The 61934-nt window shown below is 39.1% G+C and overlaps 1 protein-coding gene and 1 long non-coding RNA gene across 5 annotated transcripts; one reads left to right on the forward strand and one right to left on the reverse strand.

Moving 5' to 3' along the window:
- Window positions 1-22124: 22124 nt before the first annotated feature.
- On the reverse strand, window positions 22125-44032 carry LOC118012909. 4 transcript variants are annotated; one of them, XR_004679855.1, is made up of 5 exons: window positions 43814-44032; window positions 28557-28662; window positions 26544-26688; window positions 23491-23636; window positions 22125-23149 (listed from the first exon to the last, which is right to left on the reverse strand). It is a non-coding gene; the product is annotated as an uncharacterized LOC118012909 (long non-coding RNA). The 4 variants fall into 4 exon arrangements; XR_004679856.1 differs by having other exon boundaries at window positions 23547-23636; window positions 43814-44012; XR_004679858.1 differs by lacking the exon at window positions 23491-23636 and having other exon boundaries at window positions 43814-44011.
- Window positions 44033-44329: 297 nt separating this feature from the next.
- MAP10 (microtubule associated protein 10) lies at window positions 44330-49136 on the forward strand. Its single transcript, XM_035008468.1, has one exon. The coding sequence runs from the start codon at window positions 44601-44603 to the stop codon at window positions 47319-47321; it is 2721 nt and encodes a 906-aa protein (XP_034864359.1). The 5' UTR covers window positions 44330-44600; the 3' UTR covers window positions 47322-49136.
- The last annotated feature ends 12798 nt before the right edge of the window (window positions 49137-61934 follow it).

Genomic DNA, 61934 nt, shown 5'->3' on the forward strand with positions numbered 1-61934 from the left:
AGGATCTGCCCCCCCTCCAGCTGGTGGGGGCTGCAGGCATTCCCTGGCTTCCCGGGCTTCTGTCCTCATGTCCCCTCTCCTCTGTGTCTGTGTGTCATCTCCCTCTACCTCTCTATTATAGGGACACTTGTAAGGCCATGTAAACTCACTTAATAACACAGGGTAATCTCACTTAAAGATCCTCAACGTAATTACATCAGCAAAGACCCTTTGTCCTCATAAAGTCACACCTTCCAGGGATCAGATGTGATATCTTTAGAGGGCATTATTCTGCCTGCCACACAAATGAGGACAGACGGACATGGCTGTAATAGAAAGAGTTATGCACGAGGGACTTGGCAGGAGTGTTTTAGTGCAGGAGGGTGCTAGATGCGTTGGTGCCAAACTGAATAGTCCTTGAATATCAGGCCAAGAATTTTTTACCTGTTCTTTGGACAAAAGGTTACAGACTGCAGAGTGACCACAGTGAGTTTTATTCTCCTAAATTTATACATGAGAAAACAGGTGAAGAGAGGTTAAGTCACTTGCAAAGTTTATCAAATTTGCATATGGTGGTGTCAGAGTCCTAATCAAAGTTTGTTTGGTTCCAAGCAATGCTTCATTCATTTTACCTCCCTGCCTACTGCATGAGTTTGAAGGGGATGGACACTGCAAATACTACTTTATTAAACATGAATCTGGTTCTGGAAAACAAAAAGCTTTAGAAGAGAGAAATCGCAAGCAGGAGCATACTGAACTGGACGCTTGCTGGGCATCACCTCCACCAGCCAGGCTGCCCTTGTTAAGCAGCTCTGAATGCACGTGTAATCTGCTAGGGTCATTATAAATTACTCTTGCACAGATTCTGCTGAAGGTAGTTAATCTGCAGGAAGAAATAAAAGCACTATTAGGAGCCCCTTCAAAATTTTTATTAGCATTATGCTCTATGCTAGATGTTTAATGTTCCAGTCACTCATTCACATCTTATGAGTAAGTAGAGATTTAAGTAAAGATTTATACTAATACTTAGAAAATAATTTTTTTTCTCTGTAGGAGGTTGTTTCCGCAAGAACCAAGCTGTTTTTTGCTTGTGAAGTATGTTATCTTGTTTATATATTATATTTACATATTTAAATATATAAATATGCTTATTTATATATTTATCTATAAAATATATTTTATTTATACATTTATATATTTATGTATACATTTATCTATACCTTTGTCTATAAATATATAAATATATTTTATTTATATATTTATGTATAAAATATAGTTTATTTATTTAGATTTTCTTTATATATGTAAATGATTTATACTATATTTTATCTATTTGTAATAAAACACATTAATATGTAATAAAATAACATTTTATTTATTTATATATTTATAATACATAAATATGAAATATATAAGAATATATTACTTTATATGTTTATACAATATTTTATATATTAATATGATATATAATTTGTGTATGTGTATATACACATAATATAGTGATAAATTTTTTAAATTTAATCACAAGCCTATTAGCCCAGAAACATCCTTTTTTGTCGGAGTCAGACTTCCCATTAAAGGCTTACCTACTTGGAGAAAAGTCCTGGGCTAGAAGTAAGCAAAAAGTGCCTGCAGGCCTAAAACGGTTTACAAAAAGCCACTTCGCCAAGGCGCATTCTCTTTCCCTCAGGCTTCACGTCCATTATCTACAGCATGGCTGTGTGCTTCCCCGCTCCACAGAAAATTAGAAGTGGAAAGTCAAGAGAGAACAAAGGTTGGTGTCAGAAGTCATAAAACTAAGAGCAGAAAACCCCTTGATTTGGCCAAAGGAAAGGAGGAACCCAGAACTGTGGGCACTCTGTGCCCCCCCAGAAAATAGAGCACGTCATGACCACAGTCCTGCCTAAACACAGGGCTCACTACATTGAGTTGGGTGTTCTCCATTTAAGAAACCAGAGAAGGGAATCTATGTTTGAATGTTATTTACATCAACACAGTTAAATTTTCAAAGCTACTATTTTTGAGTAGACAAGGTTTAATTAGTTACAAAATTTGCTGGTGGAAATAACTTACTTCCTGAAAATATGGAATAAAAGAGATGACTACATAAGATAGTTGTTTATCTGTGGTGCTAAGGGAGAGGACAAAGGGCATTCACTGAGCACACATGTCTCCCACCCCACACCTCCCCACCTCCCCCCAAAATCCTTTTAAGTGACAGGAAAAGAGATCTCTTAAAGACTAAATTTGTGATAGCACTGAGGGAATGGGGGTGACACTGAGGGGTCCTGAAATTTTGAGGAATTTCTGGAAGATAGAAAGCAGCGGGAGCCAATTGACAAGACTTGACAAAACCACAGCCCAACATATGCACAGAAAAAACCTACTAGGAAGACACGAGCAGATGTAGAGAAGCCCCAGCTCAGTGTCAGCAGTTAGAGAGCAGAAGTGGCCTTAATTCCGCATGAGGGTAATTATAGACCTGAGTGCAGAACAGCCAGTTGGTCACCAGCCACTCCCTCTGGACAGAAGAGCAAATGCACAGCAGTCACCTGGAGGGTGCTGATTAATCTAGTTCCTCCTTAGATGGAAATGGAGAAGTCAGAACACCAGATGTTCAAACTAAAAAGGAGAGATGGGACATTAACCCCAGAAAAATTTCATGAAAGAGAAATGAATTTCCGAGCTGTTTAATCAATATCAGAGAGATTCGAGATGATGTTGTACCATAAAACAATACACTGCTATGAAAAAGAAGCAAAACCCCAGTAAGAGACCTTAGGATTCTTAGATTATGAAAACAGAACATTTAATGGGAGGAAAGAATTGAAGCATGGACACAGTGATGGATAAATTAGTGACCTAAAAACAGAGGGTGGCAAGCTTTTCCTCTGAAAGGTCAGACTGAGAAATGAGTTAAAAGACATGAACCGCATTCCAAGAGTTCCAGAAACAGAGAAAATCGAATGGAGGAACATATAAAGAAAAATAAATGAAAGCTTATCATGGCTGAAGAAAGACACCCATTTTTACAAAGAAAGGGCCTCTAGGACCAAGTGGGAGAAACGTCAGTTGACAAGATGTATCTTTATGAAGTCTCAGAGTTATAGAGGAACTAGAGGTTTCTAGAAGCTTTGAGAGAAAAAGTAGATTACCTCCACAGATTTAGGGTCTTGTTTTCATTGAAATTCTCATCAGCAAAACTGAATGTTAAAGGAAATCCTGAGATATTCTGAAGAGAAATTATTTCAAACCAAGAATTCTATACCCAGTGAGAGAGCATTCAAATGTGAGGATGATGGTATCAAAATGTTTGTGGACACACAAGGACTCAGAAACCAACCTTCTCTAGAATTAAGATTTGTTCAAAGATGATTTCTAAAAAAGTAGAAATTCAACCCAAGAATGAATTTGCATAAAATATACACTAAATAAGCAAAGAACACAGTAAAACTTACAGATGGGTTGAAATATATAGTAATGAATAAAGTTGAAAATCTAAAACTAAATTCTCAAATGAGTATAGCCTAGAAAGTAATGAGAGAGAAGAGGGGAGTGATGGTGGGCTAAGTAAGAGTCTACCCTTTGGGTAAGGAAGGATGTAGAAATTACTTTTAGAAATTTAGAGATGATTACATGTTTAAATGAACATGCTAACAATATAAGCATAACCACTTAAGCAATAGGAAATAGATCAAATAACTTTTAAACCCACTTGAGAAAATGAATGGGCAATAAAGAATCGATCCATCTAATAAAGGGAGGAAAAGGGAAATAAAATAAATAAGAAATCATGGTACATAGACTAATATAAAATAAGATGGTATATTAGCATATCAAAAACTGCAATAAATGTAAATGAGTTAAACGTCAAACATTTTCAAATTGAATATGTGTGTAAAAGCATTGAGAAGGTCTGAAAATAGACAGTGGGCTATTTTGTAGTAATTACCATAGGTCGGAGGGCAGAGGAATGAAAAGTCAAAGTTGATAGCGTTTTGTGTTGTTTAATTTTTAAACATGGAGAACATATTCATGTATTTTATGATTTTTCTCATTAGGTTAAAAGATTATATGCATATACCCCAAAGTTAAACACTGAGGAACTTTGGCATAGATACACTGTGAGAAGTTTATGAACAGCCGTCTCTCTGCCCTCCCCCACTCCACCCCTCCATGTTCTGCATGGGAAGGAGATTCCCACCATGTAGGCAAATAAAGAGTCCTTTCTGCTTCATCTCTAGTTAATTACCATTTTCACCCATAACTTGAAGTTAATATAGTAACTGGTTGAAGCGTGTTTTAAACATAATTTTACAAATTATTGATTTCTTATTATAAAACACCCACATTAACTACAAAAGTAATTAAATGAAAAGTATTTTTAAAAAGGGAAAAAATCCTCTATAATTTCTACATTAAGAAATAATCAAGGTGGGGTGCCTGGGTGTCTCAGTTGGTTAAGCATCTGCCTTCAGCTCAGGAGTTGATCCTCCCAGGATCGAGCCCCATGTCGGGCTCTATGCTCATCAGGGAGCCTGCTTCTCCCTCTCCCTCTGCCCCTCCCCACTCATGCTCTCTCTCTGTCTCTCATTCTCTCTCAAATAAATAAATAAAATCTTCGGGAAAAAAAAAGAGAGAACTAGGTCCCTATCTATAGGTAGAATCTGGGGGCTCCCTGACTATGTTAGCTCACGTCACAATCTACATGTCTATTTATGGGCATTCACCTGATTCCATTCATGACCCTGCCAGCTCCTGAAAGAATTTTGCAGAAATTCAAGAGCTCCTCTTTATATTTACCTCTATGATTTGAATTTAGATAATGGTCAAGGAGTGTCACTGTATATGTTGATTAGAAAGAAAGCCAGGGATTATCAAAAAGAATTAACTTTCTAATTTGTTGCATATGAAAACCATTCTCTTTCCATTAGTACTCTTATAACATTCACAAGTTTTGAGGTTTCTTAATGAAAAGAGAGAAAAGAGAAATACATGGCACTGATAATTAAAAATGGGACAAAGAGAAGTTTAAGAAGAAATAAGGCAATCTACCCCGATAAGGGTAAAAGGTGGAGATAATCACACATGATTTCCATGGCTACAGTTTCCGTCTTGCCCATCACCTCTTCTACCTACGCATCCCGTGGTATCCACTGATACAGGCAGAGGTGAATACAGCAGAGAGCGGAGAATTCATGTAAATATCTAAATGGACGCCATTCATAACAGCAGCCTATAGAACCCCTAAAACTAATCTTCAGAAATGGGCAGGATCTGCATGAAGAAAGCGACAGAACTTCACTAAGGTAGATGATGGAGAAACCAGTCAGGCTCGTGCCCTCCCAGAGTCTTCCATTTCAGAATCAAACAGCTCCCAGGTCTGGAACTAGATTCCGCAACTTGTTGGCAGAGAGGGGACTCAAAAGCTAACTCATTATCTCTCCGAATAACTCCAGGCCAGGAGTCTATTCTCACACATGCTTCTGAAACTCACACTCGAGCCAGGGGGCAGGCTCAAAACCAACCCTCAACCTGAAAACTAAGTTTCCTGATGCCTTTCTCCTTCCCTTCCTCTACAAACGTTAGTACCTCTTCTTGTTTTGCCAACAAACGGACAAGATATTTCTAGAGAAAAAAAATGATCTTTTTTCCTGCCACTTTTATTGAGATATAACTGACATACATCACTGTAGTGTAGTTTTAGTTTGCGTCCACCCTCTCATTTAGATACAATAAAAAGAGAAAGCAAAAAAAAGGAAAACAAATTTTTTCTTTATGCTGAGCTCCCTATCAGACATCAGGGTTAACTACACTTGCTGTGTTACACATTCCCTCCCGAGGACTTATGTATTTGTATCTTTTGAACATTTTCCTCCAACCTCCCCTTCCCCCACTTCTGCTAACCATAAATCTGATCTCTTGTTCTATGAGTTTGGGGCTTGGTATTTTGTTGTGGTTGTTGTTGAAAAATTTTTCTTAAAAAGGCATTTGCTAATGTCCACAATAGCAAAACTATGGAAAGAGCCAAGATGTCCATCAACTGATGAATGGATAAAGATGTGGTATATATATAATGGAATATTATGCAGCCATCAAAAAACACGAAATCTTGCCATTTGCAATGATGTGAATGGAACTAGAGGGTATTATGCTGAGTGAAATAAGTCAATCAGAGAAAGACATGTATCATATGATCTCACTGATATGAGGAATTCTTAATCTCAGGAAACAAACAGGTTGCTGGAGTGGTGGGGGGTGGGAGGGATGGGGGGCTGGGTGATAGACATTGGGGAGGGGATGTGCTATGGTGAGCGCTGTGAGTTGTGTAAGACTGTTGAATCACAGATCTGTACCTCTGAAACAAATAATACAATATATGTTAAAAAAAAAAAAGAAGAAGATAGTAGGAAGGGAAAAATGAAGGGGGGGAAATCAGAGGGGGAGATGAACCATGAGATACTATGGACTCTGAGAAACAAACTGAGGGTTCTAGAAGGGGGGGGGGATGGGTTAGCCTGGTGATGGGTATTAAAGAGGGCACGTTCTACATGGAGCACTGGGTGTTATATGCAAACAATGAATCATGGAACACTACATCAAAAACTAATGATATAATGTATGGTGATTAACATAACATAATAAAATAAAATTAAAAAAAAAAAAAAAAGAAAAGGGCGCCTGGGTGGCTCAGTCGTTAAGCGTCTGCCTTCGGCTCAGGTCATGATCCCAGGGTCCTGGGATCGAGCCCTGCATCGGGCTCCCTGCTCAGCGGGAAGCCTGCTTCTCCCTCTCCCACTCCCCCTGCTTGTGTTCCTGCTCTCGCTATCTCTGTCTCTGTCAAATAAATAAATAAAATCTTAAAAAAAAAAAAAAAAGAAAGAAAAGAAAAAAAAGGCATTTGCTAAACTGACCAAGCAAGGGATAGCTTCAACCACTCTCTCCTGAGATAAGGTGGTCCTCCTCAGTGCACATGGCCTCATGTACCTTTTTTTACCCCGCTTGCTCCTTCAGAAATCCTTAACTGATCCAGAAATCCCAAATTAGAACCTCTGCTCCTGATTCAAACATCAAAGCAGATGAGTAAGTTGCAATTTAAGAAAGGAGAATTTCGGGGGAGGAATTGTTTTCTGTCTCTGAGAATTCACCTGCTTGTTTCTACCTTGCTGGCTTTAAAGGGGGGAAATTTATAAATTAAGAACTAGAGAAATTTACAAGTTAAGAACTGGAAAGGATTTGGGGTTATTTCATCTAATCCCTTCAGGGTTTTGTAGATGGAAAAACTGAAGTTGAGACTGGCTACGTGCTCCTACATCTCTATTTTTCTGTTCTAAGAAATTGGAAAACAGGAAGTTCAAGAACAAGGAGAGAACCACTGACTCCAAAAGGCTTTCCATTTTTGCATAATTTAGGAGAAATATTCTTAAATTACATTGTCACTTAATCTGCCAACCTCTTCCCTTACTGTAAATGTCTTGTGACCTTCTCCACCCAGGTGAAGATTGAGTTCCAACCCCAGACTGTTCCCTCGCATTTTAGCCAATGAAGTATTTCACAGTTATCCACGCTGTTCCTTGGTAGGCTGATTCTTAAACATGTGTTGCCAATTTGTCAAATACCATCTTTGTATGTTTTTGCAACAGTGTCAACCAAAACCAGGTGAAAAGTGCCTTTGTGGAAAGCTTGGCTTCCAGTCCCCAAACTTCGTTAAAGTTTTGGAAAAAATTCTGGAGAGAATTGCCAATTTGGGGTTGGAACCAGTAAGACTAAGTGTGTTTAGGCTCCCATTTGGCAGTTTCATCTGTTTTCCTTTGAGGTTGATTTTTGCTTTTAAATTCTTTGAACAAAGGTAATTGCACTTTGACTTTGGGGCTTAGTCTGGCAAGATTTGGGCACATAGCTCTTCGTTCAACTTCTGTTTTATTAATTGTGGGTTTCACAGCCTTCTCTGCAATCTGCTTTACAGCACCTTGGGTAGTTGTAAGCACTGGTGCCCAGCTACAAGGATTGAAGCTGTAGGGAGGAAATCTTTCTCTTCTTCCCTTCTAGGTTCTTTGGCTGACATAATAATTCAGTTGACATAAGACAGATTAACAGGAGAAAAACAAATTGAATTTCATACATACAGGAGCTCCTAAGAGCTTTTTATAAAAAAAAATAAAATAAAAAGCAGGCAGCTTTTTATACCTTTTAGACAAAGAAACAATACATTTGTGAAGAATTGGTAAGACAATGAAGTTTGGGCTTCGGGTAGCAAATTAGTGAAGAAGTGATCAGGTCTGTTTATACAGACTTCTCAGTTCTATATTCCTTATCTCGGGCCATAAGGATGCCTTCTGCCCTCCTGGTTCAAGGAGGGTACTGTTCACATGAGAAATATATTTCCTGCTTTCAGAGGGACAAAGGAGGGTCAGAGTCTCCTTGTACTGTTTCTTAAGCAACTTTAATTCAAAATGATCAATAGGCCAAAATGGCATATTTTGGGGTGGCATATTCTGCTCCCCCCCCCCCAAGAACTTTTCTTAGAAACCTATAAGGCTGGGCGCCTGGGTGGCTCAGTTGGTTAAGTGACTGCCTTCGGCTCAGGTCATGATCCTGGAGTCCCGGGATCGAGTCCCACATCGGGCTCCCTGATCAGCAGGGAGTCTGCTTCTCTCTCTGACCCTCCCCCCTCTCATGCTCTCTATCTCATTCTCTCTCTCAAATAAATAAATAAAATCTTTAAAAAAAAATTAAAAAAAAAAAAAGAAACCTATAAGGCATGAACTGTGAGCATTTTTTTTCCTGTGATGGGTTGTTCTTTAATGCTACTAGCACAGTTATATAACTGGGAACATGTTGCTACAGTTAAGGTTAATGATCTAATAACAACAGAAGGCACTTTTACAGACAAATGGGTTATCATAATTGTTGCAGCAATAACATATTGTAAATTGGTGTGCATTCTGCCTTCGCGTCACCCGGCCTCAGCATCCTCCACTGTGCCTTTCTGGGAGAAGCAATGCTTTGCTCTCTACTAGCTCGAATAGCATCACAGTTAACCCCTGAGGGCCGGTAGCGACTGTCATAGGGACGTGAAGCCCACAGCATTTCCAATTTTTCCAAGATTGGGAGATCTGTTTGGCTCAGAGTTTGTCCAATGTGCAAATTACACCCTGGGGAAGAAGTTGACCTTTTTGGAAGAAGCACCTGCTCTTTCGGGTCCCTTCATGGGCATCAATTAACTAATGATTTTACTGTTGACCCCTAGCGAATTAACAAATGCAAATGTACATTTTGAGCTCAGCAATCGTGCATCATTTGCTATTAAAGTAACACATTAACTTAATGCCCCTTATAAATAACTACAGCAACCTTCAGCTGTCAGGGTAAGCACTCGGCCAATCTTATGCTGAAGTTGAACTTTCTAGAGGAATTTTTCTCCCAACAAAACTGAATGAGAAGGATTTTCTCCAGAGTGCATTTCCTATTTTGGCAAATGACCCGGTTGCCAGGATGCCATTAAGTACTCTTTTAAGTAATTCACTAGCAGGCACCCTGAGGCCTGAAAGAGTTCATGTCCCTTTCACACTGAGCTAGAAGCCAGTCTCTTACCTCTGTCGTTGGTAAATGGCAGATTTTACTATCCCACTTCCTAGATGGGGAAACTACCCTCCAAGGATAGGAAGTGGTCAAATCCATGCCGTGAATCACATAATAAACAGGAATCTTGTTCTGCAGAAACATCCAGAAGTTGGGGGTTGGGGCCAGAGCCGTGAGGCTCAGGGTGCAAGTGGGCATCTGGCTTTTTCTTTCTTTGTTTCTTACCTTTCTCCCTTTCCTTTTATAAAGACCTATTCTATGTTCTCGCCTGTGCCAAGTTCTTTTATATCTGGTGCGGGGTGACTTGAATGTAAAGGGCATGTTGGAGTACACAGGGAGAAGGACACTCAGTGTTCTGGGGGGTTAATTACTCACCAGTCGAGGTGCTGAGATCTTACAACACGGTGCCCCTCTGGTTAGTGTTTCCATTTTGGGTCCTGTAACATTATTTGAGCCACAGCAGCCCTCCCCGCCAGTCGCTTGACTGGGGATCACAGCCTTTGGGGGGGGCACATTGCCCCCACATCGGGCAGGTGGCAGGTGTCTTGTGCCCCGCTGTGTCCTTCCTCCCGGCTTGCCCTCCCTCTCCCATCCTCCTCACAGGCTCTCAGCAGTAAGCCAGCATCTATCTGAGCTGCTGCCATAGTAGCCTTGCAAGTGATTTGCCCAAGCAAGAAAACATACCCCTGCCCTTAGGCTGAGATCAATCTTTCTAAACAAAAGAAAACATCCTCTTGGCAAGTGGGAACCCTGTAAGTATGAGACGCTTTTTTTTTTTTTTTCATTTTGCTTTCCCCCGGTCATATTAAGTTTTGCAGCAAATACTTCACTGAGCACCTGGAAACTGAGAAGTTATAAAAGGAATCAAATGTAGTTCAGACCAGAGCCTCAAGGAGCAAATCATCTACAAGGGGAGTTACAGACAGTACTTCCAAAGGAAGACGGAAAGATCCAGAAAGAAAGCAATTGGAGCCCCGAAGAACAAGTCATGACTTGCTTGGGGAGAGGTGGAAAGAGGCAGCCACTCAGCAGGGTTTGTAAGGCCAGTCAGATCTGTGGGTGTCGAGGTGGATAAGACGTCAGAGGATCTAGACAGGGGAGCGAGAGGGGAACGGGAAAAAAGATCCAACTTCACATCGGTCCAGAGAGTTTTCATTTCCTCAATCAGTAACATGGGTATTAAAAGGCAAACAAAGTCACAGCTCATTGTCTGCAATATATGGGCATCATCTTTTCTTTTTTCCTGACACATTTAATAAAAGCTTCTGGGAAGTTCCCCTACCTGTGTCTGGGAAAAGTTTTCATGAAACTGAAGAATCCTTTTTTGGATCACTTGGCTTTTTTGCTCAATTTAGCATACTGTTGTAAAGTGCCAGCCTATAACCAGGCTGCAACAGCAATTTCCAGATCATTCTCTCAGCAGCTGTGGGCAGATGACACAGAGTCATTGGCTCAGCCGGAGGGCAAGAAGTACAAGGTCTCCAGGATCTGCTTCTTTGTAAGGGTACATCTGTGGGGAGCTCTTGCCACTAACAGGAAGGACTCTGCATCAGTACCTTAGGCACACCCCGAAGTCCTAAGTCTGAGAAGACTTAAGAAAATCCTAAGTCGTTAGAAGTATGCACCGGACTGTGGGACAGGTGAGAGGTTGGGTAGAGCTTTCCAAATCTGAAGTAAGAAAGCTGGTTTTGAGGGGAAAAATTAGTAATTGCAGTTAAGTCTTTAAATACTTGTTTTTTCAAGAAAATGTATACCCCACCTGAGAAGGTTAGCAACCTTGCCTAAAGCACCATTGACATTTCACTGAAGTGAGCTCCCACAAGCTTTGCTGGTGCCATGTTGTCAAGGTAGGTCCACAGCCATGATGAGACGCAGTCCACAGATAGGACTGGGTTCTTACGAACTTATGCTCTTCACATTCCTCTAGCCTAGGAGAGCCTATAACATGGTGTCCGTTATTCAGTCCCATCAGCACTTGGTCCAACACTTTCTCCCAGAATCCTTTCCTCTTGAGTTTAACTCTGGCTCCACTTTCTCCACAAAATCAGCTACAGATAAAGAGGAGCTCTATCAAGAACTGCTGTTTGTTAAGTGAACTTTGTCCCAGGGTCAATTTATTCTTCCAGAAAATATCACAGCAGTAGAAGGCTAGAAAGCCATCCTCAGAATCGTTTCTTCCGTACCCCTGTCAGATGGATAATTGCGTACTCCCTGAGAAATCCCACCATCTTATTTGGGGTCGCATTTTGTTACTGTGATAGCAAGAATTTCTTCCTAATGCTTGCACTAATATTTTCTGCTGGGGTGAATCCCATGATTCCTTTTCCTGTACTTAGGGAAATGGAGACCCACTCCCTGTATCATTAATATCCTACCTGGAAAGCTGGAGTCTAGCATCTGGAAGAGCCAGTACATCTATCCCTGTTTTGGAATCAGAGACCTTACCCATTGGCTACCTCCTGACAGTATACAGACGGCCCCAAAGGGCCCAGCTTGAGAGCATGTGGATGAATTTGTGCAAATCCATTACTGTGTGCAGTAAGCCAACTCTAATCAAACGCCAAGTTAATGGTCAAAATTGCAGATTTCGTTGTCAATAATATCATCTGTTTGTAGAAATCATTACATATATTTTAAATATTTTCTTCTCTAGATTTAATATCCCAAAGACTTTCAGTCTTTCTGCTCAGAATCAACTAATTTCTTTAGCCAGTTTTGCTTTTCATCTGATCTACCCTTAAGTTTTTACTAAGACCCTAAGGTTCAATTCCTCTGACTTTTAGAGGACTCTCCAATGCTGAGTATGATACTTTCTTGGTCTCCCATTATGGTGACCATATTTGTTTGAATCTCACTTCAGGGAAAAAAGTTGAACAAGGATTTTGTGTGTCATATTTGTATGTAACAAGCAGCTTGAAGTATGCAATGTAGACACTGTTATATTAGAATTTCTTGGACATTATAGGAGTTTCTGAGGCCACAATATCCAATATTATAGTTAGAAATAGGACTGGCCTGGAAATTCTGAGACACATAGTTCCCCTACTGTATTTCTGAATCTTACCGCTACATTTTATTTTGTTTTGTTTTGTTTTGTTCTGTTTTGTTTTGTTTGGGATCTTACTACCTAAGAAAGAAGATCTTTCAATATACAGTTAAGTAAGACCTTCCGAAATCATACTTAGAATGTTCAATTCAACAAATACTTAGAAGCAAAATGTATTTTCTAAGTAGACTCCATTTTACTCTAATTCTTTCCTTAGTGGATGAAAATAGTCTTAAGATTTAGGAATCCAGTTTCCCAGACACACAAGGGTTTACTGAACCTGAATACCACCCAGGAGCTATAATGGGAGTTCCCAACCTCAGCACCCCATGTATCAATTGGCAAACAGACCTCTTTCAATGACTAAGGCACAACTACCTGCTGTTTTCAATTACTTCTTGCTTGATAAATGCAGCAGACGCTACTTATGTAGTTTCTGTAAACTCTATGAAATGCAGGAATAAATTTTCAGAAGTCTTCCCACTGTGGGGAGACTTTCAAAGGCATCTGTCATGACTGTAGGGGAGGGATCTTGGAGGATTTTTCGTGTTAATAAAGATGTCTTACAAGGGGACTTCCACTTAGGGCCCCTGAGTGTCTTCAAAGTGGTTTCTATTTTTGGTTTTCCACTCCTCTTTGTTGGACCAAGAAGACACATCAAGGATCTCTAGCAGGAGATTCATGTTTCTTAAAGCTTCTGCATCCTTCATGGAAGATAGTTTAATGGCTTGTTAGAAGTGTTTGTAAGAGGTTGTTTTTTTGTTGTTTGCTTTCTGTTTGTAAGTTTTGACTCCCGTGTCTTAAATAGCATGCTAAAACACTATTTCCCTTTCTGAGAATGGCCTGCCAACTGGATCAAAAGTAAAAGAAAACCTGAATTAAATAACAAAGATTTGACATTCTCCTGTATACTCCATCTTTCTTTGTTAGATTCTGGAAATTTCTATAAGAGGATTAATATTCAACTTTGGTTATATAGTACTAAGCTTTATTTATATTTATAGCATGTACATTATACATGTGTATACATAGATACATCAAGAAGGCAATCTATTATAAAGACTGAGGCCCCTCCGCTTTTCTCCCACAGACCCTGAAGTCATTTTCCGCTGTCAAGCAGGAATGACACCCACTGACCCCTCCACATACCCATATGGAGCAGTGCCTGACTCAGCACAACCCAGGATGCCTCATGAGTCCACAAACAGCAAATACAGGATGAGTTTCCCCATTTAGAATCAGAGAACCCTGGAGTTAGAAAGATATTTAGAGATCACCTAAGGTAACCCTCTTGTTGTTTTGCTTATAAATCAGGACCTGGGCCCAGGGAAGTGAAGTCATTTGTCCAGGGTTAACACCTGATTATTGGCTGAATTAAAGTCCAGACACCTTGCACTCACTGCAGAATGCTGCTTGCTTGGTGTTCAAGAGTAGCAGTGGAACCAAAGTCCTGGCTTGGTTTTAGAGAGAAATGCTCTAAAAGACATATGGCAATCATGTCATCAGCTGCCATCCCCACTGCCAAAATGATCTCTACACGTCTAGGACTTCCTGAGCTACCACAGGAAGTAGGCAGAGGCATCCATCATTGTTGTTACCCAACAACCCACCTTCAAAAGATCTCCTATCAACCTTCTTCCTGAATCAAGATTGTTATATGGAGAGAAGTAGCATGGTCATGGAAATGTGGCAATAATAATCATGACCCGACTGAAGGCTAGAGCCAGTTTGGGGTATTTAGAATGGGCCAGTCATGTGCTTTATCTCATTTAACTTTCACAATGACTCCATGAAATGAATACCTTAGATTATTCCATTTTCAGATGAGGAACACAAGACTCACAGAGATGAACTTGCCCAAGCTTACACAGCAAGGTAGTGGCAACACAAGGACTTGGATAGAGACCATCTAGCCCCCAAACTGGCATCTTTTTAAATTCTTATGCTTATGAGATGGACAGACAGGGGAAGGCAGGTAAAAATTTCCAAGTAGAAGAAGCAGTGCATGCAGAGACATACAGCCTGTAAGAGCAAATCCTGTTTGAGGAACTGTAAGTAGTCCCATAAACCCCCAGCTCCAGTTGTGCATTAGTGAATTAAGTGCTGGGCTGCCAGACAGGGAGGCAGGATGGAGTCAAACCATGAGGACTTGAATAGAGAGCATGCCTGGGAGTTAGAGAGGATCTTGGGCAGGAGCATAAGGGGTGAAAAAAGAAAAGGACCAAGTCAAATATTTGGGAAACAAAGATAAAGAGAACACAGTGATTTTCTGTCCATCTACCTAAATTGCCTTCCCAAGTGACATGATAAAGTTAATCTATCCCATGTACACAGATACCCCTTGAATATCTTTCTTTTAAAAGACACCACAATAAAAAAAAATATCAAGAAAGATACGTGACTAACTATAGGAACTATCTAGAAATAATTACTGTTTCTTTTTTGGGATTTGATCTTAGTCATACTATTCTACCTCAAGTTTAACAGATCTTATTAGAACAGACGTATTGTTCAATTAAAGTCATGTTTCATTTTAACATTGATTAGATTATGGGGGAGGCTTGTCTAAATAGAAAAACCAATGAGGCAGATATAGTTAATAAGCTTCAAAACCTTGGAGCAGAGATGTTGTACTAGTCAGAAGATGTTTTATTCCAGCAGGGAGATGGCATTTTCCATATTTTTCTTGATTATTTTCTTTGTAAGATTAAAATGAGCAATTGAAAGGGAAGTTGGAAGCATATTGAGGACTGTTTATTATTTATGAGATGGAAATCAAACTCCTCTGTAACCAAACTCATTAAGACTCACATAAAGCTTTTCCCATTTTCTTCTATAGGCACAATTCCTGTAACAAGTAAATTATGCATTCCCCAAGCACATTCAACTCTGAAATCCAAGTTCATTATCCAAGAGTATATGGCATTATCCTGACCCAAGACCTCCCTTCTCCCAGAAGTACCATCCCCAGACCTGCCTCCAGGAAGCAATGTTTGGGAAGCAGTGCTTGTGGGTCATCTGGAGCTAGCCACTGCTTACTGCAAACTTTCTCTGCACATGCTGCTGAGCCCCATCAGCTCCCACTGCCCATTGGCTCCTCCCTCTCCCGTTCTACACCCTCCCATTGCCACCCTCTCTGATGAGAATTGCTCCCTTGGCCCCTTTCAGGGACAAAACCCCAACAATCTGCCTCCTGTCCTCCTCCCCAGCTGCTGTTCCTCTCCTCCCCTGTAAATTGGCAGGAGGGCTAAACCAGCATCCCTGCCACGCTCACAGCACCCCTGCATGCTGGTACGAGTTCCAGTGAGTTCCAATCTTAGCCATCCACTGAAGGGTCGTCTCCAACCGGCAGGGATCTGGGTTTGTTTTGGTGACCTTTGTGGTCCCAGTCTCTAGAACAGGGTCTGGAAGATAGTCAATGCTCAGTAAGTATTTGTTAAATGAAGAGTGGAGGCACCTGCTGTCTTGGGTTCTCAACAAGTAAAAAGTTTACATCTATAAATTATAAGTCTATTCATCTTTTCCCTTGTGACTGTTTTGGGTGTTATGATAAATTCATTAATACTTCCAAATTTGTGAAAATATTTTCATAAATGCATACATCTATTTACAAATATCTATATAATATTTATATATGTAACATGTATATGTGTGTAGATATGTAAGAATGTATGTATAAAGAGAAAGAGAGAGACAGAGAGGCTGAAAACGGATTAATTTTGACCAAGTTCTATGTGCCAGATGCAGTGGTAGATATTTTGTGCACTTTCTCATTTAATCATAAAATGCTTTGTGGTGGATATTATTACCCTCATGTTTTCCAGATAAAGGAACCAAGGCTGGAGATTTAGGTACCTGATCTATGTTTACACAAAGGCTCTTTTTATGTTTAATTTTTAGGTTTAAAATTTTAGTCCATCTATCTGGTAGGCGTTCTTTTTGAGTTCATACCTTCTAGGCTCCAAAAATCTGACAGAACTGCCTAGAAGACTGTGCCATATATATATTTGGCATGTGTGTGTATGTATGTGAGTGTGTGTGTGTGTGTGTGCGTGTAGTGTGTGTGAGGAAAGGATCAATATTTCTCATCAGATTTTTTTAAGTGGACCCTGAACTGAAAATGATTACAACTCATCGGTTGAAGTTAGAGATAATTTTATTCTAAATGAAGTGCCAGTTTTCTTAACACTGTGCATTAAAAAAGCATCCTTTTCCCTAGTAATTTGAAATGTTAATTTTATCAACTGCTAGGTTTCTGATACTAGAAAGACCCGGATTTAAATCACGATTTGACCATCCACTAGCTCGTGATTTTAGGCAAGTTATTTAACTTCTTTGAGCCTATTCCCACATCTGTAAAATGAGATAATCTAATTGGAGCTCATAAACCTGCTCTTAGGATTAAATTAGGCAATGCATGTCAATACTTGACAATGGTCCCAATTCATAGCAGACCTTCAATAAAAGTTAGCCTTTATTAATATAGATCTCATATACCCTTGATTCTGGCCTTCAATTCTCTATATCATCCACTGATGGAATATGTTGGTCTATTCTCCAAGATATGAGTATTTTACAGGTCTTGGTTATATTGCTAAGTTGCTTTCAACGAAGTCTGTTCAACCCCATCCCCACAGGCAATTTATCCATGTTATGTATCATGCAGTATACAGCATTACTAGGTTAAAGAATCTTTGCTGATTTGATGCATGAAAAGTATTATTTCCTGTAAGTTTTGTGTTTCTTTGTTTACTAATGAGGATTTCTATTTTCCTCCCTGTTTATTGGTGTGTATTTCCTACAAAGTGAATATGTTTCAGCAAATTCTTCCTGGATCCTGTTTCTCTTTGCTCTCCCTCACTTCAGGTCTACCTTTCCTGCCCAACTGTCTGCCTTGCTCTATAATAAATCCTTTATTCTCCATATAGCCTATATTTCTAGCTGTTTTGTCTCTGTAAATTATCAGCAGTTTATCACAGACAGGTGCCGAGAGAAAACAAGACTTTGAATCACCAAGTAACTTCTACCATAGAACGTTTTGGTGAAAGCAGGAGTATAATGGGGTTGCTTGGTTGTCCCAAAATGTTCTGGAGAATTTAGAGGAAAGGAAATGATGAATTCAGGGCTTTAAATTTCTACCTCCAGCTCTCCATTAGGAACCCGCAAACTTTGATGCCTGCGCTAAAGGAAATCCTTATCCTGTAGCCTTTGGGCTAACATTTCTGAAAACTAAAACCCGAAGTCTGATTTACCAGGTAGCTGAATTGCAATGTACATCGATTTCCTAATCTAGTGGGGTCTCTTATTGTCAGGTTAGAACATTGTTTGGGAAGACGTGGCACCCTTAGTATTGGGATGGGGTTTTAGGGGCAGTTCAGTGAAGCTGGGAGCCTTGGGCCTAGTGCCATGCTGAGCCTGAAGTGAAAGGAAAAAATCAGTAATACTGATCCTGTCTTTATTTTAAAAACTTGATTTTTTTTTTTTTTTTTTTTTTTTTGTCTATTGTGGACTTTTTTTGTACGAACTTGGAGGGTTTAAATATTGCGGTAAAATGTTATCTTGATGACTGAATTTTTTGGATGCCCACCTAAATTTTGTACCCAAAGCACTCTAGCTCCTGCCCTCCTTGAACTCCTAAATTCTGCCAAGTATCCTTGATGAATAAGGAGGTTAAGTTTAACCCGAAGGAGGTTTAGCCTCTCTTCACCTCAAGAACCTCTAATGGCTTCCTACAAGGTAGGGGTAATTTTCCTATGGACCAGCCTCCCCACCTTTCAGTTTCTAGACCTAAGACCAGATTCAAAGCAGAACTCTGACTGATCCAGTGGGCGAAAATGTCCTAGCTGGCATCATTCTGATTAGATTGGCTTCTGTCCCAATCAGCCAGTGTTCATTAGTCACTCAGTACTTTGGTTCCAACCCCAAACTTATGTAATAACATCCTATTAATATCTTAGAGCATTCAATGTCCTATTTTTTTAAAAATCTACTTGATACCATTGATATAAGGAATTCTTCCACAGTAGTTATGTTTCTACTTCTATTTTAATTTATAGTAGTTTTGATTCCAGATATAATAAAAAGTTTCTGTTGATTTTTGTTTTTACACAATTCAGCTCATGTCATTTTCATAGTGTTTTCATTACCAACTATATTTTTGAGTTTGGAAATCCACCTATAAAACTGGGCCTGATGAGTAGAGGAAAAAAAAGGAAATACAGAGAAATATATCAAGAAAAAGTAAAACTTCCCTGTAATTCCACATCCAGAGAGTGCTCTTATTAACGTTCTGTTGTGTATTTTATGAAAACTAAGATTACAAAGCATATGTTATTATTTAAATTAATTTATTTTTTAAAGATTTATTTACTTATTTGAGAGAGAGGAAGGGCAGAGGGAGAGGGAGAGAGAAACCCAAGCAGACTCCCTGCTGAGCATGGAGCCCCTGTGGGGGTCGATCCCACGACCCTGAGATCATGACTTGAGCCAAAATTAAGAGCTGGGGCCCAAACAGCTGAGCCCCCAGGCTCCCCAAGCATATGTATTTTAAATCAGCTATTTCCCTCATCTCTTACATTGGAGAATCAAAAGAATTATCACCCATCTGAAGGTGGTACATTGTTTAAAAGACACATGACCAAATTATTTGGGTTGTGCCGGTCACCCCCAGGAGGACTGAGAGCGGAATGGATCAGGGGTGTTTGCCTCTGAGGGCAGGAGGTGCTGACGTGAGATTGAAGAGACACTTCATACCTTATTTTGCACCATTCTGTCAAATTTTTTATTTTAGCATGTATATGTATATGTTCTTAAATAATGAAAAAAATTATTACGTTTACAGGAAATGAAGAAATATTTGAATATTAGTCAAAGAGGCACAAGTCCAATACGGAGAAAAGGCTATCTATGAAGATATTGAAATTCAGGATTCCACATTTTTACATTACTAAATGCCACTTTAGAATGGATCCCGAGAGTATGTCTGGGGACATAAATGCTTTTTTCATTTTAATTACTAATTCATTCCTTTTATTTTTAGTAACAGTACATCTAATTATAAAAGCCAGACATAAAATTGTAGAAAATGTGAAATATAAAGAAGTGTACTGAAAAAAAGCAAAAATCTCATATAAATCCACATCTGGAGGCAGACCTTATTAGCACTTTATTGTATATTTTATCAACACTAAGATTACAAAGTATATATTATTTTGTATCACCTTTTTTTTCACTTCATAATACATTATGAACATTTTTCCAATGTTCTCAATTATTTGTTCGCATTACCATTTGGAAATGCCTTCATAGTCATCCATTATTTGATATGCCACGGTTTATTTATCCACCTCCCTGTTTTGGTTGTTATTTTTCCTTCCTTTTTGTTGTTATATGAGGCCCTGGAGATTGAGGACTTGGGTTTGCACACTTACTACTTGTGCATTCCTGGCTCACTCACACAACCTCTAAGCCTGAAGTGTTCTCCCTTGATAATGGAAATGAGAGTGCCTCATGAGGTTTTTACAAGGCTGAAATGAGATGACATATATAAGTTTTAGCATAACTTGGCACATGGTAAGCACTGAATGAATGGTAGCTAATTTTATTTAAAATGTTGGCACGAACATACTCGTAGATAAATTTTTGTGTGCACTTACGATGTTTTGGTTAAGATGACATCTTAGAGGTAAAATAGCTGAATCAAAGGTATATTCATAAAATTTCTGATAGATTTGACTAAGCTTTCACCAGGGGATATTAACAATGTAGCAAAGACCCTTTTGCTTAAGGTATATGAGATGGTTTTCACTCCCCTTCCTTACCAGCTTTGGATAATTTAGTTTTTTGTTTATTTGTTTTTTTTTTTAATTGGCCACTTCAATAGGCAAATATGGCATCTTGTTTTAATTTTATTCCTATAATACTAATGAGATTGAAAACTTTCATATTTCATAAAATATTGCTCATTATTGCTTCTTTGAAAAATGCTCTGTTTTAAACTTTGCCCATTTTTCTATTAGACTTGTCAGAACATTTTTGAAGAATGTGCAAAATTCTCACATCATCAAATACTAGTACTTTTATGGCCTCATTTAAATCTTTAATCTAGCTAGAGTTTATTGGATGTTTGGTGTAAGTCAACTTTATTTTTCTTAATAGGTTGTTGTACAAGGGCCTCTGGCCAGGTAGACAGGGGTAGATATGCAAATCTGAGCCACCAGGGTTTTCAAATCAAGTTTTAAAATTTTGCAAGTGCAGGAAGTCATAGAATTACATCAGTAGCCAGAATTTATCAAAAACACAAAAGAGATGAATATGTTTCCTTAAGCCTGGACTTAACTAAAACCACAGGGCAATATTTTTTTTATCATTTAGATACCATTTTCCCAAAATACATGAAACCCGGGAAGGTTAGCTCAATGAAGAACGAAGTACTGCATGTTAGCATCTCAAGTGAGAAAACACTTGATGTTCCATTTGTGTTTTATTTTAATATCAACAGTTTCATCTAAAAGTCATCACATTTCTTGTCTGCTACAAAATCATGAACTAAATCAGCTTTACTAGAGACAACCATCTTCGGGGTGAACCATAAATTAATCTCAACTATGTGGTGTTATTTTCTTATGATCACAGAACCCTTGAGAAGGTATGATAATTCTCTCGCTAATTTAAAAGAGCAGAATATATCAATGTGTTTTATAAATACATATAGATAAATGTGTATGTGTCTGTGTGTATTTATTTCTTCTAAACCCCAAAACAACGCCTTCAATTTACAGAGGAAGAAACTGAGGCTAGGATTATAGTCTGAATATTTTTTATTTCATCATTTTAATAAAAATGGTATATATATATATATATATATATATATATATATATATATATATCCTAATCATATTCATGTACTACTTATTAAAGTTTAATGTACTCTGTAAAACATGATACACATATTAAAATTTTTAAATGATATAATGAAAATAGATATAAGTAGAGATTCTGATATTGCCTTGCCTCACCCCAATGGGTCATCCCAAGGACACATGCATCCCCACTTTGAAATAACCAACTTACAGTGCTTAACTAACTTGTCCATGGTCATGTGAGTGACAGAACAGAGCTAGAATTGTAGTCTTTTAATTCCTAGTTGCATTTACTGCTACTACTTTGACCTGTTTCCTTCCAGAAATATCCTCAAGTGAGAACGGGGCCAAGGTCGAATGAGTTAATGGTTTCCACTCCTGTAAATTCTATACTCTGAAATATCTCACTACCACAAATAACTGAACTTTAGATGTAAGGCTAGGATTAAAGGCACACTTTTGCTAACTTAGAATCCCCCAAATTGACTTTAAGGTCACATCAGAGGGAAAGCTCCAAATTATTAACTTCCTGCCAGTCTTGCATAACCCTTTAAATCTGTGGTATATTCTTAGAAAGCATTCCTTGCCCCAAGCCGAAGGCACTGAAACAATGCTAAAGATCTGAAAATCATAACACAAAGACTTTTTTTAGAAACACAACTTTGTCTTCTTGTTTTTGGGGGGGAAAAATAAAAGAGGATGTGTTTTCCTAATCCGGATCTGCCTCCAGTTGTAAGTAACTTTACAATCCCATAAACTCAATTTCTGAAATACATCTAGCTCAATGTGACCAGGATTCTCCTAAACTAAACATTCTAAAACTGGAGCTTTTATACTTTAGAAAGAGCTAAGAAAAACAAAAAAGCTACGGTTCATGGACAATCATTATCTTGACATTTGGGTCAGTATGACTCAGTATCTTCATTAGAACCCCAGGTACAGAATGATCTGTTTCAATCACCACAAGGTTTCTCATACCAGGCTTATAGTTATAGTCTTTGGGTTCTGAGCTCTCATTAAGGAGTTTGTGTGTGTGGTTTGTGTGTATATGCATGTACGTGGGCATATGCACACGTTTTCATAGGATGACAATCTGAGCTATATTTGTGTGCTATATTTGTGAGCTATATTTGTGTGCCATTCTGGATGATCTCAACGGTCATCTCAAACTGAAGTCAAGCAATTTCAGTGCTTGGATTTGCATTCGAGTTTATGATTGCAGGAGTGCTAAGTAGGGCTGCTTTGATTATTGTGGGCTGAATTAGTCATGACTCCATTGCCCATGAGAAAAACTTGTTCCAAGCTCGCTGCCTTGCAAAAGAGACATGAACACCATGGACACCTACACCACAAGTTCCGGGTCTGTATGGTTAATTGTGGAAAAACCTTCAGGCCAGAAGTCACAGAACACATACAATTCCCCAAGCTATCATCCCACCAAGAGATGTGTCTGGGTCAGTCAGTGCTGGACTTCTCGAAGCATGAGGTGTCCCACTAGGGAGGGACCGCATTCCTGTACTGCTCTGCATAGTGGGGAGAGGTAGGGGCCATCTATGTGGCTACATAACAATGGAAGCTTCCTGCTCGATAAGTTGGTATTATTAGAGCCCAGGGGCCCGTGTCTGCTCGTTCTCCTGTTAAGCCTCCTTGGACTTCCAAAGCCAGATCTCTGCTAAGTTACCTGAAAGGCATAAAAAACAAACCTTCAAGGCTACTTGGATTTGTCTGTTCTCACTTGCTCAGGCTAAATGGTAATTTACTGGCTCCCCTATTGGCCAAGGGTGGAGCTCACTTCAGAGACTTAATCCATGCCACAGAGATTTTTTTGCCATTCAGTTCTGTTGCTTTGCTGTGTGGGAGCCACAGAGAACAGGCTTTCTCCATCAGAGGTGGGGGCAGGTTGAGGGTGGGGTATGGCCCACATAAGAGCATTTAGGGTTACCACAGCAAGCTCGGAAGAAAGAAAGAGCTTCGTTCTTTCAGCATCCATGCATAAAATAGTGGGGTAGGGCTCTGACTGACCCTGCTTGGATCACTTGTTCATCCATAGGGCTTGAGAGAATGAGTACCATGATTACCAAGTCTAGATCACATGGGCACTCCTTTGGAGGGTGAGTTACTATTCTTTGCTGCTCATCACCATGCAGGAGCTGGGGAAGGACAGTTATCTAAAAAAAAAAAGGAGGGGGAGGGTATTTGGAAGTAAAAAAAATCAATTGATGTTCTATACATAGATAAAGGAGAAGAGAACAGAGTAGACTTAATTCAGAAGTGATGCTTTTGAGCTAAACGAATGCCAGATGGCATTGCAGCATGATATATAATTAAAGGTTTTGCAGTAGTTTGAATAGAAAGAAGTGATGGCAAAATGGTGATCTCATGGCACATGCTGACATGCCAACTTCAAAAACAAAGGCTTCATAGCATCAGTACTCTATTCATAGTGCTAGTGGTGATGTAGTCCCATTAAAACTCTTGCAACCACCACATTAAATTAATGTTATTTGTTTTTTTATTGGAATAAAAATAATTTCAAGCAATACTAGGAATCTCTTCCTTTATGAGAGATCCATACATGACTTAATTCTGAGAAGACTTGCTAGCATATCCACTTCGTCTGAGATCCACTCTCTTTTCTTTTTCAGGCCAAACATTGGAATTCCTTCAATCTTGCTTTGTCTGATAATAGTTTCGAGTTCCTTTAGGGCAGGAATTCCCAAATGGAGAGTGGTCGTCTTTGGGAGGCATATGGGAATTATCTGAGGGGCTATGTCAAACACACAGGTGCCCCCACCATTCTGAAATCGCCTTCATGATGGCACATTCTCCATTGTTGAGAACCACCGCCATCAAAATCCACTTCAGCAATAGGATATATGATGTGCCTCAAGAGCACCTGGTTGGAAAATAGGGCAGAAGTCATGACTTTTGAATGCCAACTTCCTAAAGTATAGCACCTGGAACTAAATATAATGGTCTCTGTATGGTCTCGTTGCTAAAATGCAGAGAGAAGCACCTCGGTTAATTGCATATCTGATTCTCAGTTATGTCCTTCCCTTTACTTTGAATCTCCTGATATTGACTGTGTAGGCAGGGAGTGGACTGCCCACATCTTTCTCCAAGGATGGGTTTGCTACCCAGCAGCCAGCTTCTGCAGGACCTGCCCTATTACAGAGGCTGTCTGGCCCGAGGCCCATGGTCGTCTTGGAACAGCCTGCACCTAGTGGCCATTTTGGCCAGCCAGGGACACGTTGGTGGGCACTCCATACTTCAGAGCCCCCTGCCAAATCAGCCAAAGACTCACTGGGTCTGTATCCAAGTTCACGGTCTTCCTCTGCCCACTCCTGCTTCCTCCTTGTTATGGACTGAGTGTCTGTGTCCTCTCAAAATTCGTATGTTGAAACCTAATCCTCAGTGTGGTGGTATTTGGAGGTGGGTCTTTGGGAGGTGACTAGGTTATGAAGGTGAAGCCCTCATGAATGGGATTAGTGCTCTCAAAAGAGACTCCGGAGAGCTCCCTCACCTCACCACACAGTGAGAAGACACCATCTGGGAACCAGGAAGACGGCTCTTACCAGACAAGGAATCTGCCTTGGTTTTGAACTCCCAGCTTGCAGAACTAAATAAATGTCTGTTGTCTATAAGCCACCCAGTCTACAGTACTTTATTATAGCAACTGGAACTGATGAACACACTCTTCTTTCCTCTCACAGGTTTGATCTAGAAGAAGCATCTTGTACCCCTAACTCCACCCCAGCATCTGCTCCTGGAGACCCCAACTGTGACCCCAACTGCTCCTGGTTGACTGTGCTTTACCGGCTGGCCCACTGTGTGCTAATCATGTCCCACTCTCTGGACAGTCCTGCTCCTTCCTTTGTAACTAGATGTACTCTGTCATAGTCAGCTTGAGGATTCTCAAATGCAGATCCCAGGAAAAGAAAGATTCCCAAAAGCAAATCAGTAGACTACAAGCATTATTTTTATCCTGAAAAATTCATATACCGTATTACATTTGTTGAATGCTTATTATGTGGCAGGCACTGTTTTAGGCACTTCATCTGAATTAATTCATCACAGCCCTGTTGTTGATACTATTATTATTCCAATTGTTTAGGTGAGGAAACCGAGGCATAGAAAGTCACCCAGTTGGTGAGTTGGTAGACCTAGAGCTTAAATTTAGGCAATCTTACTTCAGAGCCCATGATATGAATCACTATACCAAGTGGTTCTCAATCTTTGGCGTGCACCAGAATCACTTGGAGGACTTATTAAAACTCAGATTCTGGCCTCCACTCCAAGGTGGAGGCCAGATTTGAGGTGGGGCTTGAATACTTGCATTTCCAGTGAATTTCCAGGTGATGTTAATGCTACTGCTCTAGGGACCACATTTTGATATTCACTGTGTTACAGGATATGGCCTCTCAAGTAAAAAAAGAGAATAACTGTTATTGTGTGGGGACGCATTACATTTTCCCACATGATAAATAACAGTTTCCAAATATAATATGTTTGGGGAATACTTGCTAGCTAATCTTGTCATGGCTTCTCCAATATCAAGCATTTCTCCTCTTCCTGGTGCTAGACCTCTCTCTGTTGCCCATGTGTGGCCAAGGACATCTAATTACAAAACCCAGTGTTATTTTCTTAGGATATTGAGAGGAACCTAGGTTTGATAGATAAAGGCTAGGGTACCTGAAGTGTGCATATTACTTAGAAACCATAAGTTAGACTTTTAAAAATGGGAGAATGGTTATTATTAGCTCAGTCAATGGTAAGGCCCAAAGAAGTACAACATAATCACAAATGTAGTATTTTATATTGTTAAATTTTGCTAAATACGTGTGTGAAAGAACATCCATTTTAAAAATAATAAAAATGTAATAGTTTTGTATCTCAAAAACAATAAGGTAATTTTTTAAGATTATTTTTAACTGTGAATCTTTATTTGTTCATTAATTCATTCAGTTAACATTTAGTAAGCACCCATGAGACTATGGCATTGTGTTCACAGAATTATATAACAATATGTTATAATTATAATCACTAATGATCACTAATCTTTTTACCATACTCACCTTCTCAGGGAATTTAAATCCTTTCTGAATTTTAGGTCATTGGTTTTCACACCATCTTTGAGAAGCAAGATGATCTTGTGCTTTATGTCCAATGTATACTCCAAAAAGCTAAGGACTCAAGGATCAGGATGGCCTCCAGGAAAACCTGGGACAGACCCACAAGTAGAAATTACAACCTTCAACTCTTAAGTATTACTCTGCCAAACAATTTTCCATCTCTGGAGGATTATCTGTCCTAGCTTTCTATGGTAAAACACTTACTTTCATTTTTACTTAAAAAAAAAATTCTATAGGGAAGTTAAAAAAAAATTAATATCTGTTTGGCTCTCTTGTGATTTCAGGAAATCTGTTGCATGTACCTCAAGCCCCAGGCAGGACAAGTCTACTTTGTCCCCTAAAGGATTCTGTAACTTATAGCCTTTGAAAATAATATTCCAGGTAAAGAGAACCGAGAGGGGATAGAAGGGGGAATCCCACATGCATTCGTGGGATTGTAATACTGTTCTTTTTACAGTGGAGAAACTGGATGGAATTATCTTCAGCTTCTTAAAAAGACTATGATCTCTTAAGAAGTGTAATTATATACCTACAATTACCCATTTATTCAACATTTTACTGGAGATCCTAATGAGTGTATTACGATAAGAAAGAGTAAAAAGTGTAAGGCTTGGAAAGGAAGAAAAAAAGTATCATTTTCATTGATTTTATACATAACAAGTAAAAATAAATATTAGATAGAATTCATAAGAGTGAGAGAAAAAAAGAATTAATAAGAGAGTTTAGCAAGGTGGCTGGATATAAAATCAATTGTACTTCTCCACAGAAGCAACAGTTAAAAACATATCTTATTAAAAGATATCATTTATAATAGAAACAAATAAATAGGGTACTTAGAAATAAATCTAAAAATCTGTGTAAGATGTTTGTGGAGAATTATTGAGACATTAAAGAAAACCTAAACAAATGGACAGATGATATATTGAGATGTCATCACTTCTTCCCAAAATTGATGCAGATATTCCAATAAAAATCTCAATAGTGCTTTTTCAGGGACTTAAACCAACTCTAAAAACTATGTATCCAAGAGGAAAAGCCCAAGATTAGAGAAGGCATTTCTAATAAGGAAAATGAAACAGGGATTTTTACTACATGATAACAAGTTTTTTAGGAAGTTGTAATAATTAAGACACAAGGATAGACAAAATAATGAAACCGTAAAAAATTAAGAAACAGAACTTTTTGTGCATTAAAATGATATATGACGGAGACAGCAGTGCAGGTTACTGGGGGAAGGGTGGACTTTTAAATAAAAAGCACTAGAACAACTGTTTATGAGGAAATAATAAAATTGGATCCCTATCTAACATCAAACAGAAAAACCACTTTTAGACATATTAGAAATGTGTAAAAAGCAAAACTTAAAACATTTTAAAATAAAATATAAAACAAGATGTCTATAACTTCAGAGGAGAGATTTATTGTACAAGACACAAAAATCACTAATAAAAATATACAAAAATGATAAATGTGACTATATTATTATCAAGAACAGCTGTCCATAAATGTTTACTATAAAGAAAGTTAAAATAGAATCCACAAACTAGAAATATGATGAACACACACACATATATACATATATATACAGATCAAAACATATATATTTATAAAAACTCCCATAAATTAATAGAAAAAAGAACACAATTTATAGAAAGATGGTCAAAGGATACAAAGAGAGATAATAATTTTATACCACAAGATGTGAATTTCACTAATGTCAGAAAAACACAAATGAAAAAGAAATGAGATACGATTTTTTATCCACAACTGATAGCGAAAACGGATAGGATCCTTTTGGATAAGAATTTTGGAGTATGCATCAGAACTAAACACATAAGTGCCCTTTGATCCAGGTGCTCTATTACTCAGGATCCAACCTGCATGTGTACAAAGAAGAAAGAACAAAAGAATTATCGTCACCAATGCTAACTCGCCGATGAAATGGTGGAGCCTCACCTTGTTCCACATTAGGAAGGGGTCACTCCAAGTAGTTACACAGACCAGATTACACAGAACCCATAGATTCTGATCGACAGAAGGTGATAGGAACACAACTGAGAACCTAAAAAAAAGGAGAACACTTCAATTCTAAAATGTGAAGTTCTTCGTGTTTCCAACCCCCAAGTTTTACAAATGTGTCCACTTTACATATTTCGATTTTGCCAGGGTATCTTTTCACTACACTCAATAATTGGTGTTTTCATTTGCTGTGAGGGCCAGGTTAAATGATTTTTGCACTGATTGCCATTTACATATGAAAACCTAAGAAAGCCACTGGGGTAAAGTTTTTAGGACAGTTCAGTCTATGAAAATATATTTAGAGAAGGAACAGTGTAAAAGGACCCAGCTTCATGGTTTTTATTCAATTAAGCAACCATCCATAAAAACCCAGATTTTGTGGTTTTTGTTCAATACACGTTGCATTTATTGATAAAGGTGAGTTGATAAATTTAGGAAGATAAAGGTCCCAAATTATATCTTTCTCCATCTGCTCTGAGTATACATTCATTAAGTTAGTGATTTTTAGGTAATCAAGCTTTAGGATTCAGTTATGACATTAAATCTAAAATCATGAGAAAACTAAATTATAATAGAAATCTATAGCAAATATTTCCATAATGGCATATATATTATCAGAAAAAACCCCCCACAAAACTGAAGAAATCACAAAGCTTTCTGTAGGAAAAATCGTGCAATTAGAAATCAAAGTATAGGGAAGAAAACTCTCTTCTTCTCTTCTATGTTCTTTGGCTGGCCTAACAATTAAATTGATATAAGGCAGGTTAACAGGAGAAAAACAAATTTAAATTTCTATGTAGGGAACCCCAAAGATGTGAGGCTCCAAGAAGTGACCAAAGCAGGCATCTTTTTTTTTATAAAGATTTTATTTATTTATTTGAGAGAGAATGAGATAGAGAGAGAGAGCATGAGAGGGGGAGGGTCAGAGGGAGAAGCAGACTCCCTGCCGAGCAGGGAGCCCGATGCAGGACTCAATCCCGGGACTCCAGGATCATGACCTGAGCCGAAGGCAGTCGCTTAACCAACTGAGCCACCCAGGCGCCCAGCAGGCATCTTTTATATCTTTTAAACTAAGAAACACTAAATTTGTGAAGAGTTGACAAGATAATGAAGTTTGGTTTTGGGGTAGCAAATTAGTTAAGAAGTAACACCGTCTGTTTATATAGCCTTCTTGGCCTTAAATTCCCTATCTCTGGTGATAAGGACGTTTCTCTTCCTCCTGGTACAGGAAGGGTATCTTTAGCATGGGAGATTTATTTCCTGCTTTCAGAGGGACCAAGAAGGTCAGAGTGTCCTTTCATCAGGTGTTTCTCAAGTAATTTTAAAGATTTTATTTATGTATTCATTTTAGAGAGACAGAGGGCATGAGCATAAGCAGGGAGAGGGGCAGAGGAAGAGGGAGAGAGAGAATCTTAAGCAGGTTCCACGCTGAGCATGGAACCAGTTGCCACACAGGGCTTGATCCCACAACCCTGAGATCTTGACCTGAGCAGAAACCAAGAGTCGGATGCTTAACCAACTGTGTTACCCAGGCACCACTCAAGTGATTTTATTCAAAGTAATCAATATGCCAATGTAGAAAATTTAGGGATGGTATATGCTGCTCCCCTTCCAAAGCAAGAGCATCTAGGTTTTGAGGGAAAAAATAAATACTCACTAATAACATAGTTTCAAGGGTGAGGACGGGAAAAAATTCTTCTGACATGTTCTAGTAAATGAGATACAGCATTATTTCCTCCTTTGGGGAGACATTTTTAAAATTTATTTTTATTTTTATTTTTTTAGAGAGAAAGAGTATGGGTGGGGGTGGGGGAGGTGAGGGGTGGGCAGAGGGAGAGAGAGAGAGAGAATCTTTTTTTTTTTTTTTAAAGATTTTATTTATTTATTTGAGACAGAGAGAATGAGAGAGACAGAGAGCACATGAAAGGGGGGAGGGTCAGAGGGAGAAGCAGGCTCCCCACCGAGCAGGGAGCCCAATGCGGGACTCGATCCAGGGACTCGATCCAGGGACTCCAGGATCATGACCTGAGCCGAAGGCAGTCGCTTAACCAACTGAGCCACCCAGGCGCCCTGAGAGAGAGAATCTTAAGCAGGCTCCACACACAGCGTGGAGCCCAACACAGGACTTGATCTCAAGACCCTGAGATTGTGACCTGAGCCGAAATCAAGATGGAAGGCATTTTTAAAAATGAGTATATGTGAGAGGGCGCCTGGGTGGCTCAGTCGGCTAAGCGTCTGCTTTCAGCTCAGGTCATGATCCCAGGGTCCTGGGATGGAGCCCCGCATCGGGCTCCCTGCTCGGCGGGAAGCCTGCTTCTCCCTCTGCCTGCCGCTCCCCCTGCTTGTGCTCTCTCTCTGACAAATAAATAAATAAAATCTTTAAAAAAATTAAAAAAAAATGAGTATATGTGAGAGATGGCACAGTCATCATTCATAAACACCCAACAATTAGTTGTTAGTTAACTTAAAAATCTGATGGGCTTGGTAGACCAAGTGAACTATGAGTGGGGAAAGAGGCGTATGTGAAAAATGGAGACAACACGAAGGTGCGGTGCAGGTAGTATGATCTTGTATATGGCTTATAATAGGACTCCGAATGCTATGAGGATACAGAGGATGGGAGAGGGAGCTCATGTGACTTGTGTTGTGACATTTTTCCTGGAACGAGTACCAAGGAATCACCAGCCTATTAATTACAACCATATTTCCAGTTGGGATGCTGATGAGAGAAGCTCACTGGATGTGTCTGAAAAACCTCTTGCTCAGATAACTAATGAGATTTGCTCTGGGGTGCAGAAGCTTCACCATAGCCCACATTTCCCGAGTCTTCCATTATTCATCTTCCCTTCCTCTGACCATGCCCCACCCCCTTTAAGATTCTTTTAGTTAATTTTTAAAAATTATTTTATTGAAAAACACTTTACCATCAACCATTTTTGTAGTATGCAGTTCAGTGATGTTAAGTATTTTCACATAGTTGTGAAACAAATCTCCAGAACTTTTTTATCTTTCAAAATGGAAACTCTTCATGCTTTAAACAACAATTCTCTTTTTCCCCTCCCCTTGCCCTGGATAGCCACCATACTGGGGTTTTTTTTCCCTGTGAATTTGGCTACTTTAGATACCTCATACGTAAGTGGACTCATACAGTATTTGTTCTTTTGTGACTGTCTTATTTCAGCTATCCTAAGGTCTTCAAGGTCCATCCATTGTTGTAGACAAGCTGCAATTCCATTCCTTTTTAAGACTGAGTAATACTCCATTAGCTATGCCACATTCTGTTTATCCCATCATCTGTTGACAGACACTTGGGTTGTTTCTCTCTCTTGGCTATTGTGATTAGTGTTTCTATGAACACTGGTGTGCAAATATCTTTTCCAGATCCAGCTTTCAATTCTTTTGGATATATGCCCAGTACTGGGATTGCAAAATCATATGGTAGTTCTATTTTTCATTTTTTGAAGTATCACTTCTATTCGTCAGCTCAGGCTGTCATGACAATATACCACAGTCTGGTAAGCTTAAATGACAGAAATTTATTTCCTCCCAGTTCGGGAGGCTGGAAGTCCAGGCAGGTAGGTCAGGTTTCTGGTAAGAGTTCTTTCTTTGGCTCGCAGACAGCTGCCTTCTCACAGGGTCCTTTTCTCGTGCACGCGCACTCCTTGTGTCTAATTTTCTTCTTAGAAGGGCACCAGTCTGAATGGATTTGGGCTCTACTCTAACAACCTCACTTAACACTCCTTAATTACCTCCTTAAAGGCCGCATCTCTACGCAATCACATAGGGGGATAAGGCCTCCACATGTGAATTTTAGGGGGACACAATTCAGTCTGTACCACTGCCATTCACTTTTCCATAGCCACTGTACCATTTTATATTTCCACCCACAGGGCATTAGATTCCAATTTCTCCACACCCTGGTCAACACTGGTTATTTTCTCCTTCCTTGACAGCAACGGTCCTAATGTGTGTGAGGAATGCCCAAGCCCCTTTAATGTGGGGCCCAGGGAAATGTGAGTTGAGTAACCACCCTTATATATTGGATTCTATTTATGGCAAGTAGTACTGCCCCAGTGTGCCAGGCTTTGCAGGTGGGAAGTTGAGAAACAGAAGAGCAGAGTGACATTTCAAGGGGCAGAGGGAATGATTTAAGAGAATCCACGCTAAATGAACCTGGAGTCTATTTTTAGCTGGGCCGGATTACAGTTGCCTTCAGAGGTTGCATACATTAAGAGTAATCGTTTAAAAGAAAGCATAGCTCAGGCTTACACGGTATCATCTACAAGCCCAGCAGGGCTTCAGCAGGGTTCCCGGCCCTCCCGCCATCTACTGGGCCCTTAGCAGTGTTCAGAGAGTGTTCACACCCGGCAGGCTGCAGAGAAGCCCTGAATGTCATCAAATTGGCGTGCAGAAAGGAGCACTTAATCCTGTTTTCTTTAATCTAACTACCTAAGGCCTTGGAGTTAGTCAACTGTAACTTCAAAACCCAAGGCAAATTGAACCCAGTAGGGTCTCTTTGAAAAGGCTAGCACATTCAATGAGGTTCTCCTTGGTTTCCATAAAACACTATTCCACACAGAGAAGAACACTAGAATTTTTGGGAGGAATCAGAGTTTTCTTTTAAATATTTGCTTTGCAAATTTTTAGCTCAGGCTGTTTTCCAAACTTTGTGCTCTACTCAATCATCATATAAAAGATTACATTCTTCATTTATTAATACATCAAATATACACAAAACCTGTATTTAGAAACAAGGTACCACGTTACCTGTGAGAAATAACATTGTCAAGGAGCTTATAGAGAACCAGGGGCAATGACTTATGTGTGTAAGAATAATAATACAAGACAGAAATCTGCAAGAGAGAGAGATTCAGTGATGTGGGTGAAGAAAGATCCCTTCTGGCCAGGGCTCCCAGAAAGAATTTCAAAAAGGGCACGGTGTTTGAGTTAAGCTTTAAAGAGAGATCAGGTTTGAGGCGTGTGGAGAAGTAGAGGAAGATTATCCCAGGCAGAGGAAAATCACCCCATAAATCTGGCACTGAGAATAGGAAACTATGTGTATGAGAGAACGGTTTGGATGGCAGAAAAGAAAGGTGGGGAAAAGGAGCCTGGGATCTGGTCTCAGAGGTTCCTGTATTGCTAAGGAGTGAATTATTTCATGCTAATCATTGTTACTTAAAATTTGGAAATGTCACTGTGCACTTGACATGAGGATATAGATGGTCCCTACAGGAGCTGAATTTCCCTTTTGAAATTCCAGTTTGAGACATGATAAACACACGCATATTGAGGGAAACATAAATGTTTAGATGTAAATTGTGCCTGTTACCCTAGAATAACTGATGGGAACTTAGGAAAGTAAAGCAAAAGATAATATATACATACAAAAGGAGAGGGGCGGAGGGAGATTCTTGTAGCTGAGGCTCACCTCTCCACCTCTTTAAGCAGCTGACATTGAGAAACAGGCAAGGTCAGAAGGAATTCCAAATATGCTTGGCCTTTAAGCTTTATAAATAGAAGGCCTGCTATTTATATATAACCTACTTAAAATACCCTTTATTTTAAGTGGCTAGCTAGGACAGCCATCAAAACTTAATTCTGGGTAGTCCAGAAGCTCACAACTCTAGCAAGGAAAGGAAGTTTCCCCCAGAAACATTAGTATACATCGTGGTTAGTTTCTACAGTACTGATATTCCAGGAATAGACTGTTAGAAGTTCATTGTCTTTGGCAGCTGATCTTTTAAGAAACTTGTGAAATGAAACACTCTAATATTTTTTTTATTGTGAAAAGGTCCAAACATACAAAAGAACAGAAAATAACATAATGAACTTGCCTATACTTATCACACAGATTCAGTAATTACCAAGATTTCACCACATTTGCTTTACCTACTCCAAAAAAAATTTTTTTTAATTGGGAGGCATTATAAAGCATTCTAATACTGTTAGAGTGGGCAGTTAGTGAGGCTATAGCTGGATGGCTGGAGGCCATCAAAGGGGGTATCACAGCCAGCTGTCTGGAAAGTTAGAGACCTGTCCTGGCAGCCGCCCAAAGACAAAGCCCCAAGAAGCCGGATCAAACCAAATAGGGCCAAGACAAAGAAGGCCAGAGATCCTGACCAAGTAAGCGAGAAAAGACATGAAACCCTGCTCCCAAAGAAGTCGCCTCCCCAAGTAAGAACTATTCCACTCCCTAGTTAACCACTATCAATAAGAGATAGAGACCCAAACCCTGGGGCATGCAGCTCTCACCTGGAGCTCACCTGCTCTCCTATCTCGAGACTGTACTCTCACTTTAATAAACTTTCCTACTTGCACCGCTCAGCCCAGTGTCTGGTTCGTCCTTGAATTCTTTCTTGCATCAAGACCAGGAGCCTAAAGTGACATCCCAGGGACAGGCTGAGCAGAGGCCTCAGGGCCCAGCGGTCTACCCTGTTCAAACAGCAACACTAGACCCTCATTTGGAATCTCTTATAGGCACAAACATTTCCTTAAATAATCTTATGGGATTAACACATTTAACGTTAACAATAATTCTTTTGTATCAACTAGTGCCAGTTTATAATCACATTGTATCTAGTCTCCAACAGGCCTTTGTTTCAGATGGTTTGTTTAAGAATCCAAAGAAGGCATACACTTGACATTTGGTGGTTAAGTCTCTTAAGACTCTTTTTTTTTTTTTTTTTAAGATTTTATTTATTTGACAGAGAGAGACACAGCGAGAGAGGGACACAAGCAGGGGGAGTGGGAGAAGGAGAAGCAGGCTTTCCGCCAAGCAGGGACCCCAATGTGGGGCTCAATCCCAGGACCCAGGGATCATGACCTGAGCTGAAGGCAGACACTTAACGACTGAGCCAGGCGCCCCTCTTAAGACTCTTAATTAGAACAGCTCCATATCCCCCGCCCCTTTCTCTATGTCCTTGACTTATTCAAACTGGGTCAGTTTTCTCATGGAACATAAGACATTCTGCATTTGCCTCTTAGCTTCCTTGTGCTATTATTTCATGGTTCCTCTGTACCCCACATCCATTTTTAAATTGGATAGTGTCCATTGCCTACATATTAATACTGTCCTTGGCATAGACGAGAGAAAGATAAGGGAATTTATTGGGATAAACATAAGTTGGGTATTTTTTTTTTAACTAGGCTGAACTGAATTTTAATTTTAAACGCCAGCTTCGTCACTGAGTGGCTGTGCAAATTCATATTCGTGTGCATTTTTTAACTTCTCCAAGTTGGTTTCATTATAAGCATATCGATAATTTCACGGGGTTGCTCTGAGGATCACAGAAAGAGAATTTATAAAGGACCTAATCCAGTGGTAAGCACAGATAAGAGGCCCTACAGAACCGGAATTACCTAGGGAGTTACTTTAATGTATACTTAGCTCCGGCTATGGTGAGAGCCTCCTGAAGGACTGGTCTGCTTGATGAAGTTACCAAGATTTGGTTTATTTCCCAGATTTCAAAAGATAGGTATCTTACTAATTATAAAAACAACAGCTGGCTATTTTTTTTTTTTTGGAAGAATCTAAATTATATGGGTAGTCATTTAAAAGAAATCCAATTTAAAACCTAATTCCATTAAATGAAACAGCTATTTACATTCATCCTGACAAGGTGGTTGAGGCCAAAAGACCTAACAGTGTTTATATGCAGGAGAGAGAAAGAAAGGATTCATGAATTGAACTGGATCCTTCAGATACATCTGCAGATACATGTGCATCGGAATTGGATTTGAATTTGGATTTGGATTTGAACGTGCATGCTAGTTTGAGAATCTATGAGAAATTCTGGGAGCAAACTTCCCAGAGTTGGGGAACTTGTTCCAGAGTTACCGTTATGAAATGGAAAAGCTGATATTGGAATCAGGATCCCTAGCCTTCAAAACCTATGTCGATTCCTCTAGGCCATGTTTCTAACTGCCAAAGACCGTCACAGAACTCTCACTAAACCTATTCTCAATCTTATGTAACACTGAGCTTGTTAATGAATCCATGTTTTCAAAGCCTTAAGATGCTGGATGATTTCCCTTGATTCCTTTCTGGAAGAGACTTATCCGAGTGGGCTTTTAGGCCATTCTTCCCTTTTAATAACTTGTAGTGCCTTTGCTTACTTACTCTCCAACCCCCATGCCCTGCCTTGCCCCCCCCCCCCCCCCAGTCTTTCTCTTTGTCCTTCTTAAGTGAAGGGATTTCCAGTATCAAGTTCTGGCAAGTTTAAAATAAAAATTGAAAATGCAGTGCAGAGCCTTGGGACAAATTTACAGAATTTCTTTAGATTATTTGCATTATTTACAAACAGCTATTTCATGTCTATGACATGGGAAGTTTTAATCATGGTTTTGATCATAGCTCTGTCCCGGATTTAATGACAGCAAAATGGAAAAAGCTATGATTCCCCCCATCCAGAAACATAGAAAGGGAAGGGAATAAAAAGATCAGAAACAAAGAAAAAGATCCACATTCAAACCCTGCACACATTCTGAGGATTAAAACCAAGTCATTTTTACCACTAATCAAGGTGAGTGTTCTTAAAGTTCCATTTTTTTTTTTTAACAGTTTAAGTTTTGTGAAGTTCACTGTAACCTTCTACTTGAGATCTTCTTGCCTCAGGAATACATTATGTATGTAGAACCCTGAAACACAAGCCTTTGGAAGCCAATGGGGACAACCAAGGGCCAGAGAGGGGCATCAAAAATCCTAGTCTGTCTCTCTCTCTCTTTTTTAAAGATTTTATTTATTTATCTGAGAGAGAGAGAATGAGCAGGCAGAGGAGCAGAGGGAGAGGGACAAACTGACTCTGCGCTCAGCGCCAAGGCCAACACAGGGCTCGATCTCAGGACCCTGAGATCATGACCTGAGCCAAAATCAAGAGTCAGACGCTTAACCGACTGAGCCACCCAGGCGCCCCCACCCCCCTAGTCTGTGTCTTAAGCAATTCTCAGAGCTGAGGTTTCTAGACTTGCTATGCCAGACAAGCATTTGCAAGGGGTTTTTAAATACAGTAAAGGAGAAAGGGCTTTAACTTGACCTGTTTACATTTCTGTCAAGTTTGCAGCTCTTATTTCCTGTATTTTTCCCATTTTTCTTTTCTTTTTTTTAAAGATTTTATTTATTTATTTGTCAGAGAGAGAGAGAGAGAGCACAAGCAGGGGGAGTGGCAGGCAGAGGCAGAGGGAGAAGCAGGCTCCCACTGAGCAGGGAGCCCAGTGGATGCGGGGCCCAATCCCAGAATCCTGGGATTATGACCTGAGCCAAAGGCGGATGCTTAACTGACTAAGCCACCTGGGTGTCCCTATTTTTCCCATTTTTCTTTTAGAATTATCTCTTGTTTTAGCTCCTTGTTTTTATGATATTTTTTACTTTTTTTTTTATATTCTCTTTTAATAGGCTTTATTTTTTAGAGCAGTTTTATATTCATAGCAAAATTGGTAAGAAAGTGTAGAGATTTCTTACATCCCTCCTGACCCCACACACACTAGTCCTTCCATTATCAACATCCTTCACTAGAGTGGTATATTTCTTACAACTGGTGAACCCACATTGACATATCAGCATCGCTCAAAGTCCATAGTTCACATTGGGGTTCACTCCTAGTATGCACATTCTATGGGTTTGGACAAATGCATAATGACAGGTATCCATCATCAGGGTATTATCCAGAGTACTTTCATTGCCCTAAAATTCCTCTGTACTCTCTCTATTCAACCTTTTCTCTCCCCTAACCTCCTTGGCAACCAATGATTTTTTTTTTTTTTTTTTTACTGTCTCCATAGTTTTGCTTTTTCCAGAATGTCATATTGTTGAAATCAGATAGTATAAAGCTTTTCTGATTGGCTTCTTTCACTTACTAATATGCCAGTAAGTTTCCTCCATGTCTTTTCAGGGCTTAATAGCTCTTTTTTTTTTTTTTTTGGCACTGAATTATGTTCTATTGTTTGGATGTACCACAGTTAATTTTCCGCTCACCTACTGAAAGACATCTTGGTGGCTTGACTGCCATTAGGCAATTATGAAAAATCTGCAATAAACAACTATGAGCAGGCTTTTGTGTAGCTGTAAGTTTTCAATTCTTTTGGGCAAATACCAAGGAGCATGATTGTTTTGGGTAAATACCAAGGAGAGTGATTGCTGGATCATATAGTAAGAGTATGTTTACATTTTTAAGATACTGACAAACTGTCTTCCAAAATGGTGGTACCATTTTGCATTCCCACCAGCAATGAATGAGAGTCCTGTTGCTCTACATCCTCATCAGCATTTGGTGCTGTCAATTTTCTGGATTTGGGTCATTCTGATAGATGTGTGTGGTATCACTCTGTTGCTTTAATTTGCATTTTTCTGATGATATAGGTTCTGGAGCATCATTTTACATGCTTATTTTCCATTCACATATCATCTTTGGTGAGGTGTCTGTTCAGGTCTTTGGCCCATTTTTTAGTTAGGTTGCTTGTTTTCTTTTTGTTGCACTTTAAGAATTCTTCACATATTTTGATGAACAGTTCTTCATCGAACATGTCTTCTGAAAATATTTTCTCCCAGGGTTTGGCTTTTCTTTTCATTCTCTTAATGGTGTCTTTTACAGAGCAAAACATTTTTAATTTTAATAAAATCTAGCTTATCATTTCTTCCTTTCATGGATCATGCCTTTGGTGTTGTATCTAAAAAGTGATTATTAAACCCAAGATCATCTAGATTTTCTCCTATGTTATCTTCGAGGAGTTTTATAGTTTTGCGTTTTGCATTTAAGGCTGTGATCCATTTTGAATTAATTTTTGTGAAAGTTGTGATTTTTTTTCAATGTGGATGTCCAGCTGTTCCAGCACCATTTGTTGAACAGACTGCTTTTGCTTTTTTTCTATTACCTTTGTTTCTTTGTCAAAAATCAGTTGATGATAGTTACATGGGTCTATTTCTGGGCTTTTTATGCTGTCCCATTGATCTATTTGTCTATTTTTCACCAACACCACACTGTCTTAATTTACTGTAGCTTTATAGTAAGACTTGAAGATGGGTAATGTCAGTTCTCCAGCTTTGTTCATCAATACTGCATTGGCTATTTTGGGTCTTTTGTCTCTCCATCTAAACTTTTGAACCAGTTTGTTGATAACCACAAAAGTCACTTGCTGGGATTTGGATTGGCTCTGCACTGACTCTATAATCAAGTTGGGAATAACATCTTGACAATATTGAGTCTTCCTGTCCACAGACATGGACTATTTCTCCATTTATTGAGTTTTTCTTTGATCTTGTCAGGGTTTTCTAGTTTTCCTCAGTATAGATCTTAACAGAACAGCAAATACAATCACTGAGACATTGGGTTGGCAGCAAGGAAAGAGTCTGTCCGAGAGGCAGCCAAATGAGGGCAAGTCTCAAACTCACCTCCCCGAAGGGGGAAAGAACAAGTTTTTTATAATCGTAGGGGTTGACACTACATACATATTGATGAAATGGATGGGAAAACTTAAAACTCTTCGTGAGGAAAGATAGAGCATGCTTATTGAGCAAACATATGTGTAACACACACCCCACGTTCACTTTGGAGTGGAGACTTATCAGAAGAAGGCAAAATTCAGCCCCTGATGTCAGGAAGTTATCTTAGGACAAGGAGGGGCATGCTCTGAGAGCTGGTATAAACTGGATGAGGTCTGGGGCTTGTTAGCTCAGGTAAGGAATGCACGGTCTTGCTTGTTCATAGGCTGGAACCATATCATTGATTTTGAGTCCAGGCTTCTGCAGACACAACTAGTGGATTTGTTAGTGGGGTCTGAAAAGATACAATAGCTGACTAGGGAGAAATAGTTCTCTGAAAAACAAGCTTTAAATTTTCTACTAGTTTCGACCTTATTAACCCTGTGGGGCACTTACGGTTTTAGATCTTGCACATATTTTGTTAGATTTTTACCTAAATATTCTATTTTGGGGAGGTGCCAATGTAAATGGATTTATGTTTTTAATTTCAATTTCCACTTGTTCATTGCTGGTATACAGGGAAGCTATTGACTTGGGTATATTAATTTGATATATTAATTCATATATATATGGTAGGGTATATAACTTGGGTATATTAATTTGATGTTGCTATTATCACTTCTTAGTTCCAAGAGTTGGTCAGTTCTTTTGGATTTTCTGCATAGATGATCGTGTCATCTGCAAACAAAGACAATTTTATTTCTTCCTTGCCAATCAATATACCTTTTATTTCCTTTCCTTTCCTTTCCTTTTCTTATTGTCTTATTGCAAAGGCTTCCAGCTCAGTGTTGAAAAGCAGTGGTAAAAGGGGACACCCTTGCCTTGTTCCTGATCTTAGTGGAAAATCTTCTATTTTTTCATCATAAACCTGATGTTAGCTATAAGCTTTTTGTAGATTGCATTCTCTGAAATGCAGGAAAGGAAGCACTGTGTAAAGTTATACTTAAATAAAGGATATTGGATTCCATTTCCCCCCTAGTTAGCTCCATGCAGGCCCTCTCTTTACTCAGCTTTAGATCTTCCTCCTGACAGGCATCTTCAGCCCTCTCAGTCCACGTCAATTACAGGTGGTTACATCTGATCCTAGAGCTAATCTGGACTAAGCCAGGAAGTCTACAGGCAGCCGAATGCCTACAGGCAGCCAAATGCCTTTACTAATGGAGCTTGGAATTAGTATTTGGTGCTTCTAGAGTAAGTCTTGAGCATTTTCATGGTCCCTGAGTTACAGACTCCTCCTAACTGGGACTTGTTTGGTCCATAAAACTCAATGTCCACCTCACTTCCCTCAGTAGCACCTTAGCTACCTTCCATTTTCTGAAGCTGAGTAAACTAGGTTGGAGCCATGACATCTAAGTGGTTTTTTGCCGGCCCCCATGCTCCTGCAGGAGCTGGTGTTTTCCCATATATTTGCATTTCTGCTCCAAAGTAGACCAGCCACCCAGAATATGATGCTGCGCTCTTACTTAATTGCACTACTGTCATTTTGTTACAACTCCTGCTAAGCCATCCCACCTGCTGGATCCATCCTTTTGGGTCCACAGCCCTTATGATATGATGTACTGTCTGCCTTTAAAGAGCCAGCCCCACAGCTCAATCAGTTTCACTAACCCAGTTGCTGTTTCCTCTCAAAATTATTAGTTTCATCATGCCTTACCTTATTTAATGGTTCTGACTTTCTTTTCACCCTAAAGTTATTGCCCCAGAAAAGGATGTCAGCATCATACCTGATCCTAATTCCTTAGATATCAAACCAAAATTCCTACAGTATGCACAGTCCCGAGATAACTCACATAAAAAAGAAAAAAAAAGTCTCAGTGCCATATTTATTTATGCCTTCTATGAAGAAATTAGGTTACCACCTCCATCTTGATGTCTGTAAACCTGTATTTCCAGCCTCGATCTCTCAAGGTTTCAGATTCATATATTTAACTTCCACCTTCTACCTGGATGTATAACAAGTACATCACATTCAACATATCAGACCCTGAAACTCATAGTTTTCTCTTCTGGCCTCTCTCACTTCCTTGTTCAACAGCAATTACAATAAAGCCTGCTCCTCTGTATCTGACCCATCAAACTAACTGCCTAAAGTAGAAAGCTGTGCTTCACCTTCTGTTCCCTCAGACCTCACAATCAATCAACCAGTCCCATTAAATATCTCTCCTAACTATTTCTTGAGTGTGTTTATTTCTCTCCACACCATTGCCAACATCCTAATTCAGGCCACCCCCACAATAAACTTCAAACTCCTTAACATTGCATAGCAGATTTATATCTTAAAGTATTAATGTGCATTAATCCATAGTTTCTTGCCTCATCCTGCCTTTTCCTGCAACAAAAACAGTTGGCTACCACATAAAGGTAAAGTACAGAGCATATAAACTTTTACAGATGGAAAACAATAAGCCCATGTCAGATAAATTATTTATTCTAACTCATAGCTTAGTGCTTTAAAAAACTCAACTAAAAAGTCTGCTCTATGGCAAATAAGTAAAATGATACTTATTTTAGCAAGTTGCCAGGCTATATAAATATAGTATACTATGTCAAATAGAATAAATATAGTATACATAGTATACTATATTACTGTAATACTAATATTACATAATTTTAATATTATATTTTTATAAGGTAGATACTATAAATACCTCATTTTTTTGGATGAGGAAAATGATTCACAATTTGTTGAGAAACTAATATATGGTCACAGAGCCAGGATTTGAGCCAGGTTGTTTGCCTACAGAATTTGGGCTCTTAGCCACGGCACTGTGCTATTTCTCCATGTATGGTCTATGGACATTGAAACTTTTATTTTTCATTTTCAAGTTTTATTTGTTAAATCTAGCACTATTTACAATTAGAAAATATTATTCATATATTGCAATACCAATCATATAGAATATCTGGGCAAGGAATACATTATCTCTGTAGAAACTTTACAGATTACAGAAGCAATGTCCTTATAGAAGAAGGACATGGGTTTCCCTGTCTGTATGCAGGAGACACACAAGTGCTAATATTCCACATTATTAACCCTACCCAAAAGACTTACTGGATGCACATATGGACTCTACCTCATTGCTTTCCACTTGTGAATATGTTGTTTTTATTGCTCTATGTCATCCATCCATTAAGCATGTCACTTGATAAACGTTTCTTCTGCAAGTAGCTAGTAAGATTCTTAAGGCCAAGAGTAGTATATTCTATTTATATACTGCAATGAAACCTCCCTCAGTCTTCACACTAAAGCATCAATCCCTCCAATTCTGAATTTCCCTTGAGCTTCACAATGTTCTTCTGAGCTTTGATGTAATGTAATTTAACTATAAATTATAAAGCTGTCTAAAATTAAACATATTCACATCATGTCTGGCAGGAACCTCAAACTCTATAATCCTAAAAACCCAAAGTAACTTAAAAAAAAAAATAAAATCTATGCCTCATTTTTTTTCTCCTTCAGAAGCAAAAAAAAAAAAAAAAATCTTACCCATAACTTCTGGCCCCTAGTCACCAAATTCTAAATTCTGCTATCCCAAATGCCTCTTCTGTCACCTCTTTCTCCTCTCACTGACGCTGACCAAGTTCAGGCCACCATTTTCCTTCACCTGAACCACTGGGACGGCCTCCCAATAGATTGCTCTGAATTCAGTTTGTTATTAGTAGAACCCATCCTTTGTATTTGTACAACTACGTTTCTAAACACGGATATGATCACACTTACTCATTCAAAACAACTTACGCAGAATACAGTCCAAAGTCCTTACTCCGTCGTTCGAAGCTCTCCATGTTACCAGCCTTGGTTTCAATCTAGCTGGCTAGGTACTACTGAGGGTAGTACGTCTCCTCGAACATCTGGGATAGCGCCCGTAAGATCTTTTCTCCTCCCCCAACTGTGGGTTTACGTATATGTATTTGTTTTGTTAAATGGGATCATTAACATTAATCTCACACAGGGCGATTGCTCAAAAGGAAATGTGACCACACCCGCTGTGTGTCTCAGCGCTACCATAATTTACTCAGATACTGGCTCCCACGCCGCTTCAGAGCAGTGTCATCATCTTTTGGGTGGACCAGCAGCCAGAGAAGGCCCACCCTGGAGAGTTAACTGGCTTTCTTCTGCCCTGGGGTCTGGAAAGGGAGTCCTGATTTACTTTCAACTCTCCTGAGACAGAACTGACCTGACCTCAAAAGTGCATGAGATCTACATGGGTAAAAACGTGGCCAAAACAACAACAACAACAACAACAAGTCTGATTTCTTGCATCATATTATCATGCCTCGGTATTACAAGTAATTGTGTTAACATAAGCCTGGAAATCAGAACACATCGAACAGCGAGAATTCCCAGAGCAGCGGCGGCCTAGACCTGCGGGGGGCGGGGGGAGGCGGGGGGCTTAAGTCTCGCGAGAGAGCAGGCACAGGCGCCGTGGTCTCCCTGGCTCTCGCGAGAACCAAGCTGCGTCTTCCCGTTCCCCGAGACAGCGGTGGCGTCTCCAGGGGCAACAGCAATGGCGGCCCCCTTGTCCGAGCGGCTCTTCTCGCTGGAGCTGCTCGTAGACTGGGTGCGTCTTGAAGCCGGGCTGCTGCCGCCGCCGCCCGTGGTCGCGGTGGAGGAGGAGCAGGAGGAGGCCGAAGAGGAGGAGGCATCGCCGCCACGGCCATCGCGCGACTTGTGCCCCGCCGTGGCCTTCCGCCTGCTGGACTTCCCCACGCTGCTGGTTTACCCTCCTGAAGGCCCCGGCGCCCCAGCCCCGGAGCCCCGGCCCGGCCTGGTCAGCTTCGGTCGCGGCAAGTCCTGTCTCTTCCGCCTGCACCCCGCCACCCTGCACCGCCTGCTCCTTCGGACCCCGCTTCACACCCTGCTACTGCAGCTGCCCCCTGGGCGTCCGACTCCCGCCCCACAGCTCCTGGGTGCCTGTAGCATCTCGCTGGCCGCCGCCGCCCACAAGGTCCTGGGACAGGCCGCCTCCGGCTGCTCCCAGGGTCATCGAGGAAATTTCCCTCTGCATAACCAAGCTGGGGATCGGATTGGGTACATTGCTCTGGGCTACCGCTTGACCGATTTGGGAAGCAGCTTGCTGGGCCATCTTGAGAGGCCAGTTACTTCCACAGGAGGTGGGGTGGAGCGTGTAGAGGTCAGTTCCCAAACCCTGCAGGAAAAACAGCAACCAAACTCAGAGCCAAGAGCGAGAGATGCTGATAGGTTTCTCGTGGGTTTAAAAATCCCAAAGGTACAGAAGGATTTGGAGGAAGGAGCTTCCCACAGTAAGAACAACTCTGGTAACACGGTTTCTGTGAAGCATGGCAAAACCAAGTCTATTTGTTCAAATTCTAGTGGTGTGAGGAGCGTTAGCCCCCCAGATCAGGAAGTCACAGAGTTAGACATTGAAACCAACACTTTTTGCCCCCCTCCTCTGTATTACACTCATTTGACCCAAGAAAAGATGTCTCCTGTACAGGGTACAATCACCATTAAGCCTCAAATAAATGTACCTGAGGAATTGGATGCTCTTTTTCTAGAGGAAAATCATGCAACTGCCCCAACACATACTGATTCTCTGAAACCTACTAATTCTGGGTTACATGAGAATCCTCCAGTGCTCATAAATGCTCCGCATGTTCAGGATATAGGAGCAAGTGATCAAACTACAGATCATGCTCAAACTGAACAAAATAGAATTAATACAGTAAGGCAGCTGCCTTTGTTAAATGCTTTGTTGGTTGAGTTGTCCGTGTTATACAACCAACCTGTGGCAAGCCCTACTCAAATACATCCTCACTTAGCCTGGTTATATAGAACTGAGGATAAGAAGTCACCAGAATGCACATGTAAATCTGAATCTAAGGATCGGCTTTCTATGGGGGGAAATGAAAAGTCAGCAAATCTTCAGTATAAAAAGAACCAAGCTGAAAATCTCAAAAAAGGTAAATATTTTGAAAAGAACAGTGGTAACCCCCCCCACAGAGTTGCAAGGGGGAAGTTGCTTTACGGTTTAACAAATACACTTAAACTACGTTTAAAGCAGACAAATCCTGATATGTTGGTAGTACATGAAAAAAGAGAGCAGTATAGAAAAATGCAAGCACAGATGTTAGGTGCAAAACTCAGAACTCCACCATCCAAAGTTAAAGTATTAAGCTTTGCAGAACAACATCAGAAGCCACACCAACTGCCCAAAGATAAGTGTTTGGGATTAGATGCATCTTTTGCTGAAAACAGTGATACCTCAAAGCAAATCAGTGGAGTTTTTGATGACCATAGCACAACTAAAGAAACTAAACTGAAATGTGCAACTGAAAAAGCTGTAGATTGTGGTGAACATAGAGCCAATAATGGTTTATTGGAAGAAATTGTGAGTCCTGCAAATTCCATTGTCCCTGAAGGTTTTACTCATGCAAGTATTTTGGAAGGAAAAATGGAAATGAAAGTCCAAAGTTCATGTGTTTTCCAACAGGTTGCAGTTGTTAACAGAATTGTAGTAGATAAAGAAATAGAGGATAAACAGGTCAAAACCACCGATGATGACACTCTTATTGATGATATCAGTGAAAATAAACCAAGTAAAAATAGTTGCTCTGAAAGCATCTCAGAATTAAAGTATTCTGATGACTTCACCAGCCTTTGCTCTTCTGAAGATTTCTATACCACTGAGGACACTAGCAGAATTTTACAAGCTCATGATAGCAGTCCAGGGGCAGAAAATCCAAAACATAACCAATACACAAGTAAGTCTAGTGAAACAGTACTGTCCATAAGAAAAAACAGCAGTGAAAAGAGTTCTATTCTTAGCCCACCTTTTTCAGCTGGATCACCAGTACACTCATATAAAAGATCTCTTATTTCAAAGATTCAAGATAAAAGTTTGGAGGAAACGTCTAGTATCTCTAGCAGTGATTTATCTTCATCACACTGGATTGAGGAAAAAGAAAACCAGAGAGATCGAAACAGTATGTGTAATTCTAAAGTTATAAAGAGGGGTCAAGACATCTCTATTAAACTTAAAACAAGAACTGGTTGCAAGTCTTCAGAAAAAAGCCAGTCACCTCGGACATCTCAAGTGAGTTCTTATCTGCCATCTAATTTGTCAGAACTAGAACTTAATGTCCTGGATAGCACTACACCAGATCGCTTTGACGAAGATGATGAAGTTGCTTCACTAAGTATTTCCAAACAATGCAAAGATATTTGCGAATTAGTGATAAATAAACTTCCAGGATATACAGTGTGAAAATATGTGCTTTTAAAAAAAATTTCATCTTTGTATAACCTATGTGTACTGTTAGTGAAACAGTTTTTAATATTTTAGTATATAATACTTTAGTATATAAATTACATGAGTAATTCTTTTTAAGAAATATGTTATTTTGATGTCTAGATAGTATTTATTAAATTGAACAATATTAATCATGAAATCACCTGATAATCTAGGTAAGATTTAAGTTGTTTAATCTTATAAGAATAAAAGTATCTTTCTAAACTATCTCAAAGTATCTATCTGAAAGTATCAGTCATCCTAAAGCTGGCTTCAGGCTTTACACCATTACAAAAAGAAGGCTAGTTAATAAGGATGACCTCAGATTTTAATGGGAATAAGTCATTTAACAAATATAGAAGAACTTACTCTGTGAGATGCAGAAAGGTACAAAAATATTTAAGATATAGCCCCTGTATGTAGAGCTTACTGTTTTATATAGACATGAATTCTTTAGGGAAATCTTAGATACATACACATCCCATATCCCCAACAGATGAAGTCCTTTTTTATATGTTGTCATTGTGCTCTGTACTTTTTTTTTTTTTTTTAATGCAGTTTGTGTGATGACTTGATTAATGTGTATCTTCTGTTAGGCTTCAGTTTTGTGATGGAAGGGACCATATCGGTTTTGCCCACCAGTGTAGTATGTTCTTAGTATCTAGCACAGTCTAGTATGTGGTTGGGGTGTGATGATAGCATGTGTTGAACAAATTAATGAAGGCCATGCATTTAAAATAACCTGATGGGAGGGAATAGAATTAAGTAAACAAGCAAAAATCCTGAGAATAAGCAGCAGAAAATCCTTATTGGAAACATGGTTATTTGACTACAATATTTTTGTTTTGCTGTGTATAAACAGCCTGCAGGTGTTCAACAAATATTTAGGGAAGGAAGCTAAGAAAGGTGTCTTCCAGTTTCTTATATAGAAATTCAATTTATTGTTGTCATTTCAGGTTGTTCCATAGTTATTTTTAAAGTATGAAAGTTTGTTTTTAGGAAGTCTAGTGATCATTTCTTTATAATTTCTTCCCATTGGTTTTGTACTTAGACCTTATTCTGTGTTCAAATGTTTACATGTAGTTTTTTTATGTGTTTTATTTTAATTTTTACGCTTTTTAATATATCTGATATTTTTGGATGTATGAAGTGAGGCCCTAATTTTCCTTGCTTTATAAGTAATTAAATAACTATGTAAGTATTATCTTTTGAATGATAATAACAGATAAAATGTAGAAAGGTGGTAAGAGATGAGGATGTTATATTTTGAGAAACAATACGAATAAAAGAAATATGGGAATGAGCGTAATGTATTCATGGGACTGTGAAAATATCGTGATTCGAATGGTAGATTCATGCTACAGAGTGGTAGAAAGGAAATTTGTTGAGTAAGAAAAGTCCCAGATTGTAGGGAGCTTCAAATGCCAAGCATAATAATAAAGACCTAAGCAATAGAAACAATAGAGTATTTCACAAATGAGCACCGATATATAGTCATAACATTTTGAGTATTATAAAGTACTAAAATAATTTCTGGGAGGCATGGAAATTATACCAGTAAAAGTTTTGAAATATGAAATGCTTTTTAATGGCTAATGGCTATGATCTTAATTTTTCAGTTAATATAAAGCATCTACTATATCATTCTAGAAAAAGTATTTCAATGCTAGGTACTGTAGCTAGATATCAACTTGGTATGTAAATTGTTAGCAATTTTTCATTACTATGGAAGAGACAAAAATATAAGCAATAATGTCAAAATCATTAAAGAAATAACTACTTAAAAATCAACTTTTATTTGGAGTAAGTCATTGCCTATGATGGGAATAGATGAGAAAAATGATTAATTCAGTATGTCTGAGGTACAACAAAGACTAAAGCATTAATGTACTTTAAATTAGAAAACTTGAGTAGCTGAATAAGATTCTCTGAGTTAGGGCGCCTGGGTGGCTCAGATGGTTGGGCGTCTGCCTTCGGCTCAGGTCATGCTCCCAGCATTCTGGGATCGAGTCCCGCATCGGGCTCCCTGCTCCTAGGGAGCCTGCTTCTCCCTCTGCCTCTCTTTCTCTCTGTCTCTCATGAATAAATAAATAAAATCTTAAAAAAAAAAAAAAAATTCATAAAAAAAAAAAGATTCTCTGAGTTAGTCCATCAATATTTATTTCTAGAATTGTGGTATGAGTTTTTATAGTTTAATTCTAGTGCAAAATACTTCTTTTCGTGCATTTAGTACTTCCTATTTGCAACCTATCTTCAAATTCTACTTCCATGTTTTAATTCTACAATCTAAAAGCTTAGTTAAGAATATCGTAATAGATACTACTCCTGAAACATTCTTTATCCCCTGAATTGCTTAAAATCATTGAAACATGAAATAGTATTTCAGCCTCTTAAATCAGGGAGACCTGTCATTTAATTGTTTGTAAACTAAGCTACTGCAATCCAGCTTTTCTGATTAGTGTAGGTATTTGAACTGCTGTGGGCAAAGCTGAATGGGAGAGGATCTAAGAAGCAGTGAGCAATAGAAATGTTAGGACCTACCTCTGTGTAGTATTAATACTAGCAGCTTAGGATGACAAGTCCTTTGAACTATTACCATAAGCAGATTCAAAGAGGGCTGTGCAGATGTTTACAATATGTTGGTTTTTCCGTCAGTCATATGCATGCTGTTGATATCTTCAGATACAAAGAACAAGGATGCTGAACTTTCTGCCTTGTGCTTCTGGCTTTCTGTTGAGAGCCCCTCCTTCACATCACAGTTAATTTTTATTTTTCCACCTGTAAAAGCAGTGCATTCGTTATGGAATTATATTTGGGAACCAAACTTTTATTTGCTGTAAACATAGAGTTAAACATCATAAATTAAACAAACTTCTAATTACCACACGTGGTTGGCAAAGCAAAGGAATTTCATAACAAAGGAAGCAACATATAAGATAAACAATATTTACATTTGTCTAATCGTAGACATACTTGGGCCTAGAGATATAGCCATCCTTTAGGCTACTTATGTTTTAATTTGGATTAAGATATCAGGAGTTGTACAGAATGACAATTTATAAGCCAGTACTTGCTGGATCCTTCTCATTTTTAACCTAAAACAATGCAAGGAAAACCTACTTGGTCAAGGACCAAGGCATTTTTACTATTTTTCTCCAGAAATTTTCCTGTCATGCTAGGAAATGACAGATTTCGGGATGAACATTAGGTTGGAGTGCCAAGCCATAGCAATATAATTATTTCCTTATTTTTCAAATACTTCTCTGTTATACTAATAATCGTATTAATTCTAGAAAGAATAGAAAATTCAGGTAAGAGTCTTTGCTGCAAAATTGTATCTTAAGTGAAGGTTATGGTCCTTTGCTTCCAAAATCCCAATGAAATCACAGTTGTAAAAATAAGAATGAACCCATAGTAGCCCTGGCAAACATGGAAAATACTGGTGGTGGACAAGACCATTTGAGGAACTTCTGGAAGATACAGAGCAGGTGAGTTTAAGTTGATGAAAGATGGATTAGAAATCTACTCTTCAGCATTGTCCAGTGAGGGAGCTGCTGGAGAAATGAGAAGATCGTGTTTATTTTCTAAAGAGCCTCAAATACACTTCAAGATCAGTCAGTAGGGCTTGGGAATAGAAGCAAGTTGTGGGCAATTTGGGGATGGAACAGAACTGAGGATGATGTGAGAAGCTGGAGCCCAGCTAAAGGTTTATGTACTAGAGAAGTTGTTGGGACCAAAGAGAAAAATGAGTATTTTTGCTTTTGAAACCAAAATACTTTTTTTTTTTAATGTTTTTTATTTTTTATTATTATTATTTTTTTAAAGATTTTATTTATTTTTTAGAGAGCAAGCAAGAGAGAAACAGCATGAGAGGGGAGAGGGTCAGAGGGAGAAGCAGGTTCCCTGCAGAGCAGGGAGCCTGATGTGGGACTCGATCCCAGGACCCTGGGATCATGACCTGAGCCGAAGGCAGACGCTTAACCATCTGAGCCACCCAGGCACCCCCAAAATACTTTTAAAATGTCTTTTTCAGTTTTACTGGGGAGTCCACTGACCCTTGTGGCAAATTAAAATGATGTAATCCTGGCCTTTGGAGATGGATGAATGGTAATTTGCATCCTCAGTCATGTTATATGAATTCTTGGAGATTATTTCTTCATTATAGGATTGGTTTGAGGATTGAATCAAATTTATCTAGCAAATATGGCAGTGATTGTGCATATGAGTGTTGGGGGTAAATTTAGAATTACAGAGAATATACCATGCTGTCTGTATTTCTGCCCTAGGGGGCCATATATTTTTCATTAAAATCTCAGGAAATCAACTCTTCCTTCCAAAAGGTTTAAACAAATTTTCCATTGCATAACAAGGCCAAGAGGGTAATGGAGATAAAGCAGGACAAAGACTTCTGGCCAGGGAAGAAGACTGTTTAAGACAGGAGAGCCACAAAACTAAGCAGAAGGAGCGCTTCTCAGAATATTAAGCAGTGGGACATCTAGCTTTGTGCAGAGTATTAGGGGGTGGTGAGAGAAGGGGATGGTGGGAGAAGGGTATGCAAAACTTCCTTCCCATTCGTTAAGAAAGGGAACTCTGAGCCAGGGCCTAAGTAAAGACAGATTTTTTGAAAACAGTAAGAAAGCAAATCTAGGTGACCCGGACTACAGGAGGTTGCTTTAGAAACGTCTTTAAAAAAATTTTTTTTTAATTTTCTTTCTGGATATTTTAAGTCTTTCCATAGTAGATGCACAAAAATATTTTCCACTTTTATATGCCTTGGAAGTAAGGATGCAGTGAGTAGGGAAGGAGCTGTGAATAATTTGTCATAATAAAAGAACCGGAAACTTTGAGAATGAGTTGGGAAGAGATGAGACAGCTTTAGGATCAGATACTGTAACTGAATAGGAGAACCCTTGGCAACAGGAATCAAAAGGTTTAGGTTTTAATAAAGAATATTTGTGTTTGTTCAGGAACAGACCAGGATAGGAGATCAGACAAGCTTCTGAGTAATAGTAGGAGAAGTTAACGGCTGAGGTTATATATTGTAAAGAAAGAATGTGGAGTGGAACAGGTCTATGAGTCAATAGATGTTGGTGACTGTAAGATCAGAAACCCACACTTGTAAATTTGATCACTTAGAATATTATCAGGTTTGTTCTTTTATTTTTTTGTTTTTCTTCAGTTTTGTTCTTTTATTTTTTTGGTTTCTTGGTTTTAATATAGTTCTTTTTGAAGGATCTTTTAGTTGAGCTGTAAGAGCAATAGGAAATGGATTGGGTTGTGCTCATAATTGAGCTGAAATCCTAATGGATGAGCAGTATACTCCCAGGGTCTACCTATTGAAAGACAGAAGATATGGGGGCCCTTAGACAACCCTTCCTTTCTACCCAAGGATTTCTCCTTTAGCTATCTATTCTCTCCTGAAAACCTTAGAGAGTTTCTCTTTTTGATTTATTAAGGGAAACTGTTCAATTTCAGAGCTTACACCCAACAACTGCCTGGAGAAACTGTATTTCATTACTTGTGATTTAGGTGTCAATCCTGTAGAGTGAATTGGGACTGAATTCTGGAATCAGAATGACATAAATAATAATGGATTGCTTTAGCTATGGAGGAACCTATTGTCAGAAGATTTTGTCTAAAAATGATTGCTTACATATCCAAAATTCTTAAGAATATTTCCAAGTACTTTGGGACCACATTTGTTAACCTGAGGGAAAAGATGTTTCTAATCTTCTGAAAAGAAAAGTCCAAAATATGAACTTGGCTTCTTGTTAGCAAAATGCTCCCTATCCCTGATATCCTCTGTAATAGCAGGAAGCCAAGTATTTAAGAGGACAGAACTTCTATTTTCAGATGGAACTTCCTTCCGTTCTAATGCTCCTTTTCTGAATATATGATTTCATGGGGCTCTCTTCCTATTTCACTGATCACAGCATGAGCTCATGCTGTCAATCTCTTAAGAACCAGTGTTAGAGGTAGGATTTTACTAAAATTATGGTCTAGCTTTTCACTGGAAAATAGATTTTTTTTTTAAGTATTTTGGTTATGCGGTCTCCATTGTCATTAATTTAACGCTAATACTTCCTGACTTTGAATAGCACTTTACAGCTGATGAAGGACTTCCAGTATCTCATATCATCTTCAGAAGAATCCTATGAGTTAAGCATTAATATAGACAGGAAGCTGAGGTGGTTTTCCATATCCATACCCTTTCTCATTTCCATAGAAAAACTGAAAGGTTCTTGGTATAAATATTAGGAAGTTAATACTCCTTAGTTATATCATTTCCAGAGTCATAGTGGATAGCAATAACCTATAAATAGATAAAAGTTTAATTTTGAACTTTATAAAACTGTGCTGTATTTCAGCCCTCCCTATTATTTTGGTGTCTTCTGTTTTTATCTTCTAATTAAGTTGTTTTTACTAAACCAGTTTTATGCTTTTCTGCATCAACAAGGAGGTACTCATCTGTATGTTGAGAATATGATTATACTCTCAAGGAATCCAGGTGTGCTATTAAAAAGCAGTTGAAAGTGTTAGCCAGTTATTGCCAGAAAAGAAAACTTGAATTCACAGGAATTTGTAACGAGAAGAGATTTTACAGATCATTTAATTCAGCTCCTTCATATTATAGATAAGGAACATGAGCCCAAAAAATAGAGTTTGCTAGTCTCTCACCCACTGCTACAAGGTTGTTCCATTAGAAAATGCCACTTCATGTGTCAAATTGGGAACATAGTAAACCCAAATTGTGTGTCTGGATGACATTCTATAACATTTATATTGAAAACACTAACCAAAGAATTAGTTAATTTAAAGATGTGGGAATTCATCCTCTGTGTCACCGGAAAGGCATTTATGTTTAGGACAAGGGGCAGGCACACCTGTTAGAGTCCTGGCTCTTCTGCTCACCTTCTATAACCTTAGGTAGGTCCCTCCAGGACTCAATTTTCACATCTGTACAATGAAGAAATCAATAATACTTATAAGATTATAAGGATTAAATGAGGAAATATTGTACTTAATGATTAGCATAATCCATGATACTTAAGAAGATATATTAGCTATCATTATTTCTCAAAATCTGATCATATGCTGACTTTTTCCAGACTCATCAGCTTATTGGTAACACCAACCTTTACATTTTTCCTCAAGCCAAAATTGTCTCGTCCATGTTCTGAAGCACTCTACATTTCAATTGCTTACTTTTCCATGTTCTTAAACATACAGCTTCAGAATGAGTCTTAATACTAGGGGAAGTCTTCTTAACATTTTATATCACCCAAAATTTTACATTAGCTGCCAGAAAGCTGATATAAACTTTAATTTTTTTAGTAACTACTTGTTACTACTGATACAGTTATCTCTTAAATTTTTAGCTTGTTTCTAGTCTCTTTCTCGCTTTTCCTCCTTTCCTTTCCCCCTTTTCCTCTCCTTCTCCTTCCTCCCCCCCTCTCCCTTTACAATTTTGTGTAGTATATGTGTCTTATGCAAAATTATACTGAAGTATAGTATTCATACATGTAAATGCACAAATATAACAGTGTGGTTCTGTGAATTTCTCTAAGTAACATTTTTGTGTAACAGCATCCAGGTCAAGAAATAAAACACCACCACAGCCCTGTCAACCTCCTCAGGCTCCCTTCCAGCTGTTATCTCCCCTTACCCAACCATCACAAAGGGAAATGCTATCCTACAATCCAACACCTAGATTAGTTCCATAGGGCCATACCATGTGCACATTTCTGTGTCCGGCTTCTTTTCTTTTTTTTTTTTTTTAAGATTTTATTTATTTATTTGACAGAGAGAGAGAGAGAGAGCACAAGCAGGGGGAGCAGCAGGCAGAGGGGGAGGGAGAAGCAGGCTCCCCGCTGAGCAGGGAGCTCAATGCAGGACTCGATCCCAGGACCTTGGGATCATGACCTGAGCCAAAGGCAGACACGTAACTGACTGAGCCACCCAGGTGTCCCTGTGTCTGGTTTCTTTTGCTCAACCTTATGTTTGTGATTCACCCATATCATGGTATAGAGTTGTAGTTTATCATATCTCATTGTTTTCTGGTTTTTCATTGTGCTAATACAATTTATTTATATATGCTACTGTTAATGCATATTTGGGTTATTTCTAGTATTTTGGTATTAGGAATCATGCTGTTATCATAGGTGTTTATTTTTAACTATATTTACACATTTCTGTTGGTAACAATGGAATTGCTGGGCGTTAAGGTATTCCCATAATGAACTTTATTAGTAGAGTCTTCCAAACAGTTTAACAAAGTGGTTGTACCAACAGTATACATATTTTTGTTGTTGTTGTAAACCACAAACTGTTGTTGTCAAACAGTCTACTTTTTGGACATACAAAGGACACAGATATCAACCATCATGGTGAAAATGCAGCAGTAGTGATGTCATCCAATATGACTTTCTTAAGAATGTTCACTCCCTTGTAGTATTAGTACAGGTCAGGTCCAAGTGGGAGATACATTCAAGAAAAGGATATCTGAGGGTGAGACACAGTAATATCAGTCATCCTGACTCGTGGGTACCTCTGCTCTTACCAGAAACTGGACGGCTGGCACATGAGTCTTTCTAATTACAGGAGAGCATGAACCCACTGGCCTCCTGAATTTAACTTCTAACCTGCGTGTCATTTCAATACTATACTTCCCTGTCCTTCATGAACTTTGCCATTGAAGCCCCACCTTCCATCCTATGCCCTACTGTTGGGCCCTCGAACGAGAGGTGGAGCCCAATTAAGTTATAGAAGAGAAGGGAGATCCTTGACGGCTGTGATGGCAGCACCAGGTACGGCTCGTTGGAAGTAGTATAGGTCAGAAGAGCTGTCCTATGAACCTGTACAACCTTAAGCAACTACTATAACACAATTTCCGTGTACTCAAGGCCCCACATTCAGAAGGGCCCTGCACTTGCTTTAATGTTCTGTTATCACTGTCTTGAAGTTCTAAATCATCTTATCTTTGAATTTGTGTTTTGTAAACATAAGAATTCAAGCCTGATGGAACAGTGGAACATGTGCTAGAGTAGAACAGATATGCACTATGAAATTCATGATTCTCTGCTGTCCTACTTCATACAGTGTTCATGATTCCCATGAACACAGAATTCCAATGGACTCACGGTGCGTGAGAGTTCAGTGAAACTCAAAACAGTGCCAGGTCCAGGTGTTACATCTACACTGAGTAGGTGGAGGTACTGATAGCCTTGAGAGGCCTGTTCTTCTGTTCAAACAAGAACTTGCTTCAAACACAGAAAGAAGGTGGTGGTGTTCTAAGAAATATGAATGACCAAGAAACCCCTCATATCATTTCTTTCTTGTGTTATTTCCCTGTGTTAGCCAACCAATTGTATTGAAAATGAGGACATAGAAAGAGAAAGACAGAGCGACCCCGAGTTCCTTATCTTCTCAGTTATTCCTTATTCATCAGTAGGCCAACGGCAGAGGGTGTTGGTAGAATGTGCAGGTATCAAAGAAGTGAATAAAACAGTTGAGTTAGTTTGGTTTTGGGCAGCGTTTCCACTGTCCATGTACATATAAACATTACAAGATAACAATTGTGTAATTTTGATGATTGCACATATAAGTAAATTTTCTTCTAGTAGTATTTAAAACTGACATTGCACAATATAAAGATGAACAGTAAGATTTATGTGAATCATTTAAATTTTTAATTTTCCTTTACTTAGAAAAACACTTCATGGTGTGATAGCAGAATTTTAAAATGGTCCCCAGTGACCTATGCCCTTATATAATCCCTCCTGTTGTGTGTAGGCAGGACCTGTAATCTGCTTCTAATAGAATATGGTGGAGGTGAAAGGGTTTGGCAGATGTAATTAAAGCCCCTAATGAGTTAATTTTAAGTTAATAAAAAGGGAGATTATCCTAGGTGAGCCATACCTAATCAGGTGAACCCTTTCAAGAGAATTTAGAAGTGAGAAGCTCTGTCTCCTGCATGGCCTCAAGTGCCATGAATTCTATAGCTGAAGAGAAATGTGTTCTGCCAACACCAGTGTGAGCTTGAGAGAGGGAACCCCAGCCCCACCCAACACTGAGATTGCAGCCTATGAAACCCTGGACAGAGGGCCCAGCTTAACATTCCTGGAGTCCTCTTTTTTCTTTCTTTCTTTTTTTTTTTAAAGATTTTATTTATTTATTTGAGAGAGAGAATGAGAGAGAGAGAGCAGGAGAGGGGGGAGGGTCAGAGGGAGAAGCAGACTCCCTGCCGAGCAGGGAGCCCGATGCGGGACTCGATCCTGGGACTCCAGGATCATGACCTGAGCCGAAGGCAGTCGCTTAACCAACTGAGCCACCCAGGTGCCCAACATTCCTGGAGTCCTAACCCACAAATACCATGGGATAATACACAGGTATTGTTTTAAGTTGCTAAGTTTATAGCAATTAGTTATGCAGCAATAGAAAATTAATACAAAACGCCAAGAAAACCACCATGACAAGTCAAGAGAGACCCTAGAAGAGAAGAAAAGGCTCTATACTTTAGTCACTTTTTCCTTGTATTTTGAACAATGAGTCCTGCATTTTGACTTTTCACGGAGCTCCCCAAATTCTGTTGCTGGCGCTGGCTGTTACTCCAAGCTGGTAAAAGGCAATCCAATTACCTACAGGTTTTCCACTGTATTATCTTAGTGTACATAATATCTGGCACAACCTTTTTGGACATGGTTGGTATGTATCATACTTGAGAATACTGTGTTGAAGGCTACACATTTCCTCTGTAGAATCTGAATATTATCTTTTAAATTTTAATTTTACAGTCTGAACTAAAATGCCTACATTTCACACTAGTGACAAATTTGGCTTCTAAAACTTTTGTACAGAATTACTCATAGCAACTCTTTGGAGGTAGAATCAATGTAATTCTGCATACAATATTTTCAGGGCATAACATAAAATTATTGAACAATACATAACCACTTATGAACTGTCTATATTTATTCTTGTCAGTTACAATGATTCCTATGGATTTTTTTTTAAGACTGACTCTTTCTACAATGCTTCCTTAGCACCAGTTGCAGACTCTTACAGTACCATGTCCTCAAAATGGTTTGTTTTGCAGATGTTTTAGAGATATGTATGTGTAACCAGTATGGCCCATTTCCCTAGTTTGGGGTACAAATATGACAATTCTTCTTCTATATTCCGATAGATCATGCCCACTCCACATGTTCATCTTAGCAGGAAACCCAGCATCAAACTTTTAGAACTCTACTATCCCAAATGTCCAAGGTCTGAGAAGCTTACTTGTTCTCACTTAAGTGGCCTTTCCTGCTTACAGATGTCAGGTTGTGTGACTTGCCCACAAGTTGGCCTTGGTGTTCAGCTTCAGTGGTTCCCATTGCTGTGACAGTGTTGCATCTGAAGTTTGTCCCTCCCTCGTCCCGATTCCAGCACAGTTCACGTGGGTACAGTTATTTTGGTTTTTACTCATAAGCTCACATTCACAAGGGGGCTGGATCTGGAGTTGTCTTAAATCCCTTCCCCCCAGATGATCTAGATGTTCCATAGAGCAAGGATCACAAAGACAAGGTCTTTTTCTCGTTCACTTTGGGGTCCTTAGGATCCTTTCCTGTGAGAGAACTTGGATGGATATTATCCTAAAACATCAGAATTCCTAATAATTTCAAACATCTAAAGAGAAAGAATCATGGGCTTGATCCTGTTCTTCCCTGGAGCCTATTCGACCCCATGGCAAATTTACTTACCTTCTCAATCTCCATCAAATCACAAGAAGGTTCTGATCCTTAAGGCCAATTTTTTAAAGACCAATGGATGTATATTCTACTTACATTTATAAAACTAAGAGGGATCTTCATAATGTCATGACAAGAGTCCAAGAACTTCCCTAATGAGTCTTCTGTGTCTCGTTATGGAAAAGGAGTTGGCAGTGCTGGATAACTAAAACTAACTTTACCTGTGCTGGGCATCTTCTGCTGAGTGTTGAGACTGTCTTACTCAGTCTTGTCTCTCTTCCTCATCCCTAGCAAGGAGCCTACCATAGTGCCTTTCGTAAAGTATATGCTGAATGGATATTGTGGAACTGTCTAGAAACAATAATTAAAGCCAGCATCTATTCATAGTTTTAAAAGGAGAGTAGTCTATACTTTGTCTGCCTGGCTGCTTAGCTACGAGCACCTCTGCTATCCAGAAATTTGAGGGCTGGGGCACTGGGAATGGTGATCCATGAAACTAAAACTCACTTACTTGGTGCCCTGCTATCCTAAGAAATAAACCAAGACCAAAACTCTTTGGTTGATTCCTCCAACCCATTCTTTCGGCTGATAATCTTTAGGTTCACCTGGGTTAAGAATAGAGATGAGCACAGACCAGGAAGATAACCTCTGCCCATTCTGGATGTCACCTCCATTCCCCAAGTTCATTCTAGAGATCCATTATGCAAGCTGACTCCCCAGAAGCTTTTGCAGCGGATGTTTTTCTGGCCGACAGCTCTTTCAACATATGGTATCTCCTAAGAAGCACCAGAAGACTGAAATATTCTGATCTCTGTGCTTCGACTGCATTTCTCAAAATAGCTTGGTTACAAAACTCACAACAAATAAAACTTCCTTTAACACTCTCAGGGTGTTAGGAAGAGCTAGACTGTGGTGTGTCTTTAGACCACTTCGTACCTGGATTTAAATTTTTAACATTCCCTTTATAGGCAACCAGTTCCATTGTGTGCATTTTAAAGAACAGGAGTGTAAATGCATATGTTTGATCTCAAATCTGCAGACCCATTCACTTTGTTTTTATCATGTAATATTTTAAACATTCAGAAGAAGAAAAAATACAACTAAGTCCTGGGAATGCATGGCCCAGATTCAAGCCTGTGTTGTTTGTGATGTCTGGCCCTCTGACAGACCCTCCCGTCCTCCCCCTGTCCTGCTCCCTCCCTCATGAACAAAACACGCAGATACAACAGAAAGCGCCCCTGTTTTCCTCTCCCCATTTCTTCATCCTCCCTTCCAGGGGACAAGTTTTACTCTGGGGTTATTGTGTTCCCTTCCCATTCCCATGGAGGGACATGTAGGTTGTTTCCAGATTTTTCTTATTAGCAACAATGCTGCAATTAATATTCTCCTTGTCCCTCTGTGCATATGTGCTTAAATTTCCTTAGGATTTTATACCTAGAATTGGAATTGCCAGGTTCAACGATATTACACATCTTCGACACTGCCAACTCTCTCTCTGAGAGCTTGAACAACTTACTGTGCTACCAGCAGCATGAGAATTCCCGTTTCTTCATATTCTGCTGCAAAACTTGGTAAATACTAGACATTTTAATTTTTGCTGCTAAATTTGGCTACTCTAGCTTCACAATAAGTACTGAAACCTAGAAAGGCAAGTCTACTCCCTTCTTCTTCTTTTATATTGTCTAAACCAGCAGTTCTCACACTTCTTTGGTCCCAGGAACCCATCACACTCTTAGAAATTAGTTAAGTACTCCAAGGAACTTTTGTTTATGTGGATTCTTTCCATCGATATTTACTCTACTAGAAATTGGAAGTGAGAAGTTTTTTTTAAATGTTTAGTGATGAATCCATTTAAAAGTGACATTAGTAAACCTTATTGCATGTGAACACGGACAACATTTTTTTTTAATAAAAAATAAATAAGTTTCCAAAACAAAAAGATTAGAAGAATGGCACTGTTTTATACTTTTGCAATTTGTTTAATGTCTGGCTTAATAGAAGATAGATTCTCATATCTGCTTCTGCATTTGACCTATTGTGATATTTATTACCTGACACCTAGCCTCTGGTAAACTCCACAGCACACTAGTGAGAGAATGAGAATGAAAAAAGCAAATAATGTTTCAGCATTTTTATGAAAATGGTTTTGACCTCATGGACCACCCACAATACCCAAAAGGCTCACACTTTAAAAATGCTCTTCTAGGCTATCCTTGGTCATTTTACTTTTGAAATTTAGGATCAGCTTATGGAGTTCCACAAAATAGGCAGAAAATGTTATTTATATTGCATGGAATTTATAGATTAATTTGCTAGAATTGACATATTCATGATATTGGGTATCCATAAACACTGTAGATTGTCCTATAGCTTTAAACCCTTTCCAGTGTCCTTCAATAATGCTTTAACATTTTGTCTTATATTTGTACATTGTGTTTTAATTAATTGAATTAATTACACATTGTGTTTAATTCACTATTGTGAATGGACCCTTTTAAACACATATTTTCGGGGCCCCTGGGTGGCTCAGTTGGTTAAATGTCTGACTCTTGATTTCGGCTCAGGTCATGATCTCAAGGTCATGAGATCGAGCCCCATGTCTGGCTCCACAATCAGTGGGGAGTCTGCTTGAGATTCTGTCCCTCTGTCCCCCTCCCCAACTCGTGCTCTCTCTCTCTCTCTCAAATAAATAAATAAATAAATCTTTAAAAAAAGAAATACATTTTAAAAAAACATATTTTCAAACTGGCTAGTTGCCTGTGTGTCGTTGGAATGCTATTGATTTTTGTGCATTAATGTTCATTCCAGCGACATTCCTAAACTCCTCCTCCTCCTCTTCCTCTTCCTCCTCCTCCTCCTC

Source organism: Mirounga leonina, unplaced genomic scaffold (genome assembly GCF_011800145.1).
Source record: "Mirounga leonina isolate KUSES-001 unplaced genomic scaffold, KU_Mleo_1.0 Mir_152, whole genome shotgun sequence".
Taxonomy (NCBI): Eukaryota; Metazoa; Chordata; class Mammalia; order Carnivora; family Phocidae; genus Mirounga; species Mirounga leonina.

Excerpts from the sequence above, each read along its gene's own strand:
- MAP10 (XM_035008468.1), top strand. The coding sequence starts at position 44,601 with ATGGCGGCCCCCTTGTCCGAGCGGCTCTTCTCGCTGGAGCTGCTCGTA.